This window comes from Copadichromis virginalis, linkage group LG16 (genome assembly GCF_057382275.1).
Source record: "Copadichromis virginalis isolate Kocher_CV1m ecotype Utaka linkage group LG16, C_Virginalis_male_GT1.1, whole genome shotgun sequence".
In the NCBI taxonomy this organism is placed as follows: Eukaryota; Metazoa; Chordata; class Actinopteri; order Cichliformes; family Cichlidae; genus Copadichromis; species Copadichromis virginalis.
The window spans coordinates 143,459-215,547 of NC_140633.1; the positions used below are offsets into that span (position 1 = coordinate 143,459).

Here is a 72,089-nt window from a genome sequence, read left to right on the forward strand (position 1 = left end):
CTCCGCCACGGGCAAGTCTCCCTTCGAAGCGTCCCTGGGCTATCAACCGCCTTTGCTCCCGGCCATCGAAGGTGAGCACTCCGTTCCTTCTGTACAGGCTCACCTCCGCGGGTGCCGTCGTGCCTGGCGGGCGACTCGGGCTGCCCTACTCCGTACTAAGGAGCGGAACAAGACCCTCGCTGACCGTCGCCGGACACCGGCCCCCGTGTACACCATCAGTCAACAGGTATGGCTGGCTACCCGTTTTGTGCCGCTACGGACTGAGTCAAAGAAGCTGTCTCCTCAGTTTATTGGCCCTTTTCCCGTGGAAGCCGTTGTGAACCCTGTGTCTGTCCGCCTCAAGCTGCCGCGCAACATGCGCATTCACAATGTCTTCCATGTGTCTCAGGTCAAGCCGGTGCTCTCCAGCCCGTTGTGCCCTCCCTCCAGGGCCCCGCCGCCCCCCCGGCTCGTGGATGGTCAGCTGGTCTACAATATCACCCGCATCATGGACTCCCGGCGCCGGAGTCGGGGTTTTCAGTACCTGGTTGACTGGGAGGGCTACGGGATAGAGGAACGCTCCTGGGTGCCTCGAGCTGCTGTCCTGGATGGGGCCATGCTCCGGGACTTCCACCGCAGGCATCCAGGTAAGCCTGGTGGGTCACCGGGAGGCTCCCGTTGAGGGGGGGGGGTACTGTCATGGTCTCCGTGCCTGCCCGGTCGGCCCCACAAGGCTACAATTGCTGTTTCTGTTCTCTCCCTCTCTGCCTGGGCGGAGCTCACTGTGGGCTCCTGCCCTTGGCCCACACACACACCTGACAACACTCACCCATCATCACCGGGAGCACTATTTGAGGCTGGAACACAGATCCTCTCGTCGCTGGATGATTGTACCCCTAGCGTTAGTGTTCTCACAGCTCTTGTGCTTCATATTCGTGATTTGTGATTAATTAGTTGGTGACCTGCCTTCTCGTCTGCCTCAGATCTCCCCCCCGGGACCTGCGACCTCCCTGCTGCGGGAACGTGTGTGAGTGTGAGCGAAGAAGATGTGAGCGAGTTACCCTGTGATTCCCCCGGAGTTTTGGATCCCTTCACTGTACATATATTGCACTGGCACTGTAAATAAACTACACCTTGGAGATACCTTACCGCTCTGCGTTTGAATCCCTGTACCAGATCGTGACAGTAGATCTGCAGTGGACAGACTAATTAAAAAATCTGTCACATTATCATGAATGTGAATCTCTTTTTCTCCATCAGATGCCTGTGGTCTCAGCCTGGATCCAAACACAGCACACTGTGAACTCCTTCTGTCTGAAGGAGACAAGGAGGTGACAAGAGGAGAGAAACAGCCATATCCTGACCTTCCTGAGAGATTCAGTGAGGTTCCTCAGATTCTGTGCAGAGAGGAACTGACTGGCCGCTGTTACTGGGAGGTGGAATGCAAAGCTTTTCTTCAAGCTTGCGTGGATGTAGATGTTTGCTACAAACAACTTGAGAAGAAAGGAAACAATGATGCATGCAGGCTTGGAAATAAGACTATTTTGTGGTGTTTTACTCACCATCCAGATCAAGGTTCAGGTGAAAACCCTCTAAGTTTCTGTGCAAAACATAATAATGAGTCCAAATATTACCCTGTTCCTCCTACTGGCTGTCCAGACTGGGAGTGTTTCTGGACTGGGTTGCAGGCACTCTGTCCTTTTATTGTGTCTCATCTGACAAACTGAGTCACATTCACAGCTTCAGAACTAAATTCTCTGAGCCTGTTTATCCAGCATTCTTCCTCCATAATCAGTCAGAATTCAGTAATACTGCAGGACTCATGTCTGCTTATTTTTTTATTTTACCTTTTATGATAATAGTGAGGTTTCCAACTTCAGTTAAGCTGATGTTCTAATATGACAATTAAAAATTGCCTTCCACAGCATAACTGGTTTGTATTAACGTTTCTTTCTTTTTGCTCTTCCTGTGATTTAATGTTGAAAAGCTTTTAATGTATTCACGTTTCGTTGAATTTTGCAGGCATTTTCTTCCAGCTGATGTGAGATTAGAATCCAAGTGATGTAAAAATTATGTGTCTGATATTTTATCCAATGTGTTGTATTTGATCAGCTGAACAGCTGCTTAGAAATTATTCACTTTTATATTTGAAGAATTTTAATTTAGTCTGATTGTTACAGATGACTCTGACTTCACATTTTTGATGTGTTCATATTATATGCTCTTTATTGATTGTTTGATTGTTATTTAGAGTTTTGACTTTAAGGTTGATGACTGATAACAATTTGTTCTGCATAAGTTGTGATTTTACGAGGAAACTTGTTAGTTAACCATAAATAAAAAAAAGTAAAAAGCAGGAATCATATAGTATTTATACATTTAGCTATCCATGTGTCCTCAAACATCAATGAAAAATATATGGAAAATGAGTTTGCCTCCTTATTGTCAGAGGTAGTGTCGTGGATGAGAGAAGGAGGACCCAAACGCTGGACTCACAGGCAGGTAGGTGAAGGTGGATGTTTATTGCCGAAGGAGTGAGCAAACAGTACAGAGGGAGGAAATGGCTGCCTGCCTGCCTGAATGAATGAACGAACGAACGAACGAACAAAGGACTGACTGACTGAACATACAGACGACGTTGCCATCAGACATACATCATCAATGACCCGACACTGAATGGGTAGAACAGAGGGCTTAAATACACAGACTGGTGATAATGATGATAATGAGAGACCGGTGAGTACACAGCTGAACATAATGAACTAATGATAATGGGAAGAGGACTGAACATAATACACACAGACCAAGGCTAACACAATAAAACAGGAAGTGGAACAGGCAGTAGATAAACAGTGAACGTGAACTGAAAACACTGGGTCACCGACCCAGGAACCCTGACACTTATTACTATATAGTATAGAGAAAATAAATAATACACTTTTATAAACTAAGATTTTAGACATTTTTATCTGCTGATTGTTTGATTTAACTAATCAATTTTTAAGGAAAAATAACTAATTGTAGCGCAGAGTGACATCTATCAGTGACAATTAAAAACAAAAAGATGTTCAGTTCACAGTGAATTCTTCCACAGCATATTTTTATCCTGTCTTCCTTCTCTCACCCCAACCAATCACAGCAGATGGCCCCGCCCCTCCCTGAGCCTGGTTCTGTCGGAGGTTTCTTCCTGTTTAAAGGGAGTTTTTCCTTCCCACTGTCGCCAAAGTGCTTGCTCGTGATTGTTGGGTTCTTCTCTGTATGTATTATTGTAGGGTCTACCTTACAATATAAAGCACCTTGAAGCTCCTGTTGTTGTGATTTGGTGCCATATAAATAAAATTGAATTGAGGTTAAAAAAATCTTCCTTTAAATTGTGTGGCTGTATCTATCCAAGTCTGTGTGTCTACTATATTGTCTACAGTCATGCTGCATGTTCATAATACAGTGAATGAAAATGTTTCATGAGTTCTGTGTGGACGTGGCAGCAGCAGTTTGTGTCTTTGTGTTTCTTAAAAGAAAAAAGAAAAATACAGAAACCTTCATAATAAACCTCCCAGCCTTTCCACAGGCTGTATATACGATCTGTCAGCTTGAATCTACAAAGCTGGAGTTCCACACATGATCAGAGAAAAACGCAGCAGCAAACACTGTGATCTGTGCTGAGCATCGCCCTCTGCTGAGCAAACAGTGGAACTACAAAAGGTGGTAAATGAAAAGCAGCTCAAAGCACGGCTTTAAAGAGACTCACTGAAACACACAACAGTGTCCACATCTGCACTTTATAACAACATAAAGCATCATTATAGGAATAAAACTTTATTTATAAAGCGTACACATCAAAGAGAAGGACACCAGGAACAAAACAAGCCAATCAATGGAACGACATTGTCACGATTTGCGAAGGCAGATCGTGTGGAGATGAGAGAATGAGGACCCAAACGCAGACACAGATACAGGGGAAGGTTTTAACTGAAGGCGAGCCTTTATTTATGGCTGTACGAAAAGTCTACAACACAACAAGTGAAGGGGAACTGAAAAACACTAACAAAACCTGAACTGGGAGAAGCTATCCAAAAGGAACGTAAAAAACAATGCAAAACCTGTAAGTCGGGAACGAGGAAGCTGAGACATGAGAACACAGATGAACAGAAGATCCAATGATGGGAAGCACACACAATAAATACACAGAGAGGAACGATGGAAATTCACAACAGGAAGGAGACGCAGCTGAACCTTATTAGACCTGACGAGACAAAGAGGAAGAAAACCTCAAAACACTGAATGTGGGACACTCTAAAGTAAAACAGGAAACAACACGAACATAGAAACCAGGAACACTAGACAATGACCACAAGGGAGGCACACAGACAAAATCTAGGGGCTGGAAAATCATAAAAGTATTAAAGGATAACCAAGGAGTTAGAAATACAAAAGACAAAACCACGAAAAAACACAAAATCCCAGAATATTAAATAAACCAGACAGAGAAAGAGCAAACGAGAGCACTCAGACACACAGGGCTTACACTAACAGAGCACACAGCTGGAAAGCTTTACAAGCTGACTATGAGTTCACACTAGATAAAGCTGCCTAAGGAAAGAAAGCTGGTTTGAGGCGATTGTGGCTCAAGGCGATTGTGGCTCAAGAGTTGGGAGTTTGCCTTGAAATCGGAAGGTTGCTGGTTCGAGCCCCGGCTTGGACAGTCTCGGTCGTTGTGTCCATGGGCAAGACACTTCACCCGTTGCCTGCTGGTGGTGGTCAGAGGGCCCGGTGGCGCCAGTGTCCGGCAGCCTCGCCTCTGTCAGTGCGCCCCAGGGTGGCTGTGGCTACAATGTAGCTTGCCATCACCAGTGTGTGATTGTGTGTGTGAATGGGTGGATGACTGGATATGTAAAGCGCTTTGGGGTCCTTAGGGACTAGTAAAGCGCTATATAAATATAGGCCATTTACCATTTACCATCAATGAAGCTGCAAAATATAAACAGTTCAAACTGTTCTGTGAAAAGAAATCAGATCAAACTGACATGATGTAACCTTGATACCAGCATATTCACTGTTGTGCAACTCAGTCGAGTTTATTTCAAAGAAAAAGTGCAACGAGGAAGAGATTTGGTCACACACACCCTGTCTGTCTGATACAGTAAGTTCAACACAGCCAGGCTTTCTTTGTGTTAACTCTGGCTTTCTGCTTCAGGATCAAGCTCCAACTACCCTAATCAGAGACATTAGAATAGGTGATAGAGAAAATAGAAAACAGAGCTAGCTAATCTTATGGTCTGATCACCACAAGCACAAAAATAAATACTTGAAGTCAAACTCAGATACTTGCTCTGGACCCAGTTATGGGTGCAGCATTAGTTACCAGGGTGATAGAGCCAGGTAAACAGAGAGCTGCCTTCATGTTCAGGGACCACTGCCACAATGACACTCTGGTGTTTCGAGTTATTTTGAGTATTACTTAATATAACAGATATTTCCTGGTTGGTTCCTTTATGATTATATTCTCAGTGTAATTTATACGTTTTCTTAGTTTTGCTGCCATCTGTGATCTGCTTTCTGTTGTGGTAAGTTATAGTTCCTATTTAATTCATTGAGTTTAAGGTTGACCTGCCTCCCCTGTGTTCCCACAGAAGTCTCTGTCTCCATATAGGCTTTCCCTTTCATTGTTACTTCCTGTTTTCTTTTGATAGTCTTTTGTGAAGGAAGCCAAGATTAAGAAACTACAAGTTTACATTAGAATGTGCAGACTCCACCCTTTCATAATCAGTGCATAGAGCCTGTTTGCTCCAGTCCATTGAACTCTTCAGGGAGTTTTTAGGACTTCCTGATAATAATGAATTACAGTCGTCCAGCCTGGAAGTAATAAATGCATGAACTAGTTTTTCAGATGGAAATGGTAAATGGCCTGTATTTATATAGCGCTTTACTAGTCCCTAAGGACCCCAAAGCGCTTTACATATCCAGTCATCCACCCATTCACACACACATTCACACACTGGAAGAAAGCAGTCTTACATATTTGTTTAATATGTGCGGTGAAAGACATGTCCTGGTCAACAATGACTCCAAGGTTCCTCACAGTGTTACTGGAGGCCGAGGTAATGCCATCCAGAGTAAGAATCTGCTTAGAGACCATATTTCTAAGATTTTCAGGGCCGAGTACAATAACCTCAGTTTGATCTGAATTAAGAAGCAGAAAGTTAGCGGCCATCCAGGTCTTTATATCTTTAAGACATTCCTGCAGTTTAACTCATTGGTGTGTGTTATCTGGCTTCATGGACAGATAGAGCTGGGTGTCATCTGCATAGCAGTGAAAATGTATGCTATGTCTTCTAATGATGCTGCTTAAGGGAAGCATGTATAATGTAAACAGAATAGGTCCTAGCACTGAACCCTGTGGAACTCCATATTTAACATTTATTTACAGTTTTACTATTAGAAAAACCCTGAAACAAAAAAAACTAAAAACCACAGTGTGAAATGCACTACACACAGGTACACACACACAGGTCTTTATCACCAGATTCCACATTTATTTATAGTTTTCCCTGGTTTATGACTGAACACAGTCTGACAGCTGTCGATCCCAGCTGATTTCCCTCTCCCTCCGCTCCTCTCCGTCTCACTATAAAAAGGGAAGGAAACCACCATCAGTCCAAATCGCCATCAGCTGTTCTCACCGGCATCTCCAGCACCGCCCCGTTGAGCTCACTGCACCACTCCTCCCCTGCAGCCGCGCCCGGGACCACACCTCCGCCACACACCCCCACCGGGGAGCTGTCCGGCCAAACCTACCCCCCCCCCTGCGAGCGAGAGAGGAAATTGGCCACCGCCATCTGCGGCTCCGGCCTATGGACCACCTTGAACTTAAAGGGCTGTGAAGCCAGATACCACCGGGTGATCCGGGCGTTGGCATCCTTCATGCGGTGGAGCCACTGCAGCGGGGCATGGTCTGAGCAGAGGGTGAATGAGCGCCCCAGGAGGTAATAGCGAAGGGAGTCGACCGCCCACCGGATAGCCAAGCACTCTTTTTCCACAGTGCTGCACCGTCTTTCACGCTCTGCCAGCTTCCGGCTGATGTAAAGAACGGGACGGTCGGCCCCCCTTACTTGCTGGGACAAAACGGCCCCCAGCCCTCTGTTCGAGGCGTCAGTCTGCAGAACAAAAGGGAGGGAAAAGTTAGGAGTGTGAAGCAGCGGCTCCCCACAGAGAGACTTTTTCACCTGGCACGGCCCTGTCCACTGAACCAGATCTGGAGCACCCTTTCGGGTGAGATCGGTCAAGGGGCTGGTCAGCTGCGCAAACCCTGGCACGAAACGGCGGTAGTAACCTGCCAGCCCCAGAAACCGTCTCACCTCCTTTTTAGTCTTGGGGCGCGGGCAGGATGCGATAGCCGCCGTCTTCTCCACCTTTGGACGCACCTGCCCGCCCCCCAAGTGGTACCCCAGATACTGTACCTCCCTCCGTCCAACCGCACACTTCTGCGGGTTGGCCGTGAGCCCCGCCCTCCTCAGGGACTCCAGGACCGCGGCCACCCGCTGCACATGCTCCGCCCAGGTGTCGCTGTGGATGATCACGTCATCCAGGTAGGCAGCAGCATATGCAGCGTGCGGACGCAGCACCTGGTCCATGAGGCGCTGAAAGGTGGCAGGGGCTCCGAACAAGCCGAACGGAAGCGTAACGAATTGGTACAACCCATACGGAGCGGAGAAGGCCGTTTTCTCCTTGGACTCGGCAGACAAGTGAATCTGCCAGTAGCCCCTGGTTAAATCCAGTGTCGTGAAAAAATGGGCCGTGCCCAGCCGATCCAGGAGCTTGTCGACCCGGGGCATGGGATAAGCATCAAAACGTGACACTTCATTCACCTTGCGATAGTCGACACAGAACCGTATAGACCCATCCTTCTTCACCACAAGAACGATGGGGCTACACCAGGCGCTGTGCGCCTCTTCTATCACTCCCATTTTCAGCATTTCAGCCAATTCCCTCTGAACGATTTGCCGTTTATGCTCAGGAAGCCTGTAGGGCCGTGAACGCACCGTCACGCCATGCTGCGTTACAAAATGATGCTCAATGAGAGACGTTCGGCCGGGCAGGGGGGAGAACACATCAGCAAAACGCTGTTGTAACGCGACAACGTCCGCTCTCTGGGCCTGTGTGAGATGGTCATCACAAGGGAGGGAGGCGGGGAATTTGATGGAATTTGGCACCTCCGGCCCCAACTCATCTCTCTCCTTAACCAGGCTTACCAGAGAAGCGGTTTCAACCTCTCTCCACTTTTTAAGGAGATTGAGGTGATAAATCTGCGTGGCCCCTCCCCTGTCCGACTGAGTGACCTCATAGTCAACGTCCCCGACTCGCCGTGTGACCACAAAGGGTCCTTGCCACTTGGCGAGCAACTTTGAGCTGGAAGAAGGGAGTAATACAAGCACTTTTTCTCCCGGTGAAAATTGCCTGAGTCTAGCCCCTCTGTCATACAGGCGTTGCTGACGCTGCTGAGCCTGGAGCAAATTCTCCCGTGACAACCTCCCCAAAGTGTGGAGTTTCGCTCTCAGGTCCAACACGTACTGAATCTCATTCTTGGCGGGGCTCGAACCATCCTCCCAACTTTCTTTAACCAGGTCGAGCACCCCACGCGGCTTCCTGCCGAACAGCAGTTCAAAGGGAGAAAATCCCATGGAAGCCTGGGGCACCTCCCGCACTGCGAATAACAGAGGGTCTAGCCAGCGATCCCAATTGCGTTCATCCTCGTTAATGAACTTACGAATCATGGACTTTAAAGTCTTATTCAGCCGCTCCACCAGCCCATCCATCTGAGGGTGGTAGACACTGGTCCGAATAGATTTAATGCCCAGTAATTCGTACAGTTCCCGCAGTGTACGAGACATAAATGACGTGCCCTGGTCAGTCAGTATCTCTTTCGGGATTCCGACTCGGGAGATGACCTGAAACAGTGCCTGCGCCACACTCTTTGCAGTGATGTTGCGCAGGGGGACTGCTTCCGGGTACCGCGTTGCATAATCCACCAGGACTAATACAAAGCGGTAGCCACGTGCACTCCGATGAAACGGCCCGATGAGGTCCATGCCAATGCGCTCAAACGGGACCTCTATGAGTGGGAGCGGGCGCAAAGGCGCTTTTGGTGTGGCCGGCTGATTAACAAGTTGGCAGTCCGGGCAGGACGCGCACCAGCGGCGCACATCCGCTCGGATGCCCGGCCAATAAAATTGGGCCGTTATTCGCTCCAGAGTTTTTTTGTATCCCATATGCCCTGCCATGGGGTTATAATGAGCTGCCTGGAAAATCGTTTCCCGGCGGCCCTGCAGCACCAACAACTGGGTGTGTGTCTCCTCCGTGCGAGTGTCACGACTCACTCGATATAACCTATCTTTTGATAAAATGAAGCGCAGGTAATAAGATGGCGCCGGTGAGGTCGGCTGCCGTCACGACTGCTCCGACCACTTTTTCTTTGTCTTTGTTTTTTAAGTTAGTTTTCAGCGTTTCTAAATCGGCAAAATCATCACCATTGGGTACATTAGGTATGACAGTGACATTCTTGTTTCTATTGGTATACAATGTACTCACAATTCGAAGTTTTTAACTCCGGATCCGAGCTGGCCGAGTGAGATCTCGAGGGAGAACAAAGGGAAGCGGCGGCGGCCTAGAGGGAAGCGAGCCGGCGTCAGGAACAGGCTGAGAGCTCGTGCACACCGCACACCTCTGCCTAGCATCCTGCTCGCCAACGTCCAGTCACTGGAGAACAAGCTTGACGACCTCAGGGCCAGGATAAAGTTCCAGAGAGACATTCGGGACTGCAATCTCCTCTGCTTCACCGAGACATGGCTGAACCCAGCGGTGCCGGACCACGCCATCCAGCCGACCGAGTTCTTCTCGGTTCACCGCATGGACAGGACACGGGACTCGGGGAAGTCAAGGGGAGGCGGCGTGTGTTTAATGGTGAGCAACAACTGGTGCAACAGTGCGAACGTTGTTCCTCTCACACGCTCCTGCACACCAAATCTGGAACTACTGTCCATCATGTGTCGTCCTTTTTATCTACCTCGGGAATTTACATCGGTCATTGTAAGTGCCGTTTATATTCGACCACAAGCGGACACGGTTACCGCCTTATGCGAGCTGCATGAGGCACTCACACAGCACCAGACACAACACCGGGACGCTGCGCTTATTGTGACAGGGGACTTTAATAGCGCCAACCTCAAACGCGCAGCGCCGAACTTTTATCAACACATCACATGCCCCACCAGGGGTGAAAGGACACTGGACCACTGCTACACTACGGTCAAGGACGGTTACAAGGCACAACCCCGCCCCCCGTTTGGCAAATCTGATCACGCCGCCATCTTCCTCATGCCAAAATACAAACAAAGGCGTTACAGGACGCACTCGATGACGCAGACTGGGGCATGTTCAGAAACAGCTCCGACGATGATGTCAACGTGTTTACGGAAGCGGTTATGGGATTCATCGGGAAACTAGCGGATGATACCGTGGAGACAAAGACTATCACAACGTTTCCCAACCAGAAGCCGTGGGTGGATAAAACCATCCGCGACGCTCTGAGATCCCGCACCGCTGCCTACAACACGGGACTCACGACGGGGGACATGGACCCGTACAAAGCCGCGTCATATAACGTGCGGAGGGCGGTGAAAGAGGCGAAGCAGCGCTACGGGAGGAAACTAGAGTCACAACTCCAACAGAGTGACTCTAGGAGCCTGTGGCGGGGACTAAGGACAATAACGGACTATAAAGCACCAACAACCGGTATGACGAACGCGGCCGTGACTCTGGCAGACGAGCTGAACACTTTCTATGCTCGCTTCGAGGCTGCAGCTAAGGTCTCCAACAATGCTAGTGTTAGCGGCGCTAACGGCTGCAGACAGGAAGATACTGCCAGCACCGGAAACGTGCTCGTCATCTCCGAGCATGAAGTAAGGAGAGCCTTCAAGAGAGTGAACACCAGGAAAGCAGCAGGACCAGACGGCATCCCAGGTCGTATCCTAAGAGACTGCGCATACCAGCTAGCTCCTGTGTTCACTGAGATATTCAACATCTCTTTATCTCAGTCGGTGATCCCCACATGCTTCAAAGAGTCCATCATTGTTCCTGTCCCGAAGAAACCCCACCCTGCTTCTCTCAATGACTATCGCCCTGTAGCCCTCACCTCAGTAGTGATGAAGTGCTTTGAACGCCTGGTCAGAGACTTCATCATTTCTTCACTACCAGACACACTGGACCCACTACAGTTCGCTTACCGTCCAAATCGTTCCACAGACGATGCCATCTCTCATCTCCTCCACACATCACTCACTCACTTGGACACTAGAAGGGGGAATTATGTTAAAATGCTCTTCATAGACTACAGCTCTGCATTTAACACCATAATTCCCTCCACACTCACCACCAAGCTGGAGCATCTGGGACTCAGCTCATCTATGTGTCAGTGGATCTCCAACTTCCTAACTGGCAGACCACAGGCAGTAAGGATGGGCGGACATGTCTCAGCCTCCACCACTCTCAGCACTGGAGCCCCCCAGGGGTGTGTTCTGAGCCCCCTGCTATACTCTTTGTACACATATGACTGTGTGGCCACTACCAGCTCCACCACCATCTACAAGTTTGCTGACGACACCGTCGTGGTGGGCCTGATCTCTGATAACAACGAGACGGCCTACCTGAAGGAGATTAGGAATCTGGAGAACTGGTGCCAGAGGAACAACCTCCTTCTAAACGTCAGTAAGACAAAGGAGCTGATAGTGGACTTCAGCACTAAGCAGGAGAGGAACTACCAGACCCCCGTCATCAACGAGTGCCCAGTGGAGAGAGTGGACAGCTTCAAATACCTCGGAGTTCACATCACGCAGGACCTGTCATGGTCCTGTCACATCAACACCGTGGTGAAAAAGGCCCGACAGCGTCTCTACCACCTCAGACGCTTGAGAGACTTCCAACTGCCCTCCAAGGTGCTCAGGAACTTTTACTCGTGCACCATAGAGAGCATCCTGGCGGGAAACATCTTAACCTGGTTCGGGAACAGCACCATGCAGGACAGATGAGCTCTACAGAGGGTTGTGCGGTCAGCTGAGCGCACCATCCGCTCCGAGCTCCCTGACCTGCACTCAATCTACAGCAGGCGGTGCTGGACCAAGGCCAGGAAGATCGTGAAGGACCTCAGCCATCCCAACAACAGACTGTTCTCTCTGTTGAGGTCAGGAAAGCGATTCCGCTCCCTGAAGACCAACACAGAGAGACTGAGGAGGAGCTTCTTCCCGCAGGCGATACGGTCTCTCAATCACACCACCACACAGTACTGACCCACACATATGGTTCTTACACACACACTGGACTTTCTGGACTTTGGTTTTGCACAACACTGGTCACTATATTCTTCATTTCCGGTTAATACTTGTACAGCTGCTGTTATTGTGTATATATTTATTTAGATTTAGATTTCTTCATACATTCTTATATAGTTCTATATTGTGTATTGTGTATTTTGTTGTACAGTTATTTTATTTTCAACTTTAATTTATATATTTATCTTTATCTTATTCTTCCCAGTTAAATTTACCCTTCATTCTAATTTGTGTTGTACAGTTATTTCATTTTTAACCTTAATTTATATTTTATTCCTTCCTAGTTAAATTTACCCTTTTTAATTTTTCATATTTATTTCCTATCTTATTCATAGCCTTTTCCTTTTTTGTTCTCTTTAGGTCACGAGCAGTTGTCCAAGCATTTCACTACATATCGTACTGTGTATGACTGTGTACGTGACAAATAAATTTGAATTTGAATTTTGAATTTGAGGTAGGTAGATTGACCATCAATCTCAATCACCTGGTCAAAGGCTGAGTGTAGGGTGTCATCACGAGACTGCTCCAGTGGGAAATCACCCGTGGGCGAAAATTCCGGAGCAGGCGGGGCTTCCCATGAAGGACCCGCCGTCTCCCCCTCCCCGGAGTCAGTGTCGGACGACCCCGCATCACCGCTGAGCGCCGTGCAGACACTACATGCTACTAATGGTCGTGATCGCATCCCCACATACTGTCCCAACAGATGATGAAACCCCGGCCAATTTGTGCCCAGAATTAGGGGATGCGACAGGCGCGGGCTAACCGCAGCCGTTACTCTATGCGTTTTGCCCTTATACTTTAATAACAGCGGCACCATGGGATACCTGTGAACATCACCATGAACACACTTCACCTCCACCCAATCTGCCTCCAGCAATGCCCCGGGGCGAACCAAGCCTTGGTGCACGAGGGTCTGCGTGCAGCCCGTGTCCACCAAAGCATGGCGTATACCCCCTCGAGTCCTTACCGGAATGCTGTATGTCCCTCCTGGACCGGGAGGGGGTGCTGGGGCACCAGCGACGCGGAACACCTGCCCCACTTCCATCAGAGGACAGTCCCTCCTCAGGTGTCCCGGTGGGTTTGCACCCGACGCTGTGGTGCAAACCCACCGCGGAGAGCTGTGCTTTACCCCGGCTCCTCGGAGAAGAGGACCCACAGCGCGGCTACCTGGGAGTCACTCACGCAGTCCGGCTGGCGCATCTCCATCTGAACACCCCCGGTGTCGCGGCGCGGGCGTCTCAGATGGCCAACAGCCCTCGGTGGCACCTCCTCTCTCCACGCTGGTCCTCGGGGATTCCATCGTCAGGAACGTGCGGATGAGGGGGGCGCTCACGCTGTCGTTCCCGGGAGCCACTGTTGTTGACATAGTGGACAGAATTCCCAACATTCTGGCATCCCACCCACAGGTTAACCGGCTCATCATCCACATCGGCACCAATGACATCCCCAAACAGCAATCTGAGCTGCTGAAGTTGGACTTCCTCGAACTCTTCAGCCTCCTTGGTCAGTTGCAGGTGAGTGCTTTTATCTCTGGGCCCACCCCCACCTGTGGCAGAGGGATAGGCCGTTTCAGCCGGCTGCTCAGCCTTAACACCTGGCTTTCCTCTGCCTGTATCTCCCACGGCGTGGGTTTTATTAACAACTTTGATGCCTTCTGGGAGAGGAGGCATCTTTTTGGGGCAGACGGGCTCCACCTCAACGCCTGGGGACGCCGTTTGCTGTCCGCCAATTTGGCATTTGGCGTACAGCACTCCCGCACATCGCCACTGTCTGCCACTGACTGATGTTCCCCTGTTCCCAGCTCCTATATTTGTTCCACTTTTAACAGTAATACACAAAACTCTGGACTAGGACCTTTCTCTCCCACAGTCAACACAATACCCGTCATAATCACAAACAGAGAGCAACAGAATTATCATAAATCCAGTAACTCCAAAAACATTAATAACCTCCGGCCTCTTCAAAAATATCAACATCCATTCAACTCTATTGTCAATAATCCACCAGTCTCAATCAGTATGGCACTTTTAAATGTACGCTCTCTGTCGAACAAGTCTTTTATTATTAATGATTTAATTTTAGATAATGAACTTGACTGTTTATTTTTAACTGAAACATGGCTGGGTTCGGATGCACCAGTTGTTCTCACTGAGGCCTCCCCACCAAATTTTAATTTCTCTTTTTCTATTAGAAGTGGTAAGAGAGGTGGTGGGACTGCATCTTTAGCCAACAACACACTCACCACCAAACAAATTTTATTTGATCATTTTACCACTTTTGAATTCCATGCTATTGTTTTCAGCAGCCCTCCAGTTTTATCTGTCACAATTTATAGACCACCTAAAGACAGCGCTGCTTTTATCAAGGAATTCTCAGAATTTTTAACAAACATACATTCAAAATATAATATGATAATTTTAACCGGTGATTTTAACCTGCACATAGATAATCCTTCTGACCCTGCAACAAAAGAATTCTTAAACATTCTTCACTGTTTGGATTTTATCCAGCACGTCACGCAGCCGACTCACAACAGAGGACACACTCTGGACCTGGTCATCACCCATGGGCTGTCCACCAGCGTGTCCTCTGTTGTTGACTTGGCTGTCTCTGACCACTACTGTGTGTTTTTTAACATCACCGGTTTTATTCAGCGGAAGACCTCAGTGCGAACTGTGAGGAGGCGCTATCTAACCTCTGAAGTGGCTGCAAATTTTACCAGGGTTTTAGTCAAATGCCCCCCTGTGATTTTACCTGCACCCTGCGATTTGATTTTTAGTTATTTTAACAGCAAACTGAAGAAAAGCCTTGACTCCGTTGCTCCACTCACCACCAAAAAGATTAACGTAAAACATGCATCACCCTGGAGAAACGAAGAAGTCAAAAAACTCAAAAGAAATTGCAGGGCAGCAGAAAGGAGATGGAGGAAAAATAAAAATAATATCAACCATCAAATATTTTCCGAGCAACTTAAAATGTACAATAATACATTAAGGAAGTCAAGAAATTCATACTTCGCCAAAATAATCAGTAATAACAAAAATAATCCCAAGGTCCTCTTTTCCACCATAGATCATTTATTTAACCCTGATTTTAAAAGCTCCAAAAGAACCCAAAACAAAGAAAACAAAAAAAAAAAAAAAAAAAAATATGTAAAGCACTTTGTGCTACATTTTTTCTGTATGAAAAGTGCTTTATAAATAAAGATTGATTGATTGATTGATTGATTGCCCGCACTTCCAGCACTCCTGCCCCGGCGTCTGTGCTGTTCTCTGTCTGGGGCTTGTTTGCTCGGCCTCCAGCCGCTGTCCCCGGACTCCCCCGCTCTAGCGGCAAGGTGGTCCTCCGCCAGCATTACCGCCACCTCCAGACTCGCGGGACGGTGGCACCTGACCCATCTCGCCGTCTCCGCAGGCAGCCCCTCCACGAACTGCTCCAGCACCACCTTGTCCACCAGCAGCGTCTCGCCCTCTGACGATCCCGGCTGCAGCCAGTGCACCGCCGCGTCGTGCAGCTTCCGGGCCCAAGCAAACGGCCGATCCGCCGTGGCCAGCCGATAGGCCCGGAACCGCCGGCGATGATCTTCAGCGGTGAGCCCCATCCTGTCCACCACCGCCCGGCTCACGTCCTGGAAGCTGCTCCTCGAGGTCGGCGGCAGACTCAGGGCCGCCGTCTGAGCCTCCCCCGACAGCAGAGGAAGCAAACACGGAGCCCACTCCACCTGCGGCCACTGGCAGACCTCCGCTGTGGCACGAAAAGTCTCCAGGAAAACCTGGGGGTCGTCCCCATCCCCCATCCGGGCATCGCCACCGACAGCGGCGGAGGCTTCGGCGGAGCAGCTGCTCCAACCAGCCGCTCCAGAACCAGAGTCTGCCGGTCCGCCTGCTCCTGCAGCGCAGGCAGGTGAGCCCGCTGGGCCGCCGCTTGGTCTTGGCTCATCTTCGCCATCTCCGCCAGCATCTGCGCCAGAAACTGCAATGGCTGGGCGGGCGGTGCAGCCTGTGGGTCGGACATCCCCTCGCTGGCTGGACACTGGGTTTCGGCACCACTTGTGAAATGCACTACACACAGGTACAAACACACACAGGTCTTTATCACCAGATTCCACATTTATTTATAGTTTTCCCTGGTTTATGACTGAACACAGTCTGACAGCTGTCGGTCCCAGCTGATTTCCCTCTCCCTCCACTCCTCTCCGTCTATCTATAAAAAGGGAAGGAAACAACCATCAGTCCAAATCGCCATCAGCTGTTCTCACCGGCATCTCCAGCACCACCCCGTTGAGCTCACTGCACCACTCCTCCCCTGCAGCCGCGCCCGGGACCACACCTCCGCCACACACAGAAAAACAACTAAAACATAAAAAAAAAAAATCAAAAAGGAAGAACAATACAGTATCCTTAACAGCACCACCGCGAAGCCTTCACTCTGTTCACTTTCTCCTCTTCTGATCCACCTCTCACTTTGGGCTACCCCTGGCTAGAGAAACACAGCCCTCACATAGACGGGTCAGGGAGTAAAATCACTAGTTGGAGCCTTTTTTTGTCTGGCTTACTGCCTCAATGCTATAGGATAGGCCATGCCACACTCAACTTTTATAACAAATGTATGTTACTCTTGGAGCAAATCTGCCTCAGTCGCGTATTCTCTAACCTGTGTAATCTTTCATGGTTGACCCCTAGGCGCTGTTGTCACATGTTAATCGTAATCCCTCTGACCACCTTTTAAATTAAGGTTTCAAATCCATGAGGTTTGGTGGCAGGTTTAACAGATTTTAATATTCAACTCTGATAAGCTCAGCAATCAAGTATTTGCCGTAAGTTAAGACTTTAAAATTCAAATGATGGGTAATTTTCAAAGTCTCAAGTTTATTTCCTTTCAGAGGTTTCAGTCTCCTTAGACTTCAGCAGTACGTTTTCCAACAGGAGTCTGTAACAGAGGAGGACAGTAAGTAAGCAACACATAAAAACTACTAGAGGTACTAAACAGTATTAGCACACCAAGTAGTAAACAGTCTGACCATAAACAGAGAGGTTATTGTCCCTTAATGGAAATTTCACGTATTGATGGTAATTGGCCATAACATTCCTGCATTGGTTAAAATCACAACCCACAGTACGTGACTACAGCACTTGTTTCTGTAGTCATGTTATCTCACTGTGGCAGAATGTAAACAGACCCTTGGACCTGCTAGCCTTGAACAGTGAAGGTACTGGAGTCACTTTTTCCTGAAGCTCTTCCAGTAAATGTAACCTCTGCCTTCCTGTCCCAGTTTGAGTCTGTGCTGCAGCTGGAAGCCTGGTGTGGAGCTCAGAAGAAATCTGCCAAAGTAAGAGCAAACTAGAAAATCAGCTGGAGATGCTTTCCCTTGAATTTGTTAGCCCTCTGATGGTACCACAGCCATTTTTCATCCACAGCGTTTTTTAATATTAGGCCATTTTCACTGTGGTGAATAGAATATAGTCAAACCTTCCAACCCTTTTTTTTTCTTTCGAATTGCAGTCTGAGTTTATTAGATTAGCTTAAAGTGGCTAAGCTACAAACCGCCATCCACATGACGCGCTAGAGCCATAAATCGCCTCATTAAAACCCATTATAAACGCTATTTTTCTTTTTTTCTTTTCTTTTTTTTTCTTTTTTTTTTTTTTTTGCCTGTCCCGTTTGGCTCTTTTGCCATCAGAATTGTTGTCTAAAGGCAAAGAAAGATGCCCAATGGATTTACTTTACCAAATTGACCATCCCAGCCTTGCCATAATGGTCCATTTGATTCACCTTTTATTGTTTATTTTATTTTCACTTACTGAATACGGGACAGACTTGACTGGGGGAAAGAAGGGGAGAAAGAAAGAGGGAAAGAGAAACAGCTGAGAAGAGGGACGGGGGAGAAGGGCAAAAACCAAAAACCAACAGAATGAGCAGAAGAAGAAAAAAGAAAAAAATGCATATATCAATCACCTGGGTCACCTGCTGAGAAAGAAAAAAGAAAACAAGCAGAAGAGAACAAGAGTAATAGAATAAACAGCATCACAATGATATATGGGAATATGACAGTAAATACTAAATATTAAACATTATTGTGCAGCACATAAGATCAACAGAACACAGTGTGCTTTGAGGTAGGAGCCAAAAAGGGTGTAGTTTGTGGGTGTGATCACCCGTGTGTACACCTGTGAGCATGGACGCGCTTGTTTTTTGTTTTTTAAAAGGTTCCTTCATGTAATGATCTGCTAGAGGGTGTGGGGGGCCACAGCCCCGTCCTCCAGGGCATGAAGCAGGTATGGAGGAGATCAAAACTCCAGACATCCAGAGGCCCCCAGAACACAAGAGACCAAGGAAGACCAACAGAGGGGCAGCCGCGCCACTGTTCCAGAAAGAGCTGAGGAGAGTCCCAGATGAGGGCTCACTCAGCAGCCGCGGAGCAGAAGCCCGGGGGAGTTGCAGTGACGCGCCCGTGAGCTCCGCCGGCAGCCAGCTGTGCCTGAGTGACCGAGCCCCAGGCCGAGAGGCCGGGGGCACCCCACCTCCGAAGTGGCCCGAACGAGCCCCAAGCTCCAGGCCCCGATAAGCGGCCGCCAAGGAGTGAGCCGGTGTGTACCTGGACGCCCATCCCCGGACACAAAGAACCACCAACGCACCGATGTCTGAGGGAGTCCGCCACTGGCAGGGAAAGTGGTGGTAGGGGGAGATAGGCCTCCAAACCTTGGAGGGCCTAAGATGTCCCCAGAGAGGTGGCACCTGACACCCAACCTGACATATAGACACAGACATACAGGCACACACAGATACAAACATCCATTCCCACCCTCATGCTCTCATATATTATGTATATATTATTATTATATTATATATTATGTACTTCCGGCGCCCCCCGTGTGCGGCAGCCTGTTACAGCAGCTCTGCTCATTCTGAGTTTCTTTCTTTCTTATCTTTTTTCTCGTAATTTTTTTATAACTAACGTATTAGTAATTAGACTCTGCAACCATGTTCTACCGTTTTGTGCTAGTCCTGGTCGTTTTTCTCAGTTTATTTCTACTTTTTTCACCCGTGTCTGGGGACCCAGAGCAGAGATCCTTTGTTTACAGTAAGGATCAGCTGTTAGCGCTGAGTCCTGCAGCGGTACTGCCGGCGGACAGACCTGATATTCCCAGCGAGCTGAGGAGGAAAAGACGGGGGTGTCGTGCTGGGAAGGAGCGCCGTCGCCCGAGAAGGAGACGTTATCGACCATCTCTTCCTTCTGTAATTATTGGAAACGTAAGATCTTTGCCCAATAAGATGGATGAGCTCATGTCGCTAACCTGGTCACAGAGGGAGTACCGGCAATGTAGCATTATGATGCTAACGGAGTCGTGGCTAACATCGCTAACTCCGGACACAAGCGTGACACTTCCGGGATTCCAGCTGCTGCGAGCGGACAGGACCAGAGACAGCGGTAAGAGGAAAGGAGGGGGACTGGCAGTTTTTGTGAACGACAGATGGTGTAACCCTGGGCATATCACTGTAAAAGAGCAACTCTGCAGCAGAGACATTGAGCTGTTAGCCGTTAGCATGCGTCCGTACTACCTGCCCCGGGAGTTCTCGCATGTTATCGCGATAACAGCGTATGTCCCCCCCTCGGCCAACGCGGATGCAGCCTGTGACTCTCTCCACTCTGTGGTCAGCAGACTGCAAACACAATCTCCGAGAGCCCTTCTCATAATATCAGGGGACTTCAATCATGCCTCACTGGACTCCACACTGCCCACCTTCACCCAGTATGTGACCTGCCCAACCAGAGTCAATAAAACACTGGACTTACTGTATGCCAATGCAGAAGAGGCATACAGTTCATCACCTCTCCCTCCCCTGGGCAGATCTGATCACAACCTGGTGCACCTTGTCCCTGTGTATGAGCCCTTAGTGCGCAGGGAGCCACCAGCCACCCGCACAGTACAGAGATGGTCAGAGGAGAGCGAGGAGGCTCTTAAGGATTGTTTTGAGTCGACTGTGTGGGAGGTGATTTGTGATGACCACGGTGAGGACATCGACAGCCTTACTACATGCATTACTGACTATATAAACTTCTGTGTGGATAACACTGTACCTACCAGGACTGTACGGTGTTTCTCCAACAACAAACCTTGGATTACCCCAGAAATTAAAACCGTCCTCAAGCAGAAGAGGAGGGCCTTCAAATCCAGAGACAAAGAGGAGTTGAAAAGGGTGCAGAGAGAGCTGAGGGGACTGATAAGGAATGGGAAGGAGAGCTACAGGCAGAAGATGGAGAACCAGCTTCAACAAAACAACGTTGGTGAAGTCTGGAGAGGCCTCAGAACCATCTCGGGCCACAAACAGCAGAACTCTCTGCCTGGGAGGGATGTGAGATGGGCAAATGAACTGAATCATTTCTTCAACAGATTTGACTCAGCCATGAGGCAGTCTGCAACATCGGCTGCAGACTCACCCACCCCCACTGCTGCTGCTCCACCTCAGACACTTCACACCTCCTCTATTCACCCTGCTCACTCCCCCCCACCCCCAACAACAGCATCTGTGACCAGGAGATATTTTATTTTGTATTCTTATGATCACAGTTATAATCAGAAGTATCAATCATTAATCATTTACCATTGTTGAACCAGTTGACAGAATAATCTTTGGACCATATCTATGTTAACATTAATCTACACAGATTATCAGTACTCTAATCAGTCTATTGTTGTTCTGTACTATTCATGTTATTTGCTTAAAGCTGTTTCACAGTTCTGTAATCACTCAGAAGCCTGTGGGGCCTGCTGGACCCTGCCTTGGTTCTATGTTCAGTTCTGCACGTACACAGGCCTTGAAAGTACATGCATGCTCTTATACAACACATGAATGTGTACACACACCCTTAGTAAGAATAGGAGGGTTGTCTGAGGACAGTTTTCTGATAGATATACTTTCACAATAGACACGAATAGATATACACACAACACACACTGGTTTTCTCTGAGTGCTGGGCTGAGTGGAAACATCTGGAGGCCTTATAAGGAGAACTTGTGGAGTGAGGGGAACTTCCTGAGTTCTGAGAACTGACTGATACTTATCATGTGACTTGACGTCATCATTGTAATAAAAGCTTTGTGAGATGCTTGTTCGGGGGAGATCGGCTCTAAAAGGCTTGTGATGCTCATCTTCCCCATATGTACATATGTATAATAAAAATCACTATTCTGACATCTACTGAGACCATGCAGTCGTTTGTCTCTTCCTCAAATTCGAACCCTGACAATCTGGTGCCGAAACACCGGTTTGAGGAGGGATATTTTAAGGAGCCTGGCTGACGGTCTAGTGGTGTCAGACGGACGGCCAGGAGCTACACTGAGTGATGGGCCCCGAAATATGAGAGGTAAGCACCGCCTGTTGACGGATCTCCAAAGGTGCCGAATTGGAAATGGAGCGCTAAATTAAAGGTTCACTCAGTGGGGCTTCTGTTCTGTCCGGGGTGATCTTGAGTAATTAGTTTTAAAATAGGGCATAGTAGTCTGAGTAAATTTATTGCTGTTCATTTTGGGGGTGAATTTTGAGTTAAGAAGTTATGTGTTTGAGTTAATACGGTGTAAGGTGTGTGGAAACAAGTAAATACGGTTTAAGAGGTTTATCTGTGGGTTGACTGGGAATGCCAGCCAGTCAATCGGTAGTGTAGGGATAATTTGGTTTTGATTGGGTAGCAAAAACGCGGTTTTGGGTCTCAGGTAATTAAACTGGAGGGCAGGGTACCCACAGTGAGGCTTTTAAAATAAGTAAATTTAATTTAGGACTGGGGCGTGGCCCCTAAGGGCGTAGTTCAGCTCAGCGCTGTGGCGGCGACACCTGACAGTGGACGCACCGTTAGGCTATTTGCTTGGTTGGTTGCCAGGGGGATTCGGGCGCCCCGAATAAACCGAAACGGTCGAAGGGAGACCGTTTCTTTTACTGCGCCAGATTGACAGATAGAGTCGCGGACCGGCCGCTTCCCATAAAAACGTCAGCTGCCTGTCAACTTTAAGTATAGCCAAAAGCGTGAGCCAGGATTTCATTGCCTTTCACGCAGCTGGTGGAGTTCCAGGTGTCCGGCGGGGTGCGGTTTTAAATTATCTAGCGTTAGTAATGAGGCCGTTTTCAAGGCGGCGTACTTGAAACGTGTAATTGATCAGCAAGAGCGAGGCTCTGGGCTGAAAGATGCTTTTAAATTAGTCAAAAATTTAGCAACACCAGCAGAGAAATAGAGAAGTGAGATAAAGTTGTTCTGGCATATGGTGTTTTCTTAGGAATTTGAGCGCTATCGGGAGGGCGTTCCCGAGGCGTGTATTGACCAGCAAGGCGAGGCCTGGGCTATAGGGGCTTTTAAATTAGTCAAAAAAGTTAGGTGTAACCTCTTCTGGTATGACGTCTATGCGGGCCCGTGTGTATATAGATTATAAATTACCGGTGTGTGTAAATAAGTTGTATAAATCTGTTGGATCTGAAACTCCTGCTAAAAAACTTCCTCTCTACAACTCTTTTCTCTTCTCTCCCTCTTTCTCTCAGTTGGGATTCTGTGTGTGTATGTGTGCTGGAGAAATAAAAAAAAGGAAAAGGGTCTCTCTCTGTCTCTGTGAGAGAAAAAAGGTGGGGGCCGAGTGAGCCCGCGGGGCCGAGCGGGTCCGCGGGAGCGAGCGTGTATGCTGTATGGGGAAGGAGCGAGTGAAAAGAGTAACCGAGTATTTGGTGATTTTTTATTATTTCAGAGGCACTGGGTAAGAGTTTTGACTTTAGCTGTGAGAGTTGTGAAAAGAGCAGGTTTTTCTTTTGTTGTAGACTGTGAGTAATCGGTGTTTTTCTGCCTAGTGCTGCGTGGAAGACACCGAAGTGTAGAAATGTTTGTGGTTTATCTTTGTTTGACGTTTTATATAGAGTTGGTTGATTCAGGGTGATTTCTCCCGTTTAAGGGAGGAGTTGCAGTGTGGTTATGTTAAAGCTTTGCTGTAGGGGTATGTGTGTGATTTTGTGCTGGCTTCGCATGTTTAAATGGATGCATAGAAGTTTGTCAGTGAGAAATTGTTATGGTGGGGTTTAAAGTTAGTAAAGAGTCAAACAACGCCCACTGTTTTAAAAAGGCCCAAAACGTCATGAAAGACACCTCACATCCTGGCCACTCCCTGTTCGAACTGTTGCCCTAAGACAGACGGTACAGGGCAATCAGAGCAAGGACTAATAGACTCAAACACAGCTGTTACCCAACTGCAATAACACATCTGAATACTACAAAATGTCCACCATGCCACTCTTGTGTTAATCTATGCACGGTCTGAAGCATGACTGTGGGAATACTTAGTATGTTAAGTATTCTATCTATTTTATTTATTGAATTTTAGTGTTTTTTTATATTTGATATTGCTAGGGATGATGCAATGATCGGGGACCATTCTTAATGTCGTTGGTCTCATGACAATGGCTATAAAGATTCTGATTCTGATTCTGATTCTGAAATCCACCCTCCTCAAGAGTTCAATGATTTAGGCAGTTATGTTTATACAAATACTAAATGTATGTTTAGTGTCTTCATACAGGTGTTTTTTTTCTTAACCTGGAAACCTGAGCACGGCAGCAGAAGACAGGCCAAGCTTTGGCTAAAATTCACGGCTGGACACCAGAGTTGTCCTCACCCCTCCCGGAAAAAAAAAAAAAAAAGAGAGAATGTAGTTTTAGGCGGGTTTTTCTCGCTGAACTGCTCTGGGTGCTGTGTCCCTGAATCTCACCAGTGTTAACCTCTGGCGGAAGACATGGGGAAAGGGAAGAGATGTTCCTGGTAAATCACTGAAACAAATAAAACCACACACAACCAGAGGAAGGTATGAGAAGTGTGAGGAACAGACACATGTGCGTGTTAGAGATATGCCTCGTTTGAGAAAAGTTAAATTAACCCATATACAGACGCACCCATACATGCAATGAAGAAACAGCTTACATACATGTGCACGTACATGCAAGGTTAAAGTAGCGACACTTAACATACACCTGTTTTTAAATGATATAGTTTATACATTACTGACAAATAAACTCTTTGGGTTGCAGGACAACAACGTAACGTCAAAAGACAAAGACACTGGTCTGATGATTAAGTGAGGACACGACAAATTTAGTGGTTAAAAGGGTCGACTTGGGACATGTTTTTGTTGATTGTTTAAGACAAATGACTACTGAATGGTAGAAAATTCCTTTTTAGGTTTCTAAACAGGATCTTAAGAATTTTAACACGTACCTGTGTTGTCCTGTCAACTTGAGGGGTTATGAGTTGATTATATGGTGAGAAAAAAAAAAAAAACAAAAAAAAGGGGGGGAGACGAGATCTCGTTGTTTCTCCCCTTTCGGGATAACACAGCCAACACAGCACAGCCAACACAACATCATTTTCCTGTTCGCCTGTTTTGTTTTGTTTTTGTTTTTTCCGAAAGCCGAAGCTGACCTGGACTCCTACCCTCCCCTCTACCATCGTTGCCCTCTCCGCGACCATCTTTGACCCTTTGACCCCTGAAGGCCACAGCAGCTGGACTCACAATAACAACTTGAGGATGTCAACAGCGCTGCAAAAAAGCGATCTCATGCAGCAGAGACGGAGAGCACTAAACCTAAAGCCCGTTTCACTACACGGGGGAAATTCCCAGGCTGCGTCAGTTGACAGAGCTGTGACGAGACGCGCATTAAGCCCGGAGGAAAAGGGACGGTGAGCAGAAGAATGCTGACCTCTGAGAAGAGCCGAACGGAAGAGCTGCAGAAGGCCGTGGAGCAGAGTAAGGACAACATAAACAGACTCCAATCTGACGTGGAAGGAAAGACTCTGAGGTTTTTTGCCCTCAGTAAGAGCTTAAGGCATCAGAGCAGAAACTGAGCATGGCTCCGGAGGAGCTGGCTGCTAATGGAACTCATCAGTCAGATGTGGAGCTTCACGTACAGGACTTGTAATCAGGCGGAAGCTTGCTGGAGCAGGAGGTCGTCAGACTTGACGCAAAGCTCCAACAGCAGGAGTAAACCCTGAAAGACCATACAGAAGCAAAAGGGTCAAGGTACAAGGAGAAGATGCAGGCAGCTGCAACAACGGATGAAAACAGACCCTAAGAGGAGGGGAGGACCCTAGGGCATGCTTCAGGCCGCTGGTTTACCTAAACTACAGAACAGGAAGGTGATGAACACAAACATACACCAACACACGAACACACACTTCTGCATGCGCCTACTTAGAATGAAGAGAAACACACACATGAACACTTGTGCACTCGCTAAGGGAGTAAAAACTGATACATACCCATGCACTAAAATCAAAATGTTGATTTAATTTACTAAGAAGTGACACACAATGCTCCAGCTGCTGCAATGAAGAATGCTTTACTGACAAAGGCTCAATGCTGCACACGACAACGTCAAATACAGAATTTGCTATAATAATAAGCCCAGAGGGCATTTGTGTGGTCTGGGGAGCAGAGTCCGGAGCGGTTTGGTTATGAAAACGATGCCTGTGCGAGATATCTGGGGCTTAAGGCCTCGACTCAATTGTTTACTGTACACTAAAAAGAAAAGAAAACAGCCTGAGCACTGGTGCAGAGTGAAATCGATGAATTAACAGTGTGAGTCTTATTTCAGAGCGCCACGTCATTGTGATGGAGATTTAATAAAGGAGGAACACACGGACAAAGAAGAAGAGAAGGGGGGACAGCCCTTGAGCACGATTGCCTGAGGCATTAAAGTTCTGTACTAAATTCGGGTTTCCAGTGGGAGAAAAGTCACGCAGTGCCAGTAGTAGAGCTAGGTTGAGTGATGATTCTAAATTACTGTAAGTAAATCATCGTACACCGTTCAAGTTTCATGATAACGGGGATCTAGACTTTGTTGAACCCTAGGCAATTTGAACAGGTAAAATTCGAGTGACCAAGTAGCAGTTGAATAAAAGTCATTGAATAAGTGTTGAAATAAACTGGCAGAATTAAGAGAATTAAAACATTTCAAGAGCTTAAATTACTTAATGGTTCAATTTTGTTTCACGAACGCAAAACATATAGGTTTAGGAATATGAAAAGGTTGAGGTGGTGTTGATTTGACTCTGTGTAGGTTTAGGTGGGTATTTTTAGAGATGGGAGGAATATTCAGTGACAAGTCCTAAGACCCGGGCGTCTGCATTTTGTTTTTGTTATTTTTCATTTTATTTTGTTTTATATTTTGAACAGTGCACTGATTTTTGTTTGTGAATCTTTTCTTTAAGCAGATCTGCACATCGGAAATTACAAGCATTACACGTCGGCGAGAAAATTGTTGTAAGTGAGTTTCTCCGCATTGAAATGGGTTCTGGAGGAAACACTTGTGGGGACAATTAGAAACGAGAGTCCCTGTTTAAAAAAGGATTCAGCGAGGTAATCCAAATTCAAGTTCTTGTTTTCTTTTTGAGATGACGTCATTTTGCTGAGTGTGGAAACTAAATGCGACGACAGGTTTCACTATCAGCAAAGAATGGATGAATGGATGAAAGACTGGAAATAAAAACAAACGGACTGACTGGTAAAAGATGACAAGACTAGACCATGACTCAAGGTTAACCACCTCCACCTAGATAGGATAAAAGGGTGGATGAATTTATGTGTGTTTCTTTTTACAGGAGTAGAAGGATGACAAAATATTCGAGGATGAGTGAACCTGTAAATGCCATTTTTGTGTCTTGTGTGGCTTACAGAGGTAACTGCGCAGCGTTACCATTTACATTTTCTTCCCTACAGGGTTACAGTTTTAATGTTTTTCTATTACAGGATTTCTGGGCGGATGTGTGAAGAAACGGTGTTTATGGGTTAGGAGTTGGGGATGCTATTACACTGTATTCTGGTGAGAGTGTTGGGGGAGACACACCCTGTCTTGAAAACTGTGATTCTTTTACAGGAAATGTTTTTATAGCACCTATGGAATGAGGATGGCTGACTACGGTCAATGTGCTGCTGATGTTTGCTTTGCTTTGGTGAGAAGGGTGCAGTAGAAAACAGACAAGTGACATGAAAACAAGTAATAATAACAAATAACAAATTTGGGGACAGTTTGACCTAGAGCCCACTAACTGGCCATTAGGGGCTCTCTCTCTCTCTCTCTCTCTCTCTCTCTCTCTCTCTCTCTCTCTCTCTCTTGGAGTAATATTGCCCAAAGGGTGAATAAAACAAATTGCGGCAATAATAGTGGTTTAATGATTGGAGAAACCTGAACATGATACTTGTCTGTTGTGCTGAATCGTTTATTACTCTTATGATTTGCAGGTGGTTGTAAATAAGCTGTTTACTTTAACAGGTTTGCTTTTTAGCTGAATTGCAAAATACAACTAGAACGATTAATTGAGACTAATCGCTACTAACCTGTAAATGAGGAGGTTCTATATAAGGAGGAATTAAAACAGGTATAAAATGCATCTGATCTTTAATTGCAGGTGGGACCATGAAGATTTTTTGGTACAGATTGCGGGTTGTTGCTCATTATTGAAGTGTGCTCATAACGGTAAAAGCTATATAGGGGGTCTATCATTTGGTCTGTGTTTTAATAATTTAGGTATGGCAAAATTAAAGGTTTCTAGACAATTTAGGGAACGAGTGAGAAGCATAATTAGATGATCAGAAACTGAGTACTACACTCAAGTTAGAATTAAGAATGCCCAATTTGTTTGAGGTCTGCTGTTCATTTTTATACACACATTGCAAATGTGCTTATAAGGAGCTGGCACTTAGTCTGTGAAGGTCAAAAGCTTCATCCGACAACGGATCGGATTGATATATTGGAGCTATTGACTTCACGTGCAGAGGGTTAAATGCATGCACGCTTACACACATAAGCATGGCATAGGATTGGAATAAACAAAGTCAACAACATTAGGTTAGGAGAGCCAGCGCAGGAGAGGTGTTGGCTTTCTGTCTCTTGCAGAGAAGGGAACAGACGCCAGATGGGGACACGGAGATATGGGGATCCTTCACAGCAACTGGGGTCAAGTGTCATGGCCTTGGGGCTCCTTGATAAGATGGATCCCATAACCACAGCGATAACCAGGAAGGGGTTGGCGAAACCTAGGAACACCAGAGACCAACGTGGTTCGAGAGGCTTTTGGTAAAAAGGGGGACACGGCGGTGACAACGGACAACAAACACACAGATCTGTGTAGCGACTGAAGGGTGGTCTAACCCCGGAAGTCGAGGAAAGAAGAATCCGAGGGCGTTTCTTCACTCCAAGAGGAGGTGGTAAAGGGGCCTGAAGCGTGTCAGGCTGAAACTCGAGTCTGAAGCTAAAAGAACAGCTGGGTTGTGGGAAAATTGGAAAACAACGGAGGTGTTGGGATTGATAAGTGTCATAACGTGTTTGTTTGGTTTGGAAATAAATCCTGGTGTGAGTTGGGCTGGCAAGCCAGCCCAAAGAGGAGGAATGTGACCAGGAGATATTTTATTTTGTATTCTTATGATCACAGTTATAATCAGAAGTATCAATCATTAATCATTTACCATTGTTGAACCAGTTGACAGAATAATCTTTGGACCATATCTATGTTAACATTAATCTACACAGATTATCAGTACTCTAATCAGTCTATTGTTGTTCTGTACTATTCATGTTATTTGCTTAAAGCTGTTTCACAGTTCTGTAATCACTCAGAAGCCTGTGGGGCCTGCTGGACCCTGCCTTGGTTCTATGTTCAGTTCTGCACGTACACAGGCCTTGAAAGTACATGCATGCTCTTATACAACACATGAATGTGTACACACACCCTTAGTAAGAATAGGAGGGTTGTCTGAGGACAGTTTTCTGATAGATATACTTTCACAATAGACACGAATAGATATACACACAACACACACTGGTTTTCTCTGAGTGCTGGGCTGAGTGGAAACATCTGGAGGCCTTATAAGGAGAACTTGTGGAGTGAGGGGAACTTCCTGAGTTCTGAGAACTGACTGATACTTATCATGTGACTTGACGTCATCATTGTAATAAAAGCTTTGTGAGATGCTTGTTCGGGGGAGATCGGCTCTAAAAGGCTTGTGATGCTCATCTTCCCCATATGTACATATGTATAATAAAAATCACTATTCTGACATCTACTGAGACCATGCAGTCGTTTGTCTCTTCCTCAAATTCGAACCCTGACACATCCAATACACACTCAACACAAGGCTCCAGCTTGTCTCTCTCAACCACCCAGGTTAGGAGGGAACTGAGGAGGATTAATGGCAAGAAGGCAGCGGGTCCAGATGGCATCAGCTCGAGGGTCGTCAGGTCCTGCGCGGACCAACTGTGTGGGGTGATGGAGCACCTCTTCAACCTGAGCCTGAGGTTGGGAAGAGTCCCACAGCTCTGGAAAACCTCCTGTGTTGTACCAGTGCCAAAGACTTCACGCCCCAAGGACCTCAACAGCTACAGGCCGGTGGCTCTGACATCCCACCTGATGAAGACCCTGGAGCGGTTGGTCCTGGCTCAGCTTCGGCGCCTAATAAGCTCATCACTGGACCCACTTCAGTTTGCCTACCAGCCTGGCATTGGAGCGGATGATGCCGTCATTCACCTCCTACATCGTTCCCTCGCTCACCTGGAGACCGCTGGAAGCACTGTGAGAATCATGTTCTTTGATTTCTCCAGTGCCTTCAACACCATTCTTCCCTCGGTTCTAAAGGACAAGCTGGTGAACTCTGGAGTGGACCATCACCTCACTACCTGGATCCTGGACTACCTCACCGACCGACCACAGTATGTGAGGACTCAGGGCTGTGTGTCGGACAGGGTCGTCTGCAGTACGGGGGCCCCACAGGGAACGGTTCTGGCTCCGTTCCTCTTCACCATCTACACTGCAGACTTCTCCCACAATTCCACCCAGTGCTTCCTGCAGAAGTTCTCTGATGACTCTGCAATAGTCGGCCTCATCACTGATGGGGACGACAAGGAGTACAGAGGTCTGACCCAAGACTTTGTGGACTGGTGCCAGCTGAACTACCTCCAGATCAACGCCAGTAAAACCAAGGAACTGGTGGTAGACTTCCGCAGGCACAAGCATTCTCCACTGCAACCACTGAACATCCAAGGTATGGACATTGAGGCTGTGGACAGCTACAGGTACCTTGGTGTTCATCTGAACAATAGACTGGACTGGACTCATAACTCAGACGCCCTCTACAGGAAAGGGCAGAGCAGGCTGTACCTGCTGCGGAGACTCAGGTCGTTTGGAGTGGAGGGCCCACTCCTGAAGAAATTCTATGACTCTGTTGTGGCTTCTGCTATCTTTTATGGCGTGGTCTGCTGGGGCGGCAGCATCTCTGCTGGGGACAGGAAGAGACTGAACAGGGTGATCCGAAGGGCCAGCTCTGTTCTAGGATGCCCTCTGGACCCAGTGGAGGTGGTGAGTGACAGGAGAACGGCGGCTAAGCTGTCATCCCTGATGGACAACATCTCCCACCCCATGCAGCAGACTGTGACAGCACTGAGCAGCTCCTTCAGTGGGAGACTGCGGCACCCACGGTGTGGGACGGAGAGATTTCGCAGGTCTTTCCTCCCCACTGCTGTCAGACTCCATAATAAAGACTTTAACTGATCAAGCACACACATCCATACATATGCAATAATACTAAGTGCAATAATCCTTTCTGTCATCGTTGTATTTTTACTCAGTTGTATATAGTATTTGTATTTGTATTCTATTTTTATCTTATTGTATATTTATTTTATTTTATTCTACTGTATATAGTATTTTATTTTATTCTATTCTGTACAGTTGTGTACTGTATTTATTCTTATTGTATTCTAATTTTTGCCTTATAACTTTTGCACTGTCCACTTCCTGCTGTGGCAAAACAAATTTCCCAAGTGTGGGACTAATAAAGGTTATCTTATCTTATCTTATCTTATCTTATCTTATCTTATATGCACTTACTCCACACTCAACCAACGTGGAGACAGACATAAAGAGACGTTGTACACACGATCACACTCCCCAAGCGTACTCTACAAACCGGGTCTAGGTACCCTTGCCCCTGGAGGGGGGAACTGCACCCAGACCCAGGTGGTGTTACCCTTTTCCCTGCGGTGGGGGGAGGCAGACCGCCCCGACTCCGCAGCAGCAGGGAGGCCCCACACTCCAGACCGCAGTCGGACGGCCAACTCCTCCTCCTAGCTCCCCCGCTCCAGCAGGTCGCAGAGAATGGGGGTGAGAGAAGACTCCAAACCTCCCTCCACCCGCTCATTGTAGTGTTGATGCATGTGTGTTCTAAGGTGCATTTAAAACCCAGGAGGGCATGGAGCTACCTGCCAGAGAGCAGCAGGTAAGCGCATGGTCCCTCCTGCTGGCCCTCAATGTCTACGTGTATTTAACATTGAGAGGTGGGCAACGACGCCAGGGGTGGGGTGTACACCCTGATGGTACTTTGGATTCCGTGTATCGTGCCCACCCCCAAGATCCTATATGTATGTGTAATGAGAGTGTGAGTAATGTGAATGTCTAAGTTGTGGGATAAAATTGAGGCAGAGGCAGCCAGAAGGGGACGGGTGGCCTCCTCTGCACCCTGGTGACATACCCCTACTCCAAGGTCCTGCATGTGTGGGTGGTTGTGGTGGAGCGGGAAGAGGGAGGCAGCTGGAGATGGGGAGGGAAGGACCTGTGTAATCTTTCATGGTTGACTCCTAGGCGCTGTTGTCACATGTTAATCGTAATCCCTCTGACCACCTTTTAAATTAAGGTTTCAAATCCATGAGGTTTGGTGGCAGGTTTAACAGATTTTAATATTCAACTCTGATAAGCTCAGCAATCAAGTATTTGCCGTAAGTTAAGACTTTAAAATTCAAATGATGGGTAATTTTCAAAGTCTCAAGTTTATTTCCTTTCAGAGGTTTCAGTCTCCTTAGACTTCAGCAGTACGTTTTCCAACAGGAGTCTGTAACAGAGGAGGACAGTAAGTAAGCAACACATAAAAACTACTAGAGGTACTAAACAGTATTAGCACACCAAGTAGTAAACAGTCTGACGGGCGCGTCACTGCAACTCCCCCTGACTTCTGCTCCGCGGCTGCTGGGCGAGCCCTCATCTGGGACTCTCCTCAGCTCTTACTGGAACAGTGGCGCGGCTGCCCCTCTGTTGGTCTTCCATGGTCTCTTGTGTTCTGGGGGCCTCTGGATGTCTGGAGTTTTGATCTCCTCCATACCCACTTCACACCCTGGAGGATGGGGCTGTGGCCCCCCCACACTCCCTAGCAGATCATTACATGGAGAAACCTTTGGAACGCAAACATGCTGATCCACACAGGTATGCACACATGGGTATTCACAGACGCGGACTAAAGCTTTCTTGGCTGCTGCCTCAAAGCACACTGTGCGCTGTCTATCTTGCGTGCTGCACAATATCGTTTATTATTTAGTAAATATTGATATCTATGACTAGCTAGTTTATTGTGATGGTGCTTTGTTTTCTCTATTATTATGTTGCTCTTTGTTGTTTGCTGTCTCCTCTGTTTGTTTTTTTTTTTTTTTTTTTTTTTTTCCTCCATACAGGTGACCCAGGAGTTCTTTTTTTTTTTCTCTCTCTTCCCCCCCCTTCTCACCGTCTCTTCTCCCCTTTGGTTTTCTTTCTTTCTCTCCCCCTCTTTCTCTCATTCATTCCCCCTGTCCTACTTATTTAAAAAAAAAAAAAAAAAAAAAAAAATGACAAAGGATGAACTGAAGCTCTGCTATCACGTAATGTCGCATACTGCTGTTTCTGATGTCATTTAAAAAAAAACCAAAAAAAACAAACAGTCTGACCATAAACAGAGAGGTTATTGTCCCTTAATGGAAATTTCACGTATTGATGGTAATTGGCCATAACATTCCTGCATTGGTTAAAATCACAACCCACAGTACGTGACTACAGCACTTGTTTCTGTAGTCATGTTATCTCACTGTGGCAGAATGTAAACAGACCCTTGGACCTGCTAGCCTTGAACAGTGAAGGTACTGGAGTCATTTTTTTCTGAAGCTCTTCCAGTAAATGTAACCTCTGCCTTCCTGTCCCAGTTTGAGTCTGTGCTGCAGCTGGAAGCCTGGTGTGGAGCTCAGAAGAAATCTGCCAAAGTAAGAGCAAACTAGAAAATCAGCTGGAGATGCTTTCCCTTGAATTTGTTAAATGTAAGCATAGTTATGACTAAAGGAATTCTTTATCAGTCTGTACTCTTCATGTTAAAGGAAAATCCAGAAAAGCGACAAACATTTTCTGGAGTCAAAGAAAAACTTGTTATTGGGATAATAACCGAAATCTTCTCAGACAAAATGCTGATTTAAACAATTTGTCAAACGCTCTTCAAACAGTTTAAAATGAAAAGAGTAAAAAGAGAAGCGGTGTTTTCAGCTGCTGCTTCATAACAGTGAGAGTTCAGATAAATTAACAGTCATTGTAGAAAGAACAAACACACATTTTTCAGAGGTGTGTGTGTCGATCATTCCAGCATTTAAACAGTCAACAATTACAATTCAGTTTCAATTTTATTTACACAGCACCAAATCACTCTGAGGATGCCTCACTGATCCTCAGAGTATGTAGTCCTGCAAGAACACACAGGAGTCACTAAACAATTATTTCATGCAAGAAATTTCATAAAAACCAAATTAGTGTCCAAAGCGGTCATTATATTCAGGGCCACATGTATGCCTGTTGCATACATGTCATGCATGCTCTTTGGGTTTTTTTAAACAGCACATTGTTGCTGGACATGCTAAAGGAAGGTAGAAGTTACTGTTTTTCGAACCATAAGGCACACCGCATTATGAGGCACATTAAGCGAAACAAAACAGTCAGATAAGTCAAACTTTGCTCAGATCATTCTTCTTGCTTCCTCTACTTCTGTACCAGTGATTCATTAATGTTGAATCCTTTTGCAGCTGCTCTGACCGGAAAACAGGGTTTGGATTTTGGTTTCATTCTATAATACTCGACTTATTTTTCTACAAAGTTTGAACTTTGAGAGTGTTTAAACAAAAGAGAAAAGTGTGAAAATGTTTATACCTGTCTGAAAAAAGTGTATAAAGTGTGTAGTGAGGGGTTTTACAGCCTTAAAGCATCTATAATAATTGTAAAAAAATAAATAAATAAATAAAGCTGGCTACTTCATGGATTATGTCTTTGTCACCACCTGGTTGGATTACTGCAATGTTGAGGATTTCCACCAAAGCACATGACAGGTTCCAGTATGTCTAGAGCTAAGCCACCAGATTTTGAATAGGCACTAAGCTGTGACAACACATCACCCACACCCTCATAATTATCCACTGGCTCCTCGTCATGTCGCGCCTTACTTAAAAGATCATTCCTCTTACTTCTCACAAAAATCTCTCAATGCTCTGCGCCCTCAGTACTCGTCTGACCTGCTGGACCCATACAGTCCACAGCCATGGGTCTGCTTTCTGTCCTTCACACCTTAACTTCATACCTTTGGTGACAGAGCTTCCTCTGCAAGTCTCTCCTAAATAAGCTTCCCAATGTTCCATCACTGTAGTCCTTCAAGAAACTTCCCAAAACTCACCTCTTGAACCAAACCTTCAACCTCTAGCCTTTATTTTTGTGTTTTTTTATTTGTACTCATGTGTAAAGCATTCTTGGGTTTCTTGAAAGATGCCATATACAGTGCTCAGCATAAATGAGTACACCCCACTACATTTGTCAGAAAACCTTTGGTTTCCTTTCAGAATCAACATTTTCTATGAGATGCTATACTACAAAATACTCTCACAAATGTGGGCAATTGATTGCAAACTAGATTTGTTAATTTGCACACACAAAAAATGATTTTCCTAACAAACTCATTCAAGCCCATGCAGCAAAAATGAGGACACCCTACTTATAGTCTTAGGAGAAAAGCCATACTTAAGACTACAAAATTTGAATTAACAGGCATTCAACCACAGGTGAGTCCAATGATTCATTTAAGACGTGTCTAGCAAAATGTAAGAAAGATGGAAGCGCAACCATCTTACAGAGACGTCCATGCCATCCACGGAAGTTAACATCTCAACAGGAGCGTCTCCTGATGAGAAGGGTTGAAGAAAATCACCATGGAAGTTCACTGCAGTTAGCTAAAGCAATAGAAAGCCAAACTGGAGTGACTGTTTTCCGTGACACCATACGGCGCACACTGCAGAGGAATGGCATGCATGGGTATCGTCCATGAAGGAAGCCTCTCCTAAAGCCCATGCACAAAAAAGCACGCCTAGAATTTGCTAGGGCCCATGCTGAAAAAGATGAAGACTACAGGGACTCTATACTCTGGAGTGATGAGACAAAGATCACTGTTTTTGGAACTAATGGTTTCAAAACTGTATGGCGTCATGAAGGTGAGGATTTCAACGAGAAATGCATAGTTCCTACAGTGAAACGTGGTGGTGGCAGTGTCCTTATGTGGGGCTGCATGAGTGCTGCTGGTGCTGGGGAGCTGCATTTCATTGATGGTATCATGAACTCAACAATGTACTGCTCTATACTGAAGGAGAAGATGCTGCCATCACTCCGTGCACTTGGTCGTCACGCACTTTTCCAACACGACAATGATCCAAAACACACATCTAAAGCTACTGTTGCATTTCTGAGAAAGATCAGGGTGAAGGTGATTGAATGGCCAAGTATGTCTCCTGATCTGAACCCAATCGAACACCTGTGGGGAATTCTGAAGCGGCAAGTTGAGCATCACTCTCCATCCAGCATCCAGGCTCTAAAAGAGGTTGTTCTTGAAGAATGGAAAAAGATAGATGTTGCAATATGTCGTAACTTGTTCATTCCATGCCTAGAAGATTTGATGCTGTCCTTGAAAATCATGGTGGTCATACAAAATACTAGATGTAGTAGTTTTTGTTGCAGGGTGTATTCATTTTTGCTTCAACCAATTTTAGTAAAACTGAAGATTTTGTGATCTAAGTTATATTATTAACCTTAATTTCATGATATGGAGTTAAACAAGTGTTCAATAAAACTCAGCCTGGTGAAAATTTTGGAAATTGTTCTTTTGTTCATTGAGCTACTGATTAAATTCGTGCTTCTTGAAGGGGGTGTACTTATTTATGCTGAGCACTGTGAATCTACAATAGAAGGATATTGTAGCACTGACTAAATGTTGTCCTAAAAATGAATAACTTAAAAAAGACGAGTTGAGATGCACTTACTAGTAGCTGTGGTCCTAACAAATAGTACTGTGCACCAATAGTTTTATCTATAATAACTCTGGCATACAAGTCACTCCATAAAGGGAATGGCAGACCCGCATTTCTTATAGCAGCCCAAGTCCCAGGAACATGCCTGGGAAGAGTCCCACTCATCTGTTCAAGAGAGGTGTATGAAAACAGGTCAGTCAGTTATCAAAGGTGATTTGCTGGAAGCAAATGTTGTAGGCAACCACTGTGAACAACACCTTGTAGCAGAATAATTCAGGGAAACCTGTAACAAAACTCTATGACCAAGTTTACAGGCAAGATCATGCAGGTAATGTGAGCATAACAGCAGATCTGAGAATAGATCACAGCAATGATGGCCACTGCAGGTTATACATCCTTAATTTTAAGAGTGGCTGGAACCAACACCAGCCACCGCTGGAGAAAGAACCTTAAAAGTAAAATAATCACATTAGAGTATATTTGCGACCGGTTGGGGTGAGAGAAGGAAGACAGGATAAAGACATACACAGAGAGAGCTAATACCAAGTGACATAGTCACCCAAAGGAGAGGAATTTAGCTGGTGGGAAATAATAATAATAATAATAATAATAAACTTTATTTATAAAGCACACTTAAAAACCAAGGGTATGCCAAGGTGCTTAACAAGTAAAATAGAGTATAGGAGGAGGATAATAGAAATAGGACCAAAGCAAGTACTAAATATGCAAGCAGATAACTGTCACTAATACATAGGAAAGCAACAGGTACAGAGCAAACAAGTGCATGATATAAAATCATAAAAGAAATATTAACTAGAGGGAAAGGCAAGATTGAATAAGTGGGTTTTTAATCGTGATTTGAACAGTGCAATGGAATCAGATGCGCGGAGGTCGAGAGGAAGGGTGTTCCACAGTACCGGGGCAGCCAGAGCAAACGCACGGTCACCCCGAGACTTCAGTCGAGATCTGGGTTGGGTCAGAAGTAGTTGAGTGGCAGATCTGAGTGTTCTAGCAGGAGTATGTGGTTTGAGAAGTTCACTAAGATAACTTGGCACTAATTTATTAATAGTTTTGAAAGTAAGAAGTAATATTTTAAATTGAATACGGTACTTTATGGGCAGCCAATGCAGGCTAGCTAGGACAGGGGTAATATGGCAAAATTTCCTGGTACCTGTTAAAAGGTGGGCTGCTGCATTTTGGACTGTTTGCAGTCTAAGAAGAAGAGAAGAGGGAAGACCATAGTACAAGGAGTTACAATAATCCAACCTGGAGGTCACAAAAGCGTGAATAAGTTTCTCCAGGTCCTCATGCGGAATATAATGCCTAGCCTTAGAGATAAGGCGCAGTTGGTGGAAGCTAGATCTCACTACAGCAGACACTTGCTTATCGAGTTTGAGCGAGCTATCCAGCAGTACACCCAAGTTACTGACATAGTCACAGGAAGAGCTAGCAAAGGAACCCAGGGCAGCACAGAGTTGGGCACGAGGGATTTTACTGTTGAACACCACAATCTCAGTCTTCTTATCATTTAAAACGAGGGAATTACTCAGGAACCATTCTTTGACCTCCCGCATGCATTCTTGAAAGTAGTGCAGGGACACAGCAAGGTCGTCAGTAAGTTCAAAATAGATCTGTATGTCATCGGCATAACAGTGGAAGGCGATATTGTATTTTTCAAAGATTGCACCTAGAGGGAGCAAATACAATGAGAAGAGAATAGGGCCTAAAACTGATCCTTGAGGCACACCACAACAGACCGGAGCGGAGGAAGAGGAGAAGGTGCCTAAGTGAACTGATAAGGATCTATCAGCGAGGTATGATTTAAACCAGTCGAGGGCAGTGCCTCTAATACCCACAGTGTGCGCAAGTCTTAGTAATAAAATGTTATGGTCTACCATATCAAAGGCCAAAGAGAGGTCCAGTAAAACTAGAACCATAGAGCGTCCAGTATCAGTGATTACAAGAATATCATTAAGAACTCTAACCAACGCTGTTTCAGTGCTATGCAATGGCTTAAAGGCAGATTGAAATTTCTCAGCAATATTGTTCGTGTCCAAGTACGCCTGGAGCTGGGAGAGAACTAGTCTCTCCAGGATCTTGGACAAGAACGAAAGCTTAGAGATCGGTCTATAGTTTGAAAGGTCATAACAGTCAGAATTTCTTTTTTTAAGAATCGGGTGGACTACAGCATGCTTAAAGGACAAAGGAACACAGCCTGAGAGCAAGGAAAAGTTCATAAGAAATAGGATACTAGGTCCGATTACATCAAAACAGTCCTTAGCTAAACAAGATGGAAGAATGTCAAGCACAGTATTGGTGTTATTCATTTGAGCAACTAGCCGCTTAAGAGTCAAAAGTGACACAGGCTCAAACTGGTGGAAAGTTGAAATGCACTCAGGAATGGGGAGAGGATATAAAGCAGGGGGAAGGGAGGACTTAAGAGATGAGACCTTTTTTAAAAAGTGAGTTTGAAATCGCTCACAAAGACCCTGAGAATGAATTAAAGGCATGTCCGGAGAAGGGTTAACCACAGAGTTAAAAATTTTAAATAAGGTACGGGGGTTATGGTCATTGTCCAGGATGATTTTGGACAAGAAGGACGCTTTGGCCGTTTTAGCAGCACTTTGGAATTTTAAGCGGCTAGTCCGTAGCATGTCATGGGAAACCTGAAGTTTATCTTTTTTCCACCTTCTCTCAGCGCGCCGACACACGCGACGTAAGGCGCGCGTAGTGTCATTAAGCCAACACTGAGAGTAGGTTCTAGGGCGCTTCATCTTAATGGGGGCAACAGTATCAAGGATTGAAGAAATCAGCGATAGGAAGGAATTAGCACAGTCATCAACCGAGTGAAAAGAACAACAGTCGAGAGTGACAGATGCAGAATCCAAGAAAGACATAGAGAAGTTTGACATCGCTTCAGCATTAATTACACGTAGCGGGCGAAGGGGAGCCGCAGGATGTAGTTCATTAGTGCATAAGCCAGTATCAAATATAACTGGGAAATGATCTGAGATCCCAGCGTCACTTATATCCTTGATACAAATGTCCAGACCATATGAGAAAACCAAGTCCAAAGTATGTCCTTTAACATGCGTTGGGTCATTAACCCACTGAGCCAGGTTAAAAGAGTCCGTTAAGGCAAGGAAATCTTTAGCAAATGAGTCATCCTTACAGCAGAGTGTGGTCGTGGATGCAGTCATCTCCAATAATTGGACTTCAAAGCTAGAGTAGGTAGGTGAGGGTAGCTGCCGAACTGCATACGAATTCTTAAAAACCGAGGCTACGCCGCCACCCCTACCAGTAAGCCTTGGTGAGCTAAAAGCAACACAGTCCGACGGAAGAAGTTCAGTAAAAGGGATGAACTCACCAGGACGAATCCAGGTTTCAGTCAGGAATAAGGCATCAATCCCATTAGTGGAGATGAAGTCATTTAAAAGAAAGGTCTTATTGACCAGCGACCTGACATTAAGCAATGCTATCCGTATCCTAGGGGCTAAGTCGCCACGGGTGGTGCGTCGTAGGACACTTAGGTTGTTTCGGCAAACGCCGCGTCGGAGTGATGTTATCCAAACCCGAGCAGGAGAACATGCCACAGGAATCGCAGGGTAGACTTCGTGGTCGGCCAAGCAGATCCAACGGTGGGTGAGCAACTTAGCATCAGAGCGCTCCTGGGAAGGAGGGAAAGAAGATAAAATATCCAGGCTGACATGTGGGTAGCCAGTGGCTCTGGCTTTAAAGTAGAGCCTGAAGCGAACGCGACGGCCGCTCCTTCTACCGCTCCTTCTACCGCGTTTCCTATAGCGTTTCTTGTGTAGATTCGGAATAGGTAGATGGAGGAAGCCGGTCGGAGGGTCCGGTCGGGGCGCGGTGGCGTCACTCAGGTTCCAGCAAGGATCAGGCCGAGAGGAATGAGAGAGTCTTAGATTTAAAAGTGTTTGCCTGTCGTATGTAATCAGTGCACAGCCATTAGATGCGCATACAACTAAAAGGATAAAAAAATACAATGCCAAGGTCCATAAAGAGCGTAGAGAGGGTAAGAAGCAGCGAAGCAGATGTAGCCGAGGACGGCAAGCCACGTACACCGGCGCCATCTTGCTAGCAAAGATTAACAGGCCGTGCCCTCTATAAGCTGGTCGGGGATGGAGGGAATGAGATCAGAATTAGTAGTCACACTATTCCAGGAGGCATTCTAATCAGATGCCTGAACTCCTTGAACTGACTCCTTTCGATGTTGAGGAGCAGCGGCTACTACTAAGAGCCCTTTGTGAATGATTGACTGTCTCTAAGGTAGAATCCTGCCACCCTTCAGAGCAAGCTAATTTCCACCGCTTGTATACACGATCAAGTTTTGGGTCACTTGTAACTACAGCTGAGAAAGGGGACTGTGGCGAGGCGTGGTTGGTGGTGCCGCTGCAGGGGTGGCGAACACACCTGCAGGGCATCCCCAATCGTGCCTCGCTGGGTTAAAGGTGTGCTGGGTCCTGGATTCCCATGTGGTTGTTGTTGATGTGAAAAGCATAAATATGTTGTCTGGTCTGTTGTCGCTTCATTACAAATCAAATCAAATCAAATCACTTTTTATTGTCACATCACATGTGCAGGTACATTGGTACAGCACATGCGAGTGAAATTCTTGTGTGCGAGCTTCACAAGCAGCAGAGTTGTGCAAATACAATAACATAAACAGGCAAAATATACGAATGGCTAAATCTGAAACTAATAAATATATGTACAATATATAATAGTATATGCAAAAAAAAAAATTCTGGATGTGTATACTAAATGTTTTTCTACATGTGTGTGTGTGTGTGTGTGTGTATACACATATTTTACAAATTAAATAGAGTCAATAAATAAAATATATAAAAATATACAGAGTTGAATATGTGCAAAACAGTGGCATTACTGTACAGTATGCAGTGCATAATGTTGAAGTTCCAGTAGTGAAGCTGAGGTGTCTATGACGTGTTCAGCAGTCTGATGGCCTGATGGAAAAAGCTGTCTCTCAGTCTGCTGGTACGGGACCGGATGCTGCAGAACCTCCTTCCTGATGGAAGCAGTCTGAACAGTTTATGCTGGGGTGACTGGAGTCCTTGATGATCCTCCCCGCTTTCCTCAGGCACTGCTTCCTGTAGATGTCTTGGAGGGAGGGAAGCTCACCTCCAATTATCCGTTCAGAGCACCGCACTACTCGCTGGAGAGCTTTGCGGTTGTAGGCGGTGCTGTTGCCATACCAGGTGGTGATGCATCCAGTGAGGATGCTCTCAATGGCACAGTGATAGAAGGTCCTGAGGATGCGGGGGCTCATGCCGAATCTTTTCAGTCTCCTGAGAAAGAAGAGGCGCTGCTGCGCCTTCTTCACTGTTTTGTTTGTGTGTACTGACCACGTAAGATCCTCAGCCAGATGTACACCAAGGAACCGGAAGCTGCTCACTCTCTCCACAGCAGCGCCGTTGATGGTGATGGGGGTGTGTACTTCTCTGCACCTCCGGAAGTCCACTATCAACTCCTTTGTCTTTGCGACGTTGAGGGTGAGATGGTTGTCTTGACACCAGTGGGTCAGGGCGCTGACCTCCTCCCTGTAAGCCGTCTCATCACCGTTGGTGATAAGACCCACCACTGTAGTGTCGTCCGCAAACTTCACAATGATGTTGGAGTTGTTAGTGGCTGTGCAGTCGTAGGTGTAGAGTGAAGGGGCGTAGATCAAATCAACAGTGTCACTTTTATGCTCAGGTCTCTCTTTATCTTGACAGAGCGGTACAACAGATGCATAACTGCAGTTGCAGCCTTAGTGCATTAGTAAATCTTCCACTCCTTTCTCCCCTAACTCGTGAACAAAACCTTGAGATACTTAAACTCCTCCACCTGGGGCGGCAAATTCTCCCAGATCTGAAGTGGGCACTCCACCCTTTTCTGGCTTAGGGCCATGGCCTCAGACTTTTAGGTGCTAATTCTCATTTCCATTGCTTCACACTCAGCTGCAAACCAGTCCAGTGCAAGCTGGAGGCCAAACTTTGATGAAGCCAACCACATTATCAGCAAAAAGCAGAGATGGGATTCTGAGGCCTGGTGAAGAGGTGGTCCAGCATTCCTCCTTTGGCCACTTGGCTACGTCAAGAAGTATTCTGTCCATTAAAACCTATGAACTGAGTCAGTGACAAATGGCAGACCTGGTGGAGTCCAATACCCAGAGGAAACAAGTGTGACAATCAAGGATGTGTTTAACATCCTCAGTGATGATTCATCCCCAGGCTCTTCCTCTACAAAAAGCATGTGCGTGGGATTGAAGAGGTCCTGGAAGTATTCCTTCCACCACCCTGACTATAACCTCAGTTGAAGTCACGAGCACCCCACCTCCACTGTGAGTAGAGCCCCGCTTTGCTCTCCTGAGTCACCTGACAGTTTGCTAATTGATTTTAGGCAGATTGAAATTCTTTTTCCATAGCTTCACCAAACTCCTTTTGGTTTTGCTTCCACCACTGACAGAGCTACATTCCACTTGGCGTGCCATTAGCTGTTAGCTAACTCTGAAGTCCCACAGGCTAACCAACCTTGGACTTTTTCAACTTAACAGCTTCCTTCACCTGCAGTGTCCACAATCTGCTTCAGTGATTACAACCAAAACAATATTGTTGCGACAGCTGATCCATGCAGTCACCTCAGCAAATGGAGGTCCAGAGTTGACAGAAGACTTTAGAAATGAAGTAAAACAATGAGACCAGAAGGAGTCTGGACTGACTACAAATTTAGCAACATACCACTGAGTAGAGCTCCTGAGTAAGATGTGTGTTCTGTTCTGCAGTCTTCATTTGAGGCTTTGTTATGGAGATCTGTCTCCATGCGCTAATGAACTACTTTAAACCACATTTTTGTATTGTATCAGTAATTATTGATTTCTGCTTATAAATACAGCTCAGAGTCATCGGATTTTCATCACATCAATTCAACAGAATTGCAATGATGAAGGTAAGTGAAATCTTTAAATTTCTGACTGAATATATATCAGTCCTATAGAGGTTTTGCAGACACGTGACCGCTTACAACTTGTCGGCCATTTTGGACATGTAATAATCCCAAAACTTAATGTAACATTATGTAGATGAGATAAACTATGAGTAAACAAATTAGTGTATAGACACTCTCCGAGGAAGCAAAGCTGTCATGGTCCCGGGACTTCTAACCAGTGTTTTGTGTTCTCTTGTATTTTTGTCATTTGGTGTTACGTTTTAGGTCCACTGTTTATTCTAAAGGTTCCTAGGTTATTCTGTTTAGATGTCGTTTATTAGATTTCCCCTCGTGTCTTTTCCCCGTGTCTCCCTCTGTGTATCTGAGTTCTTATGCCTTGTTTCCCCCTGCTTGTATTTTATTCCGTGCCTTTCCAGCCCATTATATCCGTGTTCTCCCCATGTTCTCTCCCCCTCCAGTCCGCGTCTAGGTGTACTTCCTGTTTTACTTTGATAGTCTCCTGTCGGTGTACGTCATGCTGTATTTGCTCCTGCACCGTCTCACAACTATCAGTGTTCCCCGTGTGCTCCCACCCCCTCATTATCCTTCGGTGTATTTATGTCCGCGACCACGTCTCACTCAGTTCTGTGTTGCGTCCTCCCTCATAGTTGTGTGCTGTGTTTCCTTGTGCGTTAGCTTTAATATTTCCCAGTTTAGTTTTTGTTTTGCCGTTCTGTAAATGAAGCGTCATTTTGAGCTTAAGTTTTGTTCCCCGTGAGTTTGCATTTGGGTCCTCGCCTGGCTGCAGACAGCCGTTTCATGACAAAAACACTTTCCTGACTAGCATCTCGCTCGTACTTTGAGGCGACTGTTGTTGTGGTTCGGCGCTGTATAAATAAAACTGAATTGAATTGAAAATTGAATTTTTTAGCCCCAGCTCTTGTCAGCGGTCCAGCATGTCTGATCTGCTGACAGTAAATAACTGTGACTCATGTAAGCTTTCTTATGTTAGAACCCTAATGTCAGTTCAGGAGTGATCACTACCGCTGATCGTGTTCAATATGGCGGACAGCAGTTGAGCGACATGTGCATGATGTCACATGCAGAACCTCTATAGTTTGTGTCTGTGTGGCACCATCACAGTCTGACAGTCACAAACGTTGCAGCTCTACATGAAGCTTTGACTGAAGTAAAATAAGAACACCTCCTCTGTTCCAGCTGCTGTCAGCCTTCATCCTTCTCCTGCTTCCTCTGCTGACCGGCTGTGAACCTTTCATCCTTCCACTGGACTGCAGCGATGTCTATACCCAAGACACCAGTCGAACCAGTGGAGTGTACACCATTTATCCCATTGGAGCCACGTCTGCTGTCCTGGTAGACTGGAGTTATTTACTCTAATGATAAGCTGATTTTTTAATGTTGTCATTTTCAGACCATCGTGATTCATCCAAAGATGCAGAAGATGCATTTCCTTTGTGTTTTCGTTGATTCATTTGGTTCTTCCGGCCAAAAATGCACCAAAATCATTACATTTCATTCTCCAGACCAGTGGTTCCCAAACTTTTTTGTTAGGCACCTCTTTGTTTTTCCCCCCCACCGGCACAAACACATCCTCCAACCATGCACACCCACCATATTTAGTTTTCAAACTTCATTGCAGATTATTTCACACCTCAAACAATGTAAACAATGAAACAAATAAAAGTAAACTGCAATAAATTACAGGTAGCAATAAAATAAACTCCTACCTCTTTTAAATAACAGAACAACGTAACATCTTTACGGTGTAATTATTTTAGGTGTAGTTGTTTTTGTTTTTTGTTTTTTTACTGTGTGAGAATATTCAACATTGCTATCAACACATTTTTCAAAAAATGAGTTTAAAAACATAACAACTGTGGGATGCTGTTTGTTTGTTGTTGATTTGGATTTGGACAGCCCACTGCGTGCTCCTAATGCAGGGAAACCAAATTCTGTCGGGGATACCTACCTTGGCACCACCGTTGTGCAGGTGAAGCCAAAGGCAAGATATGCTTAATCATGTGTTCTAGTCTTTGGCTGGAAGGAAGTTGGTTTGGAAGCATATTTGGAGATGGTTTATCTTCTGCTTTGCTTTTGTGTGGGAGCCCCTCTGCTCTAGACAAGACCTCCTCCAGCCAACCTGCAGGATGTTCACTCACCACCAGGGGGCACTTTGATATAGTGTATCACATGTTAATATGTATTATCGTATGTGTATTATTATTGTATTTATCTTTCTCTATTTTCTAATGATTGTGTGTGTGTGTGTGTGTGTGTGTGTGTGTGTGTGTGTGTGTGTGTGTGTGTGTGTGTCTGTCTGCAGGTATACTGTGACATCGACTCACAAGGACAGTGGACGGTGAGTATCCGAACTCCCAGCTTCATGTCTGGTTGTCTGAAGTGCTTAGACTGCTTAGTGATGGTATGAGAGCCCAATAAGAATCAATAAGAGAATCAAAATGAAGGAATTCTTATGAATTCCCATCCCTACCTACTAGGAATGGATCAATCCTGAGCTAAATGATTGGATTGGATATCAGGGAGAAATAAAAAAAAGTAACCCGATCCATTAAGTATCAGGAAAGCACCTCACCAAACTTGCGGTATGTTGTAACCCAGCTCATGATCTTAACACGTCAGAGCAGTATGCGTCACGTAATAGAGCAGCTGTTGTGTGCGAGACCTCTCAGCGGTCTGGAGTTCACACTGAAATCCTCACTACGTGCTGCCAAACTGGCATTTCATCTACGAGCAAGCGATCCCAGAGAAGTAAAGCAGGTGTGCAAGTTCATCTCGAATGTTTGTAAAGCAATCCCATGGGGTTTTTTTGGTTTTTTGGGGGGGGGTTTTGTGTCCCGTTTGGATCTTTAGCCATCAGAATTGTTGTCTTAAGGCCAAGAAAGATGCCAAGCGGATTTATTTTACCAAGTGGATCATCATGGCCTTGCCATATTGGTCCATTTGAAAGCAATCCCATGTTAAGCTTAACAACTGATATATGGAGCTCAGACTTCTGTGCGTTGTCATTGCTAAGTCTGACCGTACAATGGATAGGCTCAAGTTTTACTTTGAAAAAAACTGCAGGCTAAACAGTTTCATGGTTTGAAAAAAAAAAAAACTAAGAAAAACACTTTTTTCCATACTTGTGTTAAGTTTTGTATAGAAATTACACAAAATTCAGTCTCAAGTTAAATGTGATAGAAACAGCTCACACTGACATCCATCTTGTTAAAAGATGAGTGTCGTGAAGCTGTGTTTGCATTTATTTGCACTCACGAAGGCAGAAGTAACTCAAAATACTCAGCTTTATTGCTGGGAAGAAACTGAACAAAACACTAACTAGACTGGGAGACTGGAACAAACTAAACAGGTTGGTAGGCTGGCAAACAGAACACAGTGAAAGAGAGACGCGACAACGAGCAGGGAGAGACGCAGACACTCAATACAAGAGGTGAACAGAGCTAAGAGGAAACAGCTGGGAGACACAGCTGACACTGATTACCCCGACGAGAGAGGGAGAGCACAAAGCTGAACGCACAGACCTACAAAGTAAAACAGGAAGTACACGACAGACAGAGATCAGACACAGAACTAAACAGACGCAGACTCATGAGCAGACAGAATAACACCATGGACAGACAGAAGGAACACAGAGAAGCGGGAGCACAGAATAAACACTGGGAAGCCAAATAACAAAACTTAAAAACAAGAACTCAGGAAGTACTGCCAAACTAGGAAGCTGAAATACTAGGACAGAAGCCAAAGCAAACAGTCATACTTTATAACAGAGTCAAAAGTAAAAGTACAAAACCAAAAACACTGGGTCACCGATCCAGGACCGTGACACAAATACTTGCAGGCTTTTACCAACAAGTTGTCCTTGAGCCAGAAACTAAAACAATATTAATGCAGAGGACAGAAAGTTCAAATTCCAAAAAGCTGCTGTTAAGCAAAAGCGCACTGATGGCTTCATGTATTCTAGTTAGTTTTAAACTATCAACAATACACAGCACAACTTTACAAATAAACAACAGGGCAAACTTGCTCTTGAACTTGATTCCAGCCAAATGCTTCATATTGTTTATCTCCAAAAGTTGATTCTGTTCATCTGGACGTAGCGTTTTGTGGGAGAAACGTTTCATCATCATCATCAGGTGACGTCTTCAGTCTCAGCTGACTGCAGGTTTCAATCTGCATTTGCATAATGACTGAAACCAGCCCACTGAAGGAACAATGGGCTGAGAGGTCAGTTCCTTAATCATAATTATGCAAATTCTCATGAACATTGATCAAAGACCACTGATCAATGGTCATGAGAATCAATGATCCCGCATCGGTGGGAGCTCCAAGACTCTCCTAAGTAGCTCCCCCGACGAGCCCTGATCAGCGGTCCCCGGACCGGTCCCGGTCCGTGAGTAGTTTGGTACCGGGCCGCGAGAGTTGAGGCTCAGGTGTGAAATGTATGGTTTTCAGGGTTTTTATCGGTTTTCAGCGTTATTTTGTTATCATTTTGATCGTTAACTCTGTTTTCCTGGGTCTTTTCACGTGTTATGAATAACTCTTCTTTTTTTCGGTACCGGTACTAGTTTTATTTTGTTGTATTTATCCGCAACATCTTAAAGGCCGGTCCGTGAAAACATTGTTGGGCATAAACTGGTCCATGGCGCAAAAAAGGTTTGAGACCGCTGCTCTAGCAGGGCCACACCCACCAGGCCTGAAGGCACCTGTAAACAAGTGTTAAAAAAAACAACACAGTTTCTTGTTTGTTTGTTTGTTTGTTTGTTTGTTTGTTTGTTTGTTTGTCTGTATTTAATGACAATGTGCCCAAATTATTTTTCTCCTGTGGAGATTTATTTATTTAAAGAGCAACATGGACATTTAAAAGAGAGGACGTGTTTTTCTAATTATGTGTAAGAAAATAAATGCTACCAAAAAAACTGCACAGTCATGGCTTCTTCTTTTCTTTTTCTTTTTTCAGAATACAAAATTTTAAGGCAAACAATACTGAAAGAAAATTTCAAACCTTTTTAACTATGGTGTTTAACAAAAACAAGCAAGCAAACAAGAAATAAATAAATAAGCAGATGTTAGAACTGCAGCTAAATAGTTTTCAGATGGCCCAACCGTCTAAACCCAAACAGAGACCTAGAATGTGCCTATCTCTGAAGAACTTTAGGTAAGCATCTGATGTTTACATGTGCTGTGCGTGACAATTTTCTTTGCCCATATTTGACAAATACTTTTCCTGCCTCCTCCCCAGGTGTTCCAGAGGAGGTTGGACGGCTCAGTGAACTTCTACAGACCCTGGGATCAGTACAAGAGGGGCTTTGGTAACGCTGCTGGAGAGTACTGGCTCGGTGAGGAATGGGTGCTGTTTATCAGTCATTAAGTTATCTGTTCATAAAGTAGACCCTCTTATGGGACTTCAGGGGTAGTGGTATAACCATAAAAACTTGATCAATGAGTTTATGATCCTCTCCAGGTTTGGAAAATGTCTTCTACCTGACACAGAGAAAAAGGTACGAACTGATGGTCAACATGGAAGATTTTGATGGAAACAAAGTGTTTGCTCGTTACTCCTCGTTCTCCATCAATGGGGAGTCTGACGGCTACAGGCTGAATGTGTCTGGATTCACTAATGGAGGGGCAGGTGGGTGAATACATATTTAAGTAAGTTGAAAGTGACATTTTGTGCTGGATTCTTGTGGAGAGTCTGTAGGAGCAGCAGGTCATGAATCAGTGCCTGGGGAAAGGAGCTCAAATACAGGAGGCTGGTCCAAAAATAGTCCATTTAGAACACTCCCAGTACACCTGCTGATCAGTCTGACTGGGATTAAAGGTAATGTTGGGATTGTTCGTCTGTGTTTCTGTAGGAGATGCCTTGAGTTATCACAACGGACACAAGTTCACTACATTGGACAAAGGCCAGGGCGGCTCTGCAAGGAACTGTGCAAAAACATATCTGGGGGCGTTCTGGTACAACGACTGTCACTATGCAAACCCTAACGGGGTTTATCGTTGGGGGGCTGATGGCACTATCTTTGCTGTTGGAGTGGCCTGGCACCAGTGGAAAGGTCATGATTACTCTCTGAAGACCATCAGCATGAAGATCCGTCCTGTGCAGTAAATCTGCAGGACAAACACATCTGTGACATGAATATTTAACAGCAGCAGTCAAAGCAAAGATCGCTTTCCTTTGATTACGAGAGAGAGAAAGATTAGAGATCTTTTTCTTTAAACCTGTTTATGTCCTGTAATGTTACATGATGTGATCTCCTCTGAAATGTTGTCATCAATAAAGCTGCACCAAAAAATTTGACTCTCTCTTTCTTAAGCCCCTCCTTTCTCTCTGAGCTTTTCCACCACTCCATCCCAGCAGACACTCAGTAAGAAGCAGAGTCTGTTTTCCTACCATCAGCTGCACTCGAGCTTTATTACAAGACTGAAATAATCCCTTCGTTTCTACTCTCAGTCTGAACCAGCTGCTGTTGCTCGCTGCCTGAAGGTAAGAAGGTAAGAACCTGCTGCCCCAGGTTGGGGGGGCGCCAGAGGGGGGATTCGCCCAGGGCACCAAACAGGCTAGGGCCGCCACTGCAGCTGAGTGTCATGATCACTAATGTCACGTAACTTTGCCAACCTTTGGCCAGAAATAAAGTTTTCATGTTCTTTGTTATGGAACATTTGTATCACTACATAAATCATTGGGATAAAACTCAGTACTTATTTTCAGAGGTTTACTTTTCAGGGCCTTCCACCATTAAAAAATTATCCACCACCACACTTCCACATTGGTCTGTTAAGTTATTGTGTCCCCAGAATCTTTCTGATTTTATCTTGTTTAATTTATTTGCTTTTAGTTTTTGCAGCATGCTTTCTATTTCCATTTTCTTTTTTCTATTTTCTTTTCTTTTCGTTTCTATTTCCATTGTGTTTTCTGTGCTTTTGCCACGTTTTTCTGTTTGCTGGTGTTTTCTTAACTTCTAGTCTGTTTGGTCTCTCAGAGTAGAAAGTACAGATATTTGGTTAAAAATGTAGGAGGAAATGCAGTACAAGTACTTGGTGGAGCGCAGGAGATGGAGCAGGTTACCTACCAATCGGAAGGTTGGCGGTTTGATCCTCTTGTGCCCATTGTTTGGTTCAGTCTCACAGCTCTCATTCAGTCTCATTCTCTGATATTTCAGTGGAAATGTTCTTAACCTGTGCAAAAAGAAAACAATTCCTGAAACATACATGCAGGCCAGTTTTCTTTCCAGCACTGTGCGTATGTTAGTGAATTAGAGTCAGGCATTCTGTGGTCTTGGTTATACTCAGATTTCCCCTTTCTTTTTTTGTGAACCTCTTTTACATTGCAGTACATCAACTACACATGAGGGACCTTAACTTGCACATTCAGTAGTGCAGTTAAGAATTAATGCAGTTTTGCTTTGTGTCAGCAAATTGTGTGAAAGTAGCGACTGTGACCAGTTTTATATGAACTACTATAGAGAAAGGTTGGGTCTGACGTTTTTGGTCATTGAATTATTCACTTTTCATAAAATCGCTGGCTACATTGTTGGCAAGTATCCATAATTCTCTAAACAGAAAAGTGGACGCTAAGTGTGGAAGTCAAAATATCACCTAATCCAAACTGCAGCACAGTGATGTGGGGAGTAGTGACATTGCATCATAGTAAGAAGGTCCTGGACTCAAATCTACACTGTTGGCTGCAGCATGCTTAGCAAAAGCAAACATGGTGTACATGAGACGAGGGACTATCAAAATAAAACAGGAAGTAACTGATACCAAGATCAGGACTAATACTGTCAGGTTAAGGCTGTGTGCAGGTAGGAGTGGAAGTAGAAGGACCCAAAGTGCAGACACTCGGAGGCGGAAAATGGCTCAAAACTCAGCTTTTATTGCTGGATGGCAAAAAGTAACAGAAATCCAAAATCCAAAAATCCAAATAAATTTACATGACCAGGCAAACAGAACACACAGCATAAATGAGAGTAGATCACGACACAGACACAAAGAAACACAGGGCTTAAATACACAGAGAGAGCAATCAGGGAATGGGTAACAGGTGGGAAACACAGCTGGGGCAAATCAGGCCTAACGAGACAAGGGGAAGCAAAACCAGACACATTAACATCAGACATGGACTTTCAAAGTAAAACAAGAAACATAACACAGACTCACAGGCAGGCACTATAACAAAGGGAACAAAGACGTGGGACCAGGGCAGACACAGACACTGACTGGATGTGGGGATACAGCAGACAGGGGAGACAGCAACTATGGACACAGACAGAAAACCTAACCAAACCCCACCCAGAGAACCTAAACTAAGAATGATCCTAAAACCCATAAAGCAAAGCTAGAAAATCATGAAATAACAAAATCAAAGAACCAAAAACACAAAACACTGGGTCAACGACCCAGGGACCCTAACAGTACCCCCCCCCCCCCTTAAGGGCTGGCTTCCAGACAGCCCAAACCAGAACACCAAAAAACAAAAAACAACCCAACCAGGGCGGGCGGTGGGGGAAACAGGACGGAGGGCACGAAACAAATCGAGCCAGAAACCAAAACACAGGGAACAAGGTCCAAAATAACAGCACTAAGGCCCAGGAACAGTCCAAAAACAAACAAACAAACGAGCCCATGAAAGGCGCAGAGGCCCAGGCAACAGTCTCGAAAAAAAAGTTCAGGGGGCCGGCCCGGAGGCTGATGGCACAACAGTTCAAGCCCGGGCAGGTCAGGGGGGCAGCCCGGAGGCTGACGGTCCGAGAGCCCAGAAAACAGGCCAGGAGGCCGGGCAGGCGGGAGGCACCAGTGCAGATCAGGAGGCCGGCCGGGCGGGAGGCACCGGCGGCGGCGTAGTTCAGGGGGCCGTCCATGACGGCAACGACGTCCAGTCATCGGCCGGACAGGACGAGCAGGACGGGCAGGATGGGCAGGACGTGCAGGCCGGACGGGACGGGCAGGACGAGCAGGCCACGGGACGTGCAGGCCGGACGGGACGTGCAGGCCGGACGGGACGTGCAGGCCGGACGGGACGTGCAGGACGAGCAGGCCGGACAGGACGTGCAGGAACAGACAGCATGGAGACCTCAGGAGCAGACGAAGCTGAACACTCGGAGGCCGGACCAGGCGGAGCTGCAGAGGCGGGGGCCGGACCAGGCGGTGGAGCCGGTGGTGGCTGAACGGCCTCGCCAGAACCATCAGCAGACACTGGGACGTGCTGGCTGGGTCCTCCCGGACCCCCAGCTGACTAGGCAAGAGGCTGAACCGGCCCCTCGGATCCTCCAGCAGGAAGAGACAGCTGAAGCGGTTCCTCGGACCCTCCAGCGGAGACAGGTGGCTGAACGGGCCCCTCGGACCCTCCAGCGGAGACAGGAGGCTGAACGGGCCCCTCGGACCCTTCAGCGGAGACAGGAGGCTGAACTGGCCCCTCGGATCCTCCAGCAGGAAGAGACGGCTGAAGCGGTTCCTCGGACCCTCCAGCGGAGACAGGTGGCTGAACGGGCCCCTCGGACCCTCCAGCGGAGACAGGTGGCTGAAGCGGTTCCTCGGACCCTCCAGCGGAGACAGGTGGCTGAAGCGGTTCCTCGGACCCTCCAGCGGAGACAGGTGGCTGAACGGGCCCCTCGGACCCTCCAGCGGAGACAGGTGGCTGACCAGAAGATTGAGGAGAGGAGCGACGGTGGCGTCGTTTCCTTCTGAAGGAGGGAACTGAAACTGGCGGAGAAACGGAGACCTCCTCCTCATCCTCCAACCACATGGCCGCCAGGAAAAAGGCAGGCGAATGGGCAGGCGAACAAGGTCCCGACTGGTGTGAGGAAGGAGAGGCAGTCTGAGGTAGCGACGAGGCAGGTGGTGAGTGTGTGTTGTCCTGGGGCGGCGGTAAAGAAGTGGAGGTGGAGGTAGAGAGAGCAAGCTCGCCAGCCCTGACTTGCTCCCTCCAGGCAGCTATGGAGCTGCCCAGCACAGTGTCCATAGAAAGCTGAGTAAGCGGAGGGTTGCTCCGAATGATGGCATCTACAGCGCTTAGCCCAACTGCCATGGTCCTCAAATCATTGGCCTGAGCAATGCGGTCAAGGAGCTTAATCATCCGCTCCATCTCAGCGTTGAATCCAAAAGCTGAAGAGTCTGCGGGGTCCATGTTCTGGTCGTGATCTTCTGTCAGGTTAAGGCTGTGTGCAGGTAGGAGTGGAAGTAGATGGACCCAAAGTGCAGACACTCGGAGGCGGAAAATGGCTCAAAACTCAGCTTTTATTGCTGGATGGCAAAAAGTAACAGAAATCCAAAATCCAAAAATCCAAATAAACTTACATGACCAGGCAAACAGAACACACAGCATAAATGAGAGTAGATCACGACACAGACACAAAGAAACACGGGGCTTAAATACACAGAGAGAGCAATCAGGGAATGGGTAACAGGAGGGAAACACAGCTGGGGCAAATCAGGCCTAACGAGACAAAGGAAGCAAAACCAGACACATTAACATCAGACATGGACTTTCAAAGTAAAACAAGAAACATAACACAGACTCACAGGCAGGCACTATAACAAAGGGAACAGAGACGTGGGACCAGGGCAGACACAGACACTGACTGGATGTGGGGATACAGCAGACAGGGGAGACAGCAACTATGGAACACAGACAGAAAACCAGAACACTAAAACTCTAACCAAACCCCACCCAGAGAACCTAAACTAAGAATGATCCTAAAACCCATAAAGCAAAGCTAGAAAATAATGAAATAACAAAATCAAAGAACCAAAAACACAAAACACTGGGTCAACGACCCAGGGACCCTAACAAATACATACATTTGTGGTGTCATTAAAGTAACAGACAGAAAAAAAGAAGAAATACTTTTCTATTTTTGCATTTAGTTTGAATAGAAAAAAAAGTTGAATCTCATCTTTAACCCGTGTGTTTGGGTTTAGGAGCCATAGCCTCAGGTATCATGGAAGCGGCTGCTCTGGGTTGACCTTTCACCTTAGGGATGCTCTATGATGCCCGGAGAGACAAACTGATCCCAGGCAAATGTCCAAACTTACCAAACAACTCTTTGTTTTTCTGACAGATTCAGATTATATTCAGATTTCATAGAAACCTTAACTTCCCACATAATTATTCTTTTATATATTGTTTGTACAGCTATTATTATGAGTTATTATTAGTTATTGCTGACAGTAACCCAAACTAAAATCTTGAAAGAATAAACAGGAAATGTCTTGCTTTCATTCCTTCACTGTCACTAAGCCACTTTTAGCTTGGTATATTTCTCCTTTAACAAGGCGAGCAGTTAACCAGAATTAAACCAAAGATTAATTAGTGAAACGATTCAAAACTAATGTAAAAATAAATGTTTTCATACATGATAAACTGCAACGAGAGGAGCAACACAAAACTATTCATAAAGGGGAACAAACAGCCTCTACATGTACTTTTACAACAATTTATAAAAAATTAATTTAATAATAATAACAATAATAACTATAATATCACACCAGTACAAACAGGTCAAAGCAGCCCCACTCCATTTTGACCCAGAGTTACATGAATGTACGGACTCCCACTTTGAAACTGGACCTTGACAAATCAGAAGATCCAGAAAACTCTTGTGGTTGTTGTTAGGTTTTGTATTGTTGGTTGTCATTTATGCTTAGAAATATTTAACCATATATGCTTAGAGGTGTATAATCAATTGTGTAGTGATAGGATGTGTGATCTTTAACAGGCTGCAAAGGCTTGGTGTGTATTCCACACTGGAATGCACACCTACATCCTGGGAGCATGAGAAGAGGTCGTACCTTGTTTTATTGTTTTATGGCAGGATAAACTTGGCTGTGTTTGTTTTAGGCTAGGTGCCTTTTGTTTAGATGAACGGTTGGATTTTCCAGACCAGCAAGTTTAGGGAAGTCATTTATGGGGTCACACTCTGACACCCCCCCCCCCCCACACACACACACACACACACACACATGGTACTCTTTGTTTGTATGTAGACGTCCGTCGTATGTTAATGACCCTATGCATATTCATGTAACCACAATAAAAGGAGTGCTATGGGGAACCTGGCTGAGAGTCTGACGGGGGTCAAGTGGTGGAACGACACTTGGCTCCAGGCAGGTCTCCCTCATGCATGAGTAACACGAAGAACTTTGCCTACTTGGTGTTCAATGCTTTTGCTGTGTAATTATATTGTCTTCAACGTTCCAGCGAATAGGTTCAAGCTACAAACCTATCAGTTGTAGTTTGTAATGTGTGTTCTGGTTCAGCCATCCGGGCACAATAGTAAGAAAACTCTGGTATTCTAAGGAGCTTGGAAAGAAAAGCGTCTGGACTTCTTTAAGTTGCTTGAAGATGTTTCACCTCTCATCCGAGAAGCTTCTTCAGTTCAAGAATGGGTGTAGGTCACAATCAGCCAAGGTCTCAGGGGAGCTTCAGATGAGCTCATGTGATCATCATAGCAAAAAGGAAAGTTTGAAGCCTAATTTTAAAATCAGAGATCATGTCTGTGTCACGGACTGGCTGTGCGCAGCAGTAGGATAGGAACCAAAAGCAGACTCACCGGCAGGACATACACTCAAAAAACACAGCTTTGCTGCTGACCCAAGTAAAAGACAAAAAGTAAAAGACAAAAAGACCGCCTGACCCAAGGTGTGAAACTGGGTGTGGGTCCCAATCAGCCAGGGTTTCGGGTGAGCTCATTGTGAAATCTGGCCCCACCTTATCATGCGAATTCCTGAGATCAGATGGCCCAGGATGTGAGTGGGCGTTAAGGCGTCTGGGAGGGATCTCAAAACTGGATTATAGATGGCAGAGAGTTGGTGTCGTAAACCCCGCCTCTGTTCAAATCTGATCTCAGGAATTCACATGATAAGGTGGAGCCAGGTTTCACAATGAACTCACCCGAAACTCTGGCTGATTGGGACCCACACCCAGTTTCACACCTTGGCTCAGGCGATTAGAGGATCATCAGGGGGTCCTTTTGTCCCTCTGTGGGGGGATACTCCCACTAGGTTTATATCTGGGACTCTCCACCATTTGACCTTAGAGCTGAAGAAGCTTCTCGGATGAGAGGCGAAACGTCTTCAAGCAACTCAAAGAAGTCCAGACGCTTTTCTTTGCAAGCTCCTTAGACTACGATGACTACGATGACCTGGATGACTGAGAACCTTCACAGACAATGTAGAAGGTAGTCATACACAGTGAGGATGGCACACTATTCATACAATACAATTTTATTTATATAGCACATTTAAACACCAGAGGTATGCCCAAGTGCTTCACAGAACCAAATAAGAGCAATAACAATTCATGAGATAATCAACCTCTGTGTGAGTAGCGTCTCAGTAGCTGCACTGTGTTGGCGCATGACTATGAAGGAAACAGCAGTAAAGGATTTATATCCTTAAACTTAGCTACATCACTTTGAGAAGAAATCCCGTATGAAATTAATTTCCCACTGTTTTGTAACCAGTGTTGTAAATAGAAATGTTCTTAAGAAATAATCAGACAAAAGTAGGTTTTCTGGGAATTCTGTTAAATGTTCAGTTTATGCCATATGAAAGAAAAACATCCAGAGTGTGATTAAAATCATCGGTGGGCTCTTTTACATTTTGAGAGAAGCCAATGGCATCTAATAATAGATTAAATGCAGTGTTGAGATTGTTATTTTCAGCAACTAAATGGATGTTAAAATCAACCACTACAATGAAATGAGCACCAAATCAGATAAAAAGTCTGAGAAACTCTGCACAGCAAAATCTCCAGTGTTAAATTAACACTGGAGAGTGTCTATATGGGTCCACACCTCTGAGTGTTAAATACAACACTGTTGAGTGTTAAATTAACACTTTTGACAGTGTTATATGTTTAAAAGTAACCTAGTCAGTTTTGAAGATTAACAATGGCTAATACTGAGCAGTGCTGATTTTGTAACACTGTAAAATAACTCAAAATGTTAGAAATATTACAGTGTTAGAAAATCAGCACTGCTCAGTGTTAGCCGTTGTTAATCTTCAAAACTATGTTACTTTTAAACATATAACACTGTCAAAAGTGTTAATTTAACACTCAACAGTGTTGTATTTAACACTCAGAGGTGTGGACCCATATAGACACTCTCCAGTGTTAATTTAACACTGGAGATTTTGCTGTGTGAGACGTAGAGAATGTACCTACTCTGAGACGTTTTTTTCAAATTTTTATTTGTCACGTACACAGTCATACACAGTACGATATGTAGTGAAATGCTTGGACAACTGCTCGTGACCTAAAGAAAACAAAAAAGGAAAAGGCTATGAATAAGATAGGAAATAAATATGAAAAATTAAAAAGGGTAAATTTAACTAGGAAGGAATAAAATATAAATTAAGGTTAAAAATGAAATAACTGTACATAGGTGTATGACACATTACAAGAACTAAAACAATTGTTTGAGCTTTAATTGTATACCTCAGACTGTTAAATGAATTAAAACTCCTCCTCCTCGGCATGCGCTTTGAGGATTTGCACAGTTAGTATGACCCAGGGGTGTTAATTCATTTAGACTAAGGTATTCATCCTGCTGTAACTTAGAAGAGATCTGCAATGGACAGACAGAGGTGTCAGTGGTACTATCGTGAATTGCGAATTGTGATTCAGCCTCATTCTCTCCTTCAGATGCCCGTGATCTCACCCTGGATCCAAACACAGCAAAGAACCAACTCATATTGTCTGAAGGAAACAAGAAGGCAACACGAGGAGAGATGCAGTCGTATCCCGACCTTCCTGAGAGGTTCCTCGGGTTTTGTGCAGAGAGGCTCTAACTGGGCGTTGTTACTGGGAGGTAGAGTGGAGTACCAGCTCTGGCATGGTTGATGTAGGTGTTAGCTACAAGTGCCTTGAGAGGAAAGGAAGTGGTGCAACATGCATGCTTGGATGTTATGATTTGTCCTGGAGTCTTCACTGTTTACACCTTCCTTTAAGACTGCCTCTGACTTTCTGTGCAAAACATAATATGATGACCATTGAATACCCTGGTCCTACTGGTTGCCCAAAACTGGGAGTGTTTCTTGATTGGCCTGCAGGTACTCTTTCCTACTATAAAGTCTCATCTCACAAACTGAGTCACACCTTCAGAACCAAATTCTCTGAGCCTGTTTATCCAGGCTTCATCTTTGAGGCCTGATAAACGATTACTTGTCCCTGTGTCTGTGAAGCTGGTGATACATGACTCAACTTAAGTTCATTTGATGTCCAAGTATGTGAGTCAGAGAGAGTTAAAGGGAATTTCTGTCATTTTCAGTTTACACAGTGTGTAATACCTTTTATCCCTCTTTTCAACATTCATACTTTCATTGATCCTGCAATTTAATTCTGTTCACAATCTCAGCTGTTTCCTTGTGATGATTTGATAAGATTGAAGTTTTTCCTCATTTTCTGATGTTTTGTTTTGCTGCATTTGATCAGCTGATTGATTAGAAAACACTTTAAAAATATATTTTTTTACATTCACTCCCGCACTCACACCTATGGGCAATTTGGATTAATCAATTAACCTATCCGTGATTTGTACAGCCCAGTGCGTGCTCCTAACCCAGGGGAAACAAATTCTGTTGGGGAGACCTACCTCGGCACTAGGGCTGGGTCTCCTCACTGATTTATAAAATAGACTGGATTCCGATTCGATTCAGTTTTGCCTCAGACAGTCTGAAATATTAAGATTATGATCATTTATCAGTACTGACACTTGTGAGACTTTATCAGAGGTGTGAGCAACAGAGGCCTTTGTGTCAAAGTAACTGAGGATAAAACACAGAAAAACATGAAGGAGATTTTCCTGGCCTGGCTTTTTAAAACAGATAACGTTAAAAATATTCTGCAGTAGTTCAAAAACTGAAGAAAACCATGAATCAACATCTGAACATTATGCTGCTGAAGTGAAGCAAGCTTACAGTTACAGAGGCTTTATTAGAGACACAGCTAAGAGTTTTGTAACTTGGCATCATTTTAAAAAGTTTACATTTCTTTGGTATTGAACAGCGGAAAAGAGGCTTTATTGTCAGAAGTCATTTTTGAGAAAATTTATTTATTTTGAATTTTGGTTCAGTGGTGGTGACTTCCTGTTTTATTTTGACAGTCCCTCATCGTGTGTGTAATGTTTAGTTTTGTTTCCCCTGTCTCGTCAGTTAGATTCTGCCAAGGTGTGTTTCCAGGTGAGTAAGTAAAGTTTACTTATTAAGCGCCTTTCATAGACAGGCAATCACAAAGCGCTGTACACAAAGGTTAAAATAAACTTAATACACAGTTAAGTAACAAAACAGACAATATCCATTTCTTCCATTTCTGAATGATGGCTTGAACAGTGCTCCGTGGGATGTTCAAGGCTTGGGAAATTGTAGCCTAAGCCTGCTTTAAATGTCTCAATAACTTTATCCCTGACCTGTCTGGTGAGTTCTTTGGACTTCATGGTGTTGTTGCTCCCAATATTCTCTTAGACAACCTCTGAGGCCGTCACAGAGCAGCCGTATTTGTACTGACATTAGATTACACACAGGTGCACTCTGTTTAGTCATTAGCACTCATCAGGCAATGTCTATGTGCAACTGACTGCACTCAGACCAGAGGGGGCTGAATAATTACGCACACCCCACTTTGCAGTTATTTATTTGTAAGAAATCTTTCGAATCATGAATGATTTTCGTTCCACTTTTCACATGTGCACCACTTTGTGTTGGTCTTTCACGTGGAATTCCAATAAAGCTGATTCATGTATGTGGCTGTAATGTGACAAAATGTGGGAAAGTTCAAGGGGGCCCAATACTTTTGCATCCACTATACCTGCCAAAAACTTCAACCTGTTGAGTACGATTTTATGGTCAATGGTGTCGAAGGCTGCGCTGAGACAAAATGATCACAGAACAATTTCCTGCATCAGAAGACGTTAATAGATTATTATAGACCCTTAAGAGAGCCGTCTCAGTGGAGTCCTGCTTTTTAAAGCCATATTGAAAAGGGTCAAAAATCTGTAATCTGCACAGTAAGGACCTGAACTGATTTTCAACAAGTTTTTGACACCCCCTTTATAATTGCTTATAAATGGCAATTTTGAAATAGGCCGATTATTACCAGCAGAGCTAGTTTTTTCAATAGAGGAGTTACCTCAGCATGTTTAAAATAAGATGGACCACAGCCTTGTATCAGTGAACTGTTGATGATGGATAGCAATGTGGGGCCAATACTGGTCAGAGTCCCAGACAGGACAGAGGGAGGTAATATATCTAAGGAGCATGATGAGGATTTCATTTGACCTGTTACTGTAGTTAAGTCATTGAGTGTGATTGGAGAAAAAGAAGTAAATGACCCAAGAAACACGGGGACATCTTCATAAGGGGAAGCACTTGAGGAGATTTTGGATCACACATTCATCACCATATTTACAAACAGCATATTGAAATGTTGGAGAAACAATGCTGTTGATAGTTTCAATTAGTGTCGTGGTTCTGAGTCGGATAATTCATTGTTTATGCTTTGATTATTAATATATCTTGTTTTGGTTAAATTCCTGTTGTATCTTGTGGAGTTGTTTAGTTCTTTAGCACTGCTTTTATGCCTCCCCTGTCAGCTGTGTCCCCTTGTCTAGTCTCGTCTTTGTGAATTGTGGTGCTTCCTGTTGTACTTTGAAGGTCCGTGTCTTATGTCACCGTATTCTGTTTTGCTTCCTCCCTGTCTCTTTAATGAGGTTCAGCTGTGTCCCCCTCCTGTGTGCCATTCCCTTGTTTCCCTCTGTGTGTTTATAGAGTGTGCTTCTCTCTGTCCCTTTTCGGCCATCTGCTTGTCATCCCCTGTGTTACCTCTACGTTTCTCCTGCCTACTTTCCCGTGTCACCTCTGCTCGCCGCCTTCAGGTTATTTTTTTTATTCCTAGTTTTACCCAGTTTAGGTTCTGTTAGCTCCATGTCAGTCGTTCTTGGTTTTGTTTGTATTTCACCACCTACTGTAAATAAAGATCTCACTTGTAAGTTAGTCGCCTCACTTGGGTCCTTTGTCTCACCACTACACGTCTGCCGTCGCAGCCATGAAAACAATATGATTGTTATGAGGATTTATAAGATTATTGAAGTAAGAGGATCTTGCCTGTTTCACTGAGTTATTGTATAAGTGAAGAAGTTCTCTGAAGTGTTCATGATGGACACCCAGACCAGTGGACTTCCACAGACACTCTGCTTTCTGACAGGAACGTCGAAGTCCATGAGTTTAATTATTTAACAAGGGTGTGCGGGAGCGAATCAGAATCAGAATCAGAACACTTTATTCATCCCGAGGGAAATTAGGGTTACAGCAGGCAGCACGCTAATGGCGCATGTGCACTTACAAAGGAACCTTCTGACCAACTTTACACAAACATCACATTGGGCAGACATGTCAGAAAGGTAGGCTGATAGGAAAAAACAACGAAAATACACTACATGAGGTAAGAGGAGGAGAAAAAAAACTCCACTCAGACTGAGCTCCTAGTGGGAGAACAGTTTGATAACAGAAAAAACACCTCAGCACAAAAAGCACATGACTATCAATACACCATAGAAACACAAGACAAGCAACAGGGGCGGGTAAAGGTGAGAGAGAGCCGGTGTAGACAGCGCATCTGGTCCTGCAGCATCTGTGCTGGTCCAGTTGACTGCTATCTTCCCCGGTAGGGCACAAGCATCGAAGGCGTTGGAAAGGGAGGGGGGATGAGTGAGTGCTTATCAGTGTAAGTGTGTGTGTGTGCGTGTCCATAGTTTAGCTGAGACAGTGTCCTTCGGCCTATCAGGCTAAGTAAACAGTCCTCCAGCCAATCCAGGTGTCCTTGCATGGGATGGGAAGAATAGCCGTAACACAGTCATTATCAGGGAGTGATTGTTCGGCTCCAGCCTTGGGCCTGCAGCTGGCGCCGTGATGGGGATCCGCAATGTTTATGTTGGTTTTGTTCATTTCCATGCGAGCAGCCCAGGAGAATTTTTCAGGCTGCTCTTTAACACACTGGCCTCTCGATCTCCCGTTGGAGAGCCGCGAGCCTCCCCATGATGGTATCAAACTTCTGTTCCATGGTGTTATCGTTCTTTTGATTCTGAGACCTCACAGCTGCAGTGAGCCGTTCCGCGATGTTTTCCAACTGTCGCTCAAGGGTCTCATTTTGAGCAGGCCTCTCTCTGATGTTTCCCCTCATACGCTCAATGGTGTTGTTTTGAGCCTTCACAGCAGCTGCAAGCGTCTCCAAGGTGTTGACCATATTACGTTCATTGTGAGAGGTTGCGCCTCGTTTCCATTTCGGCAGCCTTGGGGGGGTTTGAACAGCCGGTTCCACTCTCTTATTTCTCCGATAAGCCAGGGCTAAGCCAACTCCAATCAGCAAGAACCCTGTTATCATGGTTCCGAATAGATAGATATCTTCAGCATCCTCGATTGACAGTCCCGCCAGGCACATGATCCTCCAGTTCTGCCACCCGTCCATCGTGTATCCGGCAGGGAAAGTCCCTCCAGGGCACTCCAGATTTCTCGTTGAGAAAAGGGTGTCAATAGCATTCAGAGACCAGTTGATCAAATCCATAATTCTCTTTTAGGTTTTAGAGAACGACAGTGGGAGGCTATTCCAGGGAAAGTAATGCACACAAGACAAGACAAGGACATAGAGGCTAAGCAGGGAAGATAAGGGTGAGGAGGAGAGGAGAAAAGTGTGACCGCCTTCGCTGAGAGCTAAAGAAAGACAGAGCTAAAGAAAGACAGAGCAATGCCTAGTTTTGAAAGGAGCAACCTGATTGAGAATGGCAAGACAATGTTCATTAAAAGAGTTAATAAGGAGGTCAACATCATCAGAAGAAGTTTTAAAATTAAACAGGAAAGAAAACTTAGAAATATTAAGTGGGAAGAGACCCTGAGTTGATGGACACATGTAAAGAGAATGGCCTATGGTCGCTAAAAACAACGTAATTTAAGGTCAAAAGTGAAGAACAAGTCCAGAGTATGCCCAGCAGTGTGAGTAGTACCGTGTAAGACCCAACCTATCAAAGAATAGCCAGAAAATTCAGATTTTCTTGGAACCAAGCTGTTCATTAACCCTTATAACAAAATCCAATTGTTTTTTTTTTTTTGCTATATCATGTTGTGTATGATATATTTTTATTATATATTTTTTATATCGCATTTGATACATTGGAAATTTTTGGCAACATTTTGTTAATTTTAGACAAAAAAAAGACTTTTGTCCATAACATTTTGAAATTATGGCAAGTATTGATCATGTTAATGAGATAGAGGTCTCAGAAACTCATGTATCAAATGTGATACAAAGGGCATTATAAGGTTAACAGAGTCCATGATGCTCAGGAACTCAACTCAAAAACACAACATGTAAAGTAAACAAACACACGAACAAAGGCAGAGGTACAGTCAAACACAAGCGCCATCTTGCCTGCAATTTATGCCAAGATTCCTAACAGAGGATTTTGCCAAAGAACCAAGAGGTCCAAGTGTCTCCTTAATCCCAGACATGCATTTTTCTGATGCAATGATCATTATTTCAGTTTTGTCTTGATTTAATTGAAGGAAACTGCCTCCCAACCACCATTTAACACTGTCTAGTCACTTTAACAAACTGTGGAGTTTAGACATTTCATTTAAATGAAATGACGTGTACAACTGAATATTATGTGACATAAAAGAGTCACATTATTCAATCTTTGAGTCACAGGCTGTCCTCCCTCTTCACCACAGCCATTTCAATGAAAAAATTCACTAGCATGCGTCCTTCTGCATTTCTCTCCTTAACACCAGACCTACCCAACACCACCTCATCAGCTCTGTTCCTTCAAGTATATGTCCATTGAAGTCTGTGTCAGTCACCACTCTCTCCCGCCTGAGGACTGTCTCTACCACTTCATCCAAGTTACTTCATAATTCCTCCCAGTTTCTTTTGGCACCTTGTTCACAAACAGCACTGGAGGCAGTCGTTGATAATCCAGGCCCCAACCACGCCAGTATGGAGATCTCATTTGTGCTGATCTGCATGTTTACACTGGACGCCCTTTCTGACCCAATCCCAATCCTCATTTATCGAGGCTTGGGACTAGGACTACACTAGGACTACACTATCTTGTGGCTGGGTTAAATAAGTAATCAGGTGTGATCAATTAATATTTTAACATGTGAAGAGAATGGAATATACTTACTTTTGTAATCTAGTAATGCGACTGTGATTACATTAAACATGTTACTATCCAGTTCTGTGCTCATTACATTCGAATTCAGTTTGTTTTTACTTTCAGCTTAGCCCCTTTTCCACTAGCACTTACTCCGACTGACTCGTCATAGCACGATGATATACCTGCCGTGGCTTTTAATCAGACTCGGGGACCATGACTTTGTTTTTTCTAGTGATTTCCCACGATTTTGATTTCCATGAACGAGGCACTCTCATGACTCATCATTGACGCCACTGACCAGCCAATCTCGGAACATTTGGAGCGATCACTTGGATTGCTGGTACCAGGTACTATGACCTAATGGAAAACCTTGTAACCGTCGCAAGATGATTCGAGTAGGTACTAATGGACTTGTATGTCACTGAGTCACACCAGTGGGAATGAGAATGGCCTGCAAAACAAACCTCTGTAAGACTGCAGTTTTAATTCATTGTCACCAGTGTTTATGACCTTCATTTCTTGGTGTAATAACAGTCAGATTGAACGTTTGTACTTGAAAATAATCTTGTAGCTCTGAACAAATTTTTTTGGTGTATGATGACAAGGTGTCTTAACCACAATATAGTTTCATGTTAGATTGAAATTATACAAACTGCTTTCATATTTGGTTAAACTGCCCTACGTGGAATTGCCAGAAGAAACTCCAGAAATTCAAGGAAACACAATCCAGGGAATTTTACAAACATGAATCCTTTCCTTATTTGCCACAAATGAATGAGCTCCATCAGTCAAGCACAACACTGCATTTATTATTTAAGTATAGTTGTTGAGAAAAGTTATGTAAAGCACATTTTAAAATGATAACTTTCACAGTTTCTGTTTTGTCTGTTCAGCCAGTGCCTTATAAAACAACATTAATTAATGTGGTTTAGGACTGAAGAAGCTTCTTGGATGAGAGGTGAAACGTCTTCAAGAAACTCAACGAAGTCCAGTCGCTTTCTTGCAAAGCTCCTTAGACAACATTGGTTAATATACAAAAATTAGACATCAGTTAAAACATTAACTGAAACATTTAAAGGTTATCTTTGATATTTAGAGTTCATATTTAATGTGGCTATAAAAACGGCTTACAGGGAGTGCAGAATTATTAGGCAAGTTGTATTTTTGAGGAATAATTTTATTATTGAACAACAACCATGTTCTCAATGAACCCAAAAAACTCATTAATATCAAAGCTGAATGTTTTTGGAAGTAGTTTTTAGTTTGTTTTTAGTTTTAGCTATTTTAGGGGGATATCTGTGTGTGCAGGTGACTATTACTGTGCATAATTATTAGGCAACTTAACAAAAAACAAATATATACCCATTTTAATTATTTATTTTTACCAGTGAAACCAATATAACATCTCCACATTCACAAATATACATTTCTGACATTCAAAAACAAAACAAAAACAAATCAGCGACCAATATAGCCACCTTTCTTTGCAAGGACACTCAAAAGCCTGCCATCCATGGATTCTGTCAGTGTTTTGATCTGTTCACCATCAACATTGCGTGCAGCAGCAACAACAGCCTCCCAGACACTGTTCAGAGAGGTGTACTGTTTTCCCTCCTTGTAAATCTCACATTTGATGATGGACCACAGGTTCTCAATGGGGTTCAGATCAGGTGAACAAGGAGGCCATGTCATTAGTTTTTCTTCTTTTATACCCTTTCTTGCCAGCCACGCTGTGGAGTACTTGGACGCGTGTGATGGAGCATTGTCCTGCATGGAAATCATGTTTTTCTTGAAGGATGCAGACTTCTTCCTGTACCACTGCTTGAAGAAGGTGTCTTCCAGAAACTGGCAGTAGGACTGGGAGTTGAGCTTGACTCCATCCTCAACCCGAAAAGGCCCCACAAGCTCATCTTTGATGATACCAGCCCAAACCAGTACTCCACCTCCACCTTGCTGGCGTCTGAGTCGGACTGGAGCTCTCTGCCCTTTACCAATCCAGCCACGGGCCCATCCATCTGGCCCATTAAGGCTCACTCTCATTTCATCAGTCCATAAAACCTTAGAAAAATCAGTCTTGAGATATTTCTTGGCCCAGTCTTGACGTTTAAGCTTGTGTGTCTTGTTCAGTGGTGGTCGTCTTTCAGCCTTTCTTACCTTGGCCATGTCTCTCTGAGTATTGCACACCTGTGCTTTTGGGCACTCCAGTGATGTTGCAGCTCTGAAATATGGCCAAACTGGTGGCAAGTGGCATCTTGGCAGCTGCACGCTTGACTTTTCTCAGTTCATGGGCAGTTATTTTGCGCCTTGGTTTTTCCACACGCTTCTTGCGACCCTGTTGACTATTTTGAATGAAACGCTCGATTGTTCGATGATCACGCTTCAGAAGCTTTGCAATTTTGAGACTGCTGCATCCCTCTGCAAGATATCTCACTATTTTTGACTTTTCTGAGCCTGTCAAGTCCTTCTTTTGACCCATTTTGCCAAAGGAAAGGACGTTGCCTAATAATTATGCACACCTGATATAGGGTGTTGATGTCATTAGACCACACCCCTTCTCATTACAGAGATGCACATCACCTAATATGCTTAATTGGTAGTAGGCTTTCGAGCCTATACAGCTTGGAGTAAGACAACATGCATGAAGAGGATGATGTGGACAAAATACTCATTTGCCTAATAATTCTGCACTCCCTGTATAAAAATGGTAGAGGGGATCGCAAATTCAAAAAACTCTATTCTGAAGTCTATTCTGAAGTACACGTTTGGACAGAACCAACTGCTGACATGACTGAGTTTTTCACAACATGAACCACGATTTTTAGGTTCCCAGTTCCTTTCAGGTTTTAAATCATACGTATTGCACGTCTTGCATCTTTTTGCCCAAGTTTATAGATCCGTGTTACATGTTGAGTAGGGTTAGGGTTACTCTGTTGTCCTCTTTTAGTTGGTAAAATGACCAACTGTCAGCTGACTGCAGCAAAATAAAATAAAAACGCATACCATGATGTTAGAGGAATGAGAGCAACACGAAACTGTGGTGACTTTGAGTAAAACAGTGAAATGAACAGAGCTAATCACAGAATTCAGTTTGTTTATACATGGTGTGCTGTAGTTACGAATTCAATCTAATGTTGTTTACACTGAGGACTCAAGCACAGGACACAATGGAAAAGAATGGTGAGATTACACAACTAGATACTTCAACCACTCTTAACCTAAGATTAGCTGTTCATAACACTTCCTACGTTGGAATAGACGTCAGCACGAACTATCGCATGTACGCCATTACCTGCCAGAAACCGGAAGTAACGCCATTTTCACAGAAAATGTATTTTTTTAGGGACTTATAAGCCTATACTGGCGTTTTTAAAAGTCATGTTTGACTTTAGGCTTTTCTGTACAGATTCTGAGATGCTTAGAACTCAAATTGCACTGCTGGAAATAGTTTATTTTGATCCACATGCTGTTTTTGTTTTTTGTTTTTTTTGCAAATTTGTGTTATGATATTTATTTTTGTTTTTCCTGAAGTATATAAAAATTGGTGTGTCTCAAAAATAAAACTATGCAGATACTCAAAATAAATTTCCTGTGGTGGGAAACTATTTTGTATATACAGTTTTAAGGGGTTAAACCTCTTAAATTTCTCTAACTAGAAGTATATGTATAAAAAACTACAACAATTTTCTTTTCTTTTTTTTTGCAGTTTATTGCACTTTTTTTGCAATTTATATAGTTACTATGGACTTAATGCATACGTATTATTAAAATTTGGGCTATAACAGTTGTATTGATGGATAGCAACTTGAAATGTTCCCAAAAATGGTACTAAAGTATGTAAAAGTAGAAAGATAAGTCAGGATTCAGCCACCACTGATTCCTTGAAATCGGGAATCAGTAACTGAAAGAGGATTCAAATGTTTAAAGGCCAGTAGTCTGTTTGTCTGTTATCTGAGGATGGTAGCTATACAACAGACTCACTTCAGCTCCTAAAGCATATCAGAAAGCTTTCCATATGTGGTTTGCTGTATGACAAGCTTGGCTGTTCCTAGAGACTAGACTGGTGTTGAGGAATCAAAGCACTTTCTCATGTCTCATTCATCGAATCAAACATACATTTATACAGCACTTTAAGCCATGCTAAGAGCTTTCCAACATCCAGACTTCAATGGATGCATTAAGGGAAACTCGGGGCACAGTTTGGCATGCAGTATAGAGGAGCCAAGGATCAATTGACCAGCCTTAACCTCCTAGGACCTGGCATCCACATATGTGGACATCACATTTTGGGTTATTTAGACCAAAATACTCAATTTTGCTTTACAAGGGCCTGATATCCACTTACGAGGATGTTATACTGCTACTGTTCTATCTAAATTTAAACAAATATCCTCATATGTGGAGCTCATTTTTCTTAGAAATAAAAATTAGGTAAAAAAAAAAATCTGGTAATTCTTTGTTTTTACATTCTTCAGGTCCCAATCAGCCCAAATATCAAGGAGATATAAAAATTGCATCCAGTGGAAGAGTTCGGGTCTTAGGAGGTTAAGATTGAGTGACTACTCACTCTACTACTCTTCCATTTAAAGCACAAACAGGAATAACATTGGTGGAAAAACGTGCACTTGCATCAACCATACTTTAAACTTTTTTCCTACTTTTTTGTCTTTTACTTAGTATTGTAGAGTGTTAGTTTGCTTAAATAGTTTTCTCTCAAAGATCCGAGTTGAGAGAGTTTTTGTTCTCCTTATATACCGTATTTTTTGGACCATAAGGAGCACCGGATTACAAGGCGTATTATGCCAAACAAAACAGTCAGATAAGTCAAACTTTACTCAACTCATTCTTCTTGCTTCCTCCACTTCTGTACCATTGATTCATTAATGTTGAAAGCGTCTTGTAGCTGCTCTATTCCCATGTTGTTGCAGTATATTAATGACTAAGTTTGGTCCGTTTACAGCATCCTGCCATGCGATTGCATTTGTCTCTAACCATCAGGAACCCTCACGTTAACTTTTATCGAGTGGAAAAAAGTTAGCGTTCATCCTCCAGCTTCACTGTGTTTATGCTATGCTATGCTAACATAACCCAACTACAGTAACCCTACAAACGTCACTGCTGTTTAGTTTTCTGTCTTCATTTATGTTGGAAGTGATTGCAGAGCTGTACGTTTTAATTTTTTCAGAAACCTCTCAGTCAGAACATGCTATATTATATATGTATATATATATATATATGGTATATTATCTTTAGGTAGAAACTAGCGAGCTAACTTCCTGCTAACTTGTAACTCCCTTAAATGTAATAAATTGTGTTTTCATGGATGCCTGGATGTTACTTAATTAACTTAATTGTTACACCTGGTAAAGCAGCATTGCTGATCACTTTTTTAGTGTGACAAGTCAACCTGAAAAATCATCTGAAATTGTGGGCTGGCCAAAAAACTGCTCAAACTCTTTGACAAAACAAGCATGGGTTACGGCTTAATTTTTTGCCAGAACTGCCAGCCCAATTTAAAGTAAATTTTCTCAGCAAACTCACTACTTTAACAAAGCTAGAGTACTCTGAAGCGTAGTATTAAGAGAGCTGACCAAAAATTAAACCATACTACATAATAATTTCTGTCTTTCATCAATTGGATCCCATTCCTATAAGACTGTTAAAAACGTTGTACCATTAAGTAATGCTTCAGTTTTAAATTGGAACAATTAATCTGTTAACAGGATATGTGCAACAACCTTTCACAGTGGCTGGCAAACAGGGAAATGAATCATGTCTGTGTTTTCCTGAATTTCAGTTTCTACCACGTTGGCAGCTTACTCAAAAGTGGAAGCCAGTTTGCACCATTTCAATTCAACATGAAACTTTAATGTGGTTTAGACCTCCAGTCACCATAGTCCAAAATGACTTGTTCAAGGCTACAAAGTTTTTCAAGTACAAGTGTTTCAGCTACAGTTGTGATTACACAAAGAAATGAATGGCTCATGCACTGCAGTAATGAGCTAAGGCTTTAGAGCAGGCCATTATTATTCCCATTGGAGAGGCTCGGTAACAGAAGATGTGATTTAGGGGAAGGTTATTTGGTGTTGGGAAGATGAGTCAGCCATTCCCAACTTTTACATTGTACAGGGTTACTCAGAACCCTTTTTTGTACGTAAACAAAACCAGTAAGTGAAAGAAAAAGTAACAAGCGAGAGGTTCAAATGGGACCCAAACCAGGATCTCCATCTCAGGATCTCTGTCAGACATGGGTGAGACACAGAATCCAAGCAGAGGAAAAGGTGAGTCTAAAACGTAATAATTTAAATTATATTAAAAATTTACTTTACAATATAAAGTGCTTTTTGATAATTGTGACTGAGTCCTAAATAAATAAAAACTGTAGCTGAAACTGAATTTAAATGTAGGCCTGGTTGATTGTAATATATTTAATGTAACCAAGACATGCATAATTGGATTACAAAAAAGTGAATATATTCCACTCTCATTACATTTAAATATTACTTACATTGTCTCTTTAACATATGACAGATGACAAATATTAAAATATTATTTATGATATATATACACGACACTGATGTTTTATGTGATAAATTGCCCTGTAAGTGCCAATTGTGGAAGATGAAATTCTCCCAAGGTGCCGAAAGTAAAGACATTTAAAAAATATTATGTTAAAAGTTTCAGTACTGATTTATCATTTTTTACTCAAGTAATGGTAAAAGACATACAGACTCTGAAATGTACTCAAAGTTAAAATAAGTTTTTTCAGGGACATTTCCACCAGCTATTTTTTTAAAGCTAACTAAACCTCATGTTTTATTTATAATAAAATAATAATACAATGAAATATAAACATCATTTTTAAAAACTGAATGAACTGACAAAACTTAAACATCCTTTTTGTAAAACACAAGCAGAGAAAAAAAACACTTCTTCTTTTTTAAAGAAAAAAGGTCATTGCGTTGTAGGCCACTGACTGCCTCCAAACCTAATTATCTTTGGCTGTCATGGTTCATTTCCATGTCTGATACCCTTTATGTAACCTAACACTGACCATGAGCCCCACAGCTGCTCTGCACCAGTCCAGTACTCCATACGTACTGGTGCAACATGCCATAAGCTCCCTTTCTATACAACATTTGAAGAACATGCAAGTTAATATAGTTCAATCTCTGATGTATCACAATATGAAAAAAATAACTTCACGTCTTGTACAGATCCAGTGTCTGACAAACTCTAAAAAGAATGAGGACCTAATATTTAAGCTTTAAATTTGGGGTTTATCAAATGTCACTGAGCAGTCCTTAACTTTAAAATATAACATTTCTCTGTTCTGTCTTTCTTATCTTTCTCTTTGTGAAGTTCTCTCTCATTCTTTTTTCTCCCCGTGAAACACACTAGCTGTTCGTTTAGCTAGCAGACACACAGTGCAGCAATCTGAACACAAATTGTTTTGTTTTGAACA

At 44.4% G+C, this 72,089-nt stretch overlaps 2 protein-coding genes, 1 long non-coding RNA gene and 2 pseudogenes across 3 annotated transcripts; 4 read left to right on the forward strand and 1 right to left on the reverse strand.

Annotated features, from left to right (window-relative positions):
* Nucleotides 1-863: 863 nt before the first annotated feature.
* On the forward strand, nt 864-2,024 carry LOC146690005 (neoverrucotoxin subunit alpha-like). Its single transcript, XM_085434708.1, has 5 exons — nt 864-880; nt 963-1,027; nt 1,240-1,422; nt 1,602-1,784; nt 2,002-2,024. The coding sequence occupies exons 1-5, from the start codon at nt 864-866 to the stop codon at nt 2,022-2,024; spliced, it is 471 nt and encodes a 156-aa protein (XP_085290834.1).
* Nucleotides 2,025-20,893: 18,869 nt separating this feature from the next.
* Nucleotides 20,894-29,443, forward strand: LOC146690006 (uncharacterized). The gene is made up of 2 exons (XR_014915601.1): nt 20,894-27,622; nt 27,790-29,443. It is a non-coding gene; the product is annotated as an uncharacterized LOC146690006 (long non-coding RNA).
* Nucleotides 29,444-33,321: 3,878 nt separating this feature from the next.
* LOC146690007 (microfibril-associated glycoprotein 4-like) lies at nt 33,322-49,779 on the forward strand. The gene is made up of 7 exons (XM_085435031.1): nt 33,322-33,431; nt 43,407-43,460; nt 44,658-44,813; nt 45,784-45,819; nt 48,721-48,817; nt 48,943-49,110; nt 49,334-49,779. Exons 2-7 carry the CDS (start codon nt 43,452-43,454, stop codon nt 49,585-49,587), a joined length of 720 nt encoding a protein of 239 aa, XP_085291157.1. The 5' UTR covers nt 33,322-33,431; nt 43,407-43,451; the 3' UTR covers nt 49,588-49,779.
* A 2,017-nt stretch (nt 49,780-51,796) lies between these two features.
* Nucleotides 51,797-53,604, reverse strand: LOC146690008 (uncharacterized; annotated as a pseudogene).
* A 4,353-nt stretch (nt 53,605-57,957) lies between these two features.
* LOC146690009 (stonustoxin subunit beta-like) lies at nt 57,958-58,633 on the forward strand (annotated as a pseudogene).
* The last annotated feature ends 13,456 nt before the right edge of the window (nt 58,634-72,089 follow it).

Coding starts and splice junctions, on each gene's coding strand:
- LOC146690005 (XM_085434708.1), top strand. Junction 1,423..1,601: donor CTGTTACTGGGAGGTGGAAT/GCAAAGCTTTTC, acceptor CATAATAATGAG/TCCAAATATTACCCTGTTCC. Junction 1,785..2,001: donor CCATAATCAGTCAGAATTCA/GTAATACTGCAG, acceptor TGAATTTTGCAG/GCATTTTCTTCCAGCTGATG.
- LOC146690007 (XM_085435031.1), top strand. Junction 45,820..48,720: donor ACTCACAAGGACAGTGGACG/GTGAGTATCCGA, acceptor CCTCCTCCCCAG/GTGTTCCAGAGGAGGTTGGA. Junction 48,818..48,942: donor TGCTGGAGAGTACTGGCTCG/GTGAGGAATGGG, acceptor GATCCTCTCCAG/GTTTGGAAAATGTCTTCTAC.